The sequence below is a fragment of the Mytilus edulis genome, chromosome 3 (assembly GCF_963676685.1).
Source record: "Mytilus edulis chromosome 3, xbMytEdul2.2, whole genome shotgun sequence".
Lineage (NCBI taxonomy): Eukaryota > Metazoa > Mollusca > Bivalvia > Mytilida > Mytilidae > Mytilus > Mytilus edulis.
The window spans coordinates 13,750,691-13,822,779 of NC_092346.1; the positions used below are offsets into that span (position 1 = coordinate 13,750,691).

General features: G+C 32.3%; 4 protein-coding genes and 1 long non-coding RNA gene across 6 annotated transcripts; 3 read left to right on the forward strand and 2 right to left on the reverse strand.

The window, feature by feature from the left end:
• Nucleotides 1-11,717: 11,717 nt before the first annotated feature.
• On the forward strand, nucleotides 11,718-16,602 carry LOC139515876 (uncharacterized). The gene is made up of 5 exons (XR_011662862.1): nucleotides 11,718-12,256; nucleotides 13,007-13,075; nucleotides 13,841-14,473; nucleotides 15,224-15,292; nucleotides 16,058-16,602. It is a non-coding gene; the product is annotated as an uncharacterized lncRNA (long non-coding RNA).
• A 359-nt stretch (nucleotides 16,603-16,961) lies between these two features.
• Nucleotides 16,962-17,933, forward strand: LOC139515059 (uncharacterized). The gene has a single exon (XM_071304619.1). It carries the CDS (start codon nucleotides 16,962-16,964, stop codon nucleotides 17,931-17,933), a length of 972 nt encoding a protein of 323 aa, XP_071160720.1.
• A 1,064-nt stretch (nucleotides 17,934-18,997) lies between these two features.
• Nucleotides 18,998-37,417, reverse strand: LOC139515870 (chaperone protein DnaJ-like). Its single transcript, XM_071305608.1, has 7 exons — nucleotides 37,282-37,417; nucleotides 33,827-33,924; nucleotides 33,108-33,201; nucleotides 29,617-29,975; nucleotides 23,902-24,018; nucleotides 22,098-22,262; nucleotides 18,998-20,689 (listed from the first exon to the last, which is right to left on the reverse strand). Exons 2-6 carry the CDS (start codon nucleotides 33,916-33,918, stop codon nucleotides 22,127-22,129), a joined length of 798 nt encoding a protein of 265 aa, XP_071161709.1. The 5' UTR covers nucleotides 33,919-33,924; nucleotides 37,282-37,417; the 3' UTR covers nucleotides 18,998-20,689; nucleotides 22,098-22,126.
• An 8,427-nt stretch (nucleotides 37,418-45,844) lies between these two features.
• Nucleotides 45,845-57,444, reverse strand: LOC139515871 (protein tumorous imaginal discs, mitochondrial-like). 2 transcript variants are annotated; one of them, XM_071305610.1, is made up of 8 exons: nucleotides 57,333-57,444; nucleotides 54,347-54,472; nucleotides 53,124-53,220; nucleotides 52,468-52,685; nucleotides 50,470-50,619; nucleotides 48,628-48,735; nucleotides 47,591-47,646; nucleotides 45,845-45,965 (listed from the first exon to the last, which is right to left on the reverse strand). In XM_071305610.1, exons 2-8 carry the CDS (start codon nucleotides 54,412-54,414, stop codon nucleotides 45,946-45,948), a joined length of 717 nt encoding a protein of 238 aa, XP_071161711.1. In that variant the 5' UTR covers nucleotides 54,415-54,472; nucleotides 57,333-57,444; the 3' UTR covers nucleotides 45,845-45,945. The 2 variants fall into 2 exon arrangements, with proteins under 2 accessions (XP_071161711.1, XP_071161710.1); XM_071305609.1 differs by having other exon boundaries at nucleotides 57,172-57,408.
• Nucleotides 57,445-60,249: 2,805 nt separating this feature from the next.
• On the forward strand, nucleotides 60,250-63,109 carry LOC139515873 (uncharacterized). The gene is made up of 2 exons (XM_071305613.1): nucleotides 60,250-60,386; nucleotides 61,200-63,109. The coding sequence occupies exons 1-2, from the start codon at nucleotides 60,327-60,329 to the stop codon at nucleotides 61,677-61,679; spliced, it is 540 nt and encodes a 179-aa protein (XP_071161714.1). The 5' UTR covers nucleotides 60,250-60,326; the 3' UTR covers nucleotides 61,680-63,109.
• The last annotated feature ends 8,980 nt before the right edge of the window (nucleotides 63,110-72,089 follow it).

Genomic DNA, 72,089 nt, shown 5'->3' on the forward strand with positions numbered 1-72,089 from the left:
TTCCGCAAACTGGATGAAACTTTACAGGAATGGTAACTGGCATAGGCAGAGTTGGATTTTGAAGTTTGAATTTTCAAAATGGCCGCCCTAACCATGGAAACAGCAAAAATATCAAAAATTTTAAAATGTTCAAACTTAATGAAACTTTGCAAAAATGTTACTAGACATCTGTAGATGCTCTCTTTGACTTTGGAATTGTCAAAATGGCTGCCGCTCACCTGGCAATAGGGGGAAGGGTGTCATCCGTTATTGCTAGCAATTACAAATCTAGTTGTTAATACGCTTATATCTGGTAATAGTTCTAAATTTGTTGAGGTAAAATGATCTTTTTATGACCTATTTATATGTGTTTGTGCTCAACCGATCCTTTTACTTGATGTTCGATACGCATTTGTTCCTTATTTGTTTTTTATACGTTCTACCTTTTAACTGCTTTATGTCCGTATGTTTGAAGATAGATCTTGGTTCGACGGGATGAAATCACCGTGTTAGCGCTTGCAAAAAAAAAGAAGATGTGGTATGATTGCCAATGAGACAACACTCCACAATAGACCAACATGACACAGAAATTATCAACTATAGGTCACTGTACGGCCTTCAACCATGAGCATAGCCTAAACCGTGTATACGTAGTCACCTATAAAAGGCCCAGACATGACAACCTCACACAATTCAAACAACAAAACTGACGGCCGTATTTCATATACCAAAACATAAACGGAAATATGTAACACAAAAACAAACGATAACTACTTAATTTCAGGCTCTTGTCTAGGGACAGGCACATACTAACATAATGTGGTGGGGTTAAACATGTAAGCAGGGTCTACATCGTTTCGGAGCATGCTATTACCTTGTTGAATTCGTTCCATAACTCGCTTATAATTCGCTTGTAATACGTGTATCATACGTTGCACCTTTTAAAACATGATTTTTAATTGTTTTGTTGTCTCTGGTGGTAGATTTGGGTTCTTAAAGGTGATATAACTCTATAAGCGCATTTGTACCCGTTCCAGCGCTCGGATAATACCCTGTTACTTATTCGTTCCTGATTCGCTTTTAATGCGCGGGGTATACGTTGCACATTGAAATAAATCGTTTTTTAATAGTGTTTATGTCTCTGGTGGTAAGAATGTGTTCTTAAAGATGAAATGACCCTATTAGCACGCATGTACCCGTTCCAGCGCTCGGTTAATACCCTGTTACCTATTCGTGACCTATTCGTTACCTATTCACTTATAATACGTTTGTTGTATGTTGCACCTTTTAGAAAAGGATTTTTAATTAAGTTCATATCTCTGGTGGTAATAATGTGTTCTTTTAGATGAAATACCCCTATTAGCGCGTATGTACTCGTTCCAGCGCTCGGATAATACCCTCTTACTGATTCGTTCCCTATTCGCTTTTAATGCGCGGGTTATACGCTGCACCTTGAAATAAATCGTTTTTCAATTGTGCCCATGTCTCTGGTGGTAACAATGTGTTCTTAGAGATGAAATGACTCTATTAGCACGCATGTACCCGTTCCAGCGCTCGCTTTATACCCTGTTACCTATTCGTTACCTATTCACTTATAATACGTTTGTTGTACGTTGCACCTTTCAGAAAAGGATTTTCAATGGTGTCCGTGTCTCTGGTGGTAACAATGTGTTCTTAGAGATGAAATGATCCTATTAGCGCGTATGTACCCGTTCCAGCGCTCGATAAATACCCTGTTACCTATTCGTTACCTATTCACTTATAATACGTTTGTTGTACGTTGCACCTTTTAGAAAAGGATTTTTAATTCAGTTCATATCTCTGGTGGTAATAATGTGTTCTTTTAGATGAAATACCACTATTAGCGCGTATGTACTCGTTCCAGCGCTCAGTTAATACCCTGCTACTTATTCGTTCCTTATTTGCTTTTAATGCACGAGGTATACGTTGCACCTTGAAATAAATCGTTTTTTTAATTGTGTTCATGTCTCTGGTGGTAACAATGTGTTCTTAGAGATGAAATGACCATATTAGAGCGCATGAACCCGTTCCAGCGCTCGCTTAATACCCTGTTACCTATTCGTTACCTATTCACGTATAATACGTTTGTTGTATGTTGCACCTTTTAGAAAAGGATTTTTAATTGTCTCCATGTCTTTTGTGTTAACAATGTGTTCTTAGAGATGAAATTACCCTATTAGCGCGCATGTACCCGTTCCAGCGCTCGGTAAATACCCTGTTACCTATTCGTTACCTATTCGTTACCTATTCACTTATAATACGTTTGTTGTACGTTGCACCTTTCAGAAAAGGATTTTCAATGGTGTCCGTGTCTCTGGTGGTAACAATGTGTTCTTACAGATGAAATGACCCTATTAGCGCGTATGTACCCGTTCCAGCGCTCGATAAATACCCTGTTACCTATTCGTTACCTATTCACTTATAATACGTTTGTTGTACGTTGCACCTTTTAGAAAAGGATTTTTAATTCAGTTCATATCTCTGGTGGTAATAATGTGTTCTTTTAGATGAAATACCCCTATTAGCGCGTATGTACTCGTTCCAGCGCTCAGTTAATACCCTGCTACTTATTCGTTCCTTATTTGCTTTTAATGCACGAGGTATACGTTGCACCTTGAAATAAATCGTTTTTTTAATTGTGTTCATGTCTCTGGTGGTAACAATGTGTTCTTAGAGATGAAATGACCCTATTAGAGCGCATGAACCCGTTCCAGCGCTCGCTTAATACCCTGTTACCTATTCGTTACCTATTCACTTATAATACGTTTGTTGTATGTTGCACCTTTTAGAAAAGGATATTTAATTGTCTCCATGTCTTTTGTGGTAACAATGTGTTCTTAGAGATGAAATTACCCTATTAGCGCGCATGTACCCGTTCCAGCGCTCGGTAAATACCCTGTTACCTATTCGTTACCTATTCGTTACCTATTCACTTATAATACGTTTGTTGTACGTTGCACCTTTCAGAAAAGGATTTTCAATGGTGTCCGTGTCTCTGGTGGTAACAATGTGTTCTTACAGATGAAATGACCCTATTAGCGCGCATGTACCCGTTCCAGCGCTCGATAAATACCCTGTTACCTATTCGTTACCTATTCACTTATAATACGTTTGTTGTACGTTGCACCTTTTAGAAAAGGATTTTTAATTCAGTTCATATCTCTGGTGGTAATAATGTGTTCTTTTAGATGAAATACCCCTATTAGCGCGTATGTACTCGTTCCAGCGCTAAGTTAATACCCTGCTACTTATTCGTTCCTTATTTGCTTTTAATGCACGAGGTATACGTTGCACCTTGAAATAAATCGTTTTTTAATTGTGTTCATGTCTCTGGTGGTAACAATGTGTTCTTAGAGATGAAATGACCCTATTAGAGCGCATGAACCCGTTCCAGCGCTCGTTTAATACCCTCTTACCTATTCGTTACCTATTCGTTACCTATTCACTTATAATACGTTTGTTGTATGTTGCACCTTTTAGAAAAGGATTTTTAATTGTCTCCATGTCTCTTGTGGTAACAATGTGTTCTTAGAGATGAAATGACCCTATTAGCGTGCGTGTACCCGTTCCAGCGCTCGATAAATACCCTGTTACTTATTCGTTACCTATTCACTTATAATACGTTTGTTGTACGTTGCATCTTTTAGAAAAGGATTTTTAATTCAGTTCATATCTCTGGTGGTAATAATGTGTTCTTTTAGATGAAATACCCCTATTAGCGCGTATGTACTCGTTCCAGCGCTCAGTTAATACCCTGCTTCTTATTCGTTCCTTATTTGCTTTTAATGCACGAGGTATACGTTGCACCTTGAAATAAATCGTTTTTTAATTGTGTTCATGTCTCTGGTGGTAACAATGTGTTCTTAGAGATGAAATGACCCTATTAGAGCGCATGAACCCGTTCCAGCGCTCGTTTAATACCCTGTTACCTATTCGTTACCTATTCGTTACATATTCACTTATAATACGTTTGTTGTATGTTGCACCTTTTAGAAAAGGATTTTTAATTGTCTCCATGTCTCTTGTGGTAACAATGTGTTCTTAGAGATGAAATGACCCTATTAGCGTGCATGTACCCGTTCCAGCGCTCGATAAATACCCTGTTACCTATTCACTTATATGACGTTTGTTGTACGTTGCATCTTTTAGAAAAGGATTTTTAATTCAGTTCATATCTCTGGTGGTAATAATGTGTTCTATTAGATGAAATACCACTATTAGCGCGTATGTACTCGTTCCAGCGCTCAGTTAATACCCTGCTTCTTATTCGTTCCTTATTTGCTTTTAATGCACGAGGTATACGTTGCACCTTGAAATAAATCGTTTTTTAATTGTGTTCATGTCTCTGGTGGTAACAATGTGTTCTTAGAGATGAAATGACCCTATTAGAGCGCATGAACCCGTTCCAGCGCTCGTTTAATACCCTGTTACATATTCGTTACCTATTCGTTACCTATTCACTTATAATACGTTTGGTGTATGTTGCACCTTTTAGAAAAGGATTTTTAATTGTCTCCATGTCTCTTGTGGTAACAATGTGTTCTTAGAGATGAAATGACCCTATTAGCGCGCATGTATCCGTTCCAGCGCTCGGTAAATACCCTGTTACCTATTCGTTACCTATTCACTTATAATACGTTTGTTGTACGTTGCACCTTTCAGAAAAGGATTTTAAATTGTGTCCGTGTCTCTGGTGGTAACAATGTGTTCTTAGAGATGAAATGACCCTATTAGCGCGCATGTACCTGTTCCAGCGCTCGATAAATACCCTGTTACCTAATCGTTTCCTATTCTTTACCTATTCACTTATAAGACGTTTGTTAATGAGTAAAATTTCACTGTTGTCATGTTTTTTTTATGTGTTTGACTGATACCCTGTTTCCTTTTGGTTTTATTTACTGATTTGTCATTTGTCAGAGTCAAAATGATTGAACATAATGAAGTTTAAATAAAGAAAGATGATCTGGTTTTGTAAGCAATTAATAAAATTACTTTAGGTTTGTTTAAGCTTTTGATTTTGTCATTTGATTATATAGGGACATACCTTTTCAAATTTTCCTAGGAGTTCAGTTTTTATTGATTTTACCTCCTTGTATAAACTACTTATATTGCTTTAAAGTAGCTGTTCTTTTATGAGTTTTAGATACTGTAGAAACGAAGATAGAACAGGTTGCCTATCACTGTCTCTCGGCTTTAAAATAAGTGGCATATGTTATAACATATATGATGTATCAAACAGAAAACAGAGATGTGTAATGTTCCTGGTGCATTATCCATTTCAGAAATCAGTGTAGGAATATATCTAAACAACTAACAACTGTACATGCATTTATTTACATAACAGCATATGAATATAAGCAATCATATTAAATATATTTATAATGGTTTACTTAGGGCTACTGTCCTTATCTTGCTATTTATCAAATTCAATACAGCTTTAGTAAAATTTCTAAGAGTGTAGATTTAAAACTGAGCACAACATTTACATCAAAGAAAACACAGTATCCTTTCATAAATAATAAATAGCATCTGTTATATAAAATTAAAGTATTTACATGTTTCTGCTTTTGCACATATTTTCCTTGGAGAACCCTGACAAATATGGTTGAAAATCATGCGCTCTAATGGGGTCATTTCATCTCTAAGAACACATTGTTACCACCAGACATGAACACAATTAAAACACGATTTATTTCAAGTTGCAGCGTATACCCCGCGCATTAAAAGCGAATAGGTAACGAATAGGTAACAAGATTATTTACCGAGCACTGGAACGGTTACATGAGCGCTAATAGGGTAATTTCATCTCTAAGAACACATTGTTACCACCTGAGACATGGACATAATTGAAAATCCTTTTCTAACAGGTGAAACGTATAAAAAAATGTATTATAAGCGAATAGGTAACGAATAGGTAACGAATAGGTAACAGGGTATTAACCGAGCGCTGGAACGGGTACATGCGCGCTAATAGGGTTATTTCATCTCTAAGAACACATTCTTACCACCAGAGACCTGAACACAATTAAAAAACGATTTATTTCAAGGTGCACCGTATACCCCGCGCATTAAAAGCGAATAAGTAACGAATAGGTAACAGGTTATTTACCGAGCGCTGGAACAGGTACATGCGCTCTAATGGGGTCATTTCATCTCTAAGAACACATTGTTACCACCAGACATGAACACAATTAAAACACGATTTTTTTCAAGTTGCAGCGTATACCCCGTGCATTAAAAGCGAATAGGTAACGAATAGGTAACAAGATTATTTACCGAGCGCTGGAACGGGTACATGCGCTCTAATGGGGTCATTTCATCTCTAAGAACACATTGTTACCACCAGACATGAACACAATTAAAACACGATTTATTTCAAGTTGCAGCGTATACCCCGCGCATTAAAAGCGAATAGGTAACAAGATTATTTACCGAGCACTGGAACGGGTACATGAGCGCTAATAGGGTAATTTCATCTCTAAGAACACATTGTTACCACCTGAGACATGGACATAATTGAAAATCCTTTTCTAACAGGTGAAACGTATAAAAAAAATGTATTATAAGCGAATAGGTAACGAATAGGTAACGAATAGGTAACAGGGTATTTATTAACCGAGCGCTGGAACGGGTACATGCGCGCTAATAGGATAATTTCATCTCTAAGAACACATTCGTACCACCAGAGACCTGAACACAATTAAAAAACGATTTATTTCAAGGTGCACCGTATACCCCGCGCATTAAAAGCGAATAGGTAACGAATAGGTAACAGGTTATTTACCGAGCGCTGGAACGGGTACATGCGCTCTAATGGGGTCATTTTATCTCTAAGAACACATTGTTACCACCTGAGACCTGGACATAATTGAAAATCCTTTTCTAACAGGTGCAACGTATAAAAAAATGTATTATAAGCGAATAGGTAACGAATAGGTAACGAATAGGTAACAGGATATTAACCGAGCGCTGGAACGGGTACATGCGCGCTAATAGGGTAATTTCATCTCTAAGAACACATTCTTACCACCAGAGACCTGAACACAATTAAAAAACGATTTATTTCAAGGTGCACCGTATACCCCGCGCATTAAAAGCGAATAAGTAACGAATAGGTAACAGGTTATTTACCGAGCGCTGGAACGGGTACATGCGCTCTAATGGGGTCATTTCATCTCTAAGAACACATTGTTACCACCAGAGATATGAATTTAATTGAAAATCCTTTTCTAAAAGGTGCAACGTACAACAAACGTACTATAAGTGAATAGGTAACGAATAGGTAACGAATAGGTAACAGGGTATTAACCGATCGCTGGAACGAGTACATATGCGCTTATAGGGGTATTTCATCTATAAGAACACATTATTACCACCAGAGATATGAACACAATTGGAAATCCTTTTCTAAAAGGTGCAACGTACAACAAACTTTTTAAAAGCGAATTAGTAACGAATATTTAACAGGGTATTATCCGACCGCTGGAACGGATACAAATGCACTTATAGAGTTATATCACCTCTAAGAGCCCAAATCTTCCACCAGAGACAACAAAACAATTGAAAATCATGTTTTAAAAGGTGCAACGTAAGATACACGTATTATAAGCGAATTATAAGCGAGTGATGGAACGAATTAAACAAGGTAATAGCATGCTCCGAAACGATGTACACCCTGCTTACATGTTTAACTCTACCACATTATGTAAGCATGTGCCTGTCCCTAGACAAGAGCCTGAAATTAAGTAGTTATCGTTTGGTTTTGTGTTACATATTTCCGTTTGTTTTTTTTGTATATGAAATACGGCCGTCAGTTTTGTTGTTTGAATTGTATGAGGTTGTCATGTCTGGGCCTTTTATAGGTGACTACACGGTTTAGGCTATGCTCATTGTTGAAGGCCGTACAGTGAACTATAGTTGATAATTTCTGTGTCATTTTGGTCTAATGTGGAGTGTTGTCTCATTGGCAATCATACCACATCTTCGTTTTTACGCAAGCGCTAACACGGTGATTTCATCCCGTCGAACCAAGATCCATCTTCAAACATACGGACATAAAGCAGTTAAAAGGTAGAACGTATAAAAAACAAGTAAGGAACAAATGCGTATCGAACATGAAGTAAAAGGATCGGTTGAGCACAAACACATATTAATAGGTCATAAAAAGATCATTTTACCTCAACCAGTTCAGAACTATTATATATGTAAGACTATTAACAACTAGATTTGTAATTGCTAGCAATAACGGAAGGCACCCCTTCCCCCTATTACCAGGTGAGCGGCAGCCATTTTGACAATTCCAAAGTCAAAGAGAGCATCTACTGATGTCTAGTAACATTTTTGTAAAGTTTCATTAAGTTTGAACATTTTGAATTTTTGATATTTTTGCTGTTTCCATGGTCACGGCGGCCATTTTGAAAATTCTAACTTCAAAATCAAACTCTGCCTATGCCAGTTACCATTCCTGTAAAGTTTCATCCAGTTTGCGGAAAATTCTTATTTTTGAAATTTTTGACCTTTTTGCATTGTTTCCATGGTAACAAGACCTATTTTGGAAATTCCAACTCCAATGTTGCTCATCATTACTGTGAAGTTTCATGAATTTTGAGCATTTTTAGAATTTTGAAAATTTTGGTGTAGTTTCCATGGCAACATAGTAGTTCCAATGATCGCCAAAATCATCCAACACCTGTATATAGTGGGCACCTACATTGTTTTAAAATATGATGATTCTGAGTTGAAGCATATCCAAACAGTTTACCAAAAACCAAAAACTTATTTTTTTCACAATTGTGCCGTTTCCATGGTAACGGCAGCCATATTAAACTATTCCATGCCATAATTAAAAAGGGGGAAGGATATTAAAAATCAAATAAGTAACGAATAGGTAACGAATAGGGAATAGGGAATAGGTAACGAATAGGCAACGAATAGGGAATAGGGAATAGGTAACGAATAGGCAACGAATAGGGAATAGGGAATACGGGTAACGAATAGGCAACGAATAGGGAATAGGGAATAGGTAACGAATAGGTAACGAATAGGGAATAGGGAATAGGTAACGAATAGGTAACGAATAGGGAATAGGGAATAGGTAACGAATAGGCAACGAATAGGGAATAGGGAATAGGTAACGAATAGGGAATAGGGAATAGGTAACCAACTTGACGCCCATCATAATATTTCAAAGACAATCTGAATTATATTATATCTAATGCTAATCTAACTACATAAATTCTATACATATATTAATCAAGGCAAACTCCACAATTAAATTGAAATTCTTTTTTCCTTTATTCCATTTTTACAAATTGAGTTATTCCTCTCTGTACTAGTTTCGGCAAAATATCAAATTTCCGGTTCGATGAGTCTTTTCATACCGTCATTTGGATCTAAAATTTATTCTAGACTGAAATCAAAACAATTCCATTGGCATACTTTCCCCTTTTTTTTATCATCGAACATCATAACACACATGCAATAACTTAATGTACAATCCTTTTCCTATTTATCCCTAGCTGCATGTACCTCTAGACATGACCCAGTTTATAAAGCTCCAACATGTCTGGTTTTTGGTGTGTTACATGTATGCAGTGAGTACTCCCCCTTCTCCTTTTCTCTTTCAATCATTTTTTATTTTATTGAGAACTAATAAATGCTGGATTTTATCCATTCAAATACCAGCACAGAGTGGTTATGGTTGTAGACTTATGCTGTCAAACAGTATGTATAATATTAATGTGACAAACTTTATGGGCATTATCAAAATAATTTGTAGTATGCTTACTAACTCATTTATTAGTGATCATGGATAATACTTTATTACCACTTTATAATGTCCATATTGATGATAAACCTAGTATCAGAACTGTATATATCTCCAACTTATTTTTTAGTCTTATTATTGTATTAATCTTACTACAAAGTAATGACATTGAACAAAATCCTGGACCAAACTCATCAAGATATAGCTATCAAAATATTCAAATAGCTGGTATTAATGTTAATTCCTTACGTTATAAAACTGACTTAATTCATTCAGAACTAGGTGAATGTGATGTGATTTGTGTATCTGAAACAAAACTGAAAGCAAATGTTGGAAGCACTGATTTGGTAATGCCAAATTTTCATAATCCTGACTTATTTAGAAAAGACAGGTTAACTGGACGGTGGAGGAGGAATTTTGATCTATGTAAGAGACAGTCTCCATTGTAAACGCCGTAGTGACTTAGAAATAGCTGAATTAGAATCAGTTTGTGTTGAAATTACAACAAAAACTGGTAGATTCTTAGTTGTATGTTTTTATAGACCTCCAAATGCACCAGTCACATCACTTGACCATTTTGAAATTTTTTTAGATAATGTAATAGATACTGATAAAAATGTAATATTGCTTGGTGATTTAAACATAGATTAACTAAAAGCAAGTCCGACTAGTAGGATATCAAGAATCTGTGAAAGATATGGCATAGAAAATTTTGTTAAGGAACCTTCTCGAATAACCTCCTCAACTGCAACACTCTTAGACCCTATATATATGAATAATCTTAGTTTATCCTCTGCTAGACAAAAAGCTTATTCAAAAGTAGTTTATGACTATGAGAGTGGTGACTATGCATCAGCAAACATGTATTTACAAAGAAAAAACTGGTGTGAATGCTTTAAAAATGTTCATGACATTAATAAGATAAATGGTCTAATTAACCAAGAAGTTCATCATGTCATGGACACATATATTCCCAAAAAAAAAGTATTGGTGAGACCCAGGGACAAACCTTGGATCACAACCAGTATTAAAGTTAAAATGCGAAAGCGTAACCGTGCTTACAAAAAAGCTAAATCAAGAAATTTAATTTCAGACTGGAAAAAATTTAAAGAACTTAGAAATGAAGTGATTGATCTAGTAAGAGAAGCTAAACGTCAGTACCTGATTAACTTGCATAATTCCCTAGTCGATAAATCAATCCCACCAGGGAAGTGGTGGAGAATAGCTAAGAGTGTTTGCAAATTTAAAAATAAAGAGAGTCAAAATTCTCCCATTAAGGTAAATGGAGAGATTCTTATTCACCCCATTGAGAAAGCAACAGCCATAAATGATTATTTTTGCTCAATATCTAGATTTGACACAGAACCTCAATTGCCTAATGTCCCACCTTTGGCACCATATGAGCTGTCTGACATAGTGATTACAGAGCAGGATGTAATTGACCATTTCCAAATTTTAAATATTAACAAACCAGCTGGACCTGACAAGCTACCTCCAAAGTTTCTTAAGGCAATTTTCCCATCACTGGTTACACCTCTAACATTCATATTTAATAAAAGCTTACAATCAGGAACAGTTCCCAGTGATTGGAAATTGGCTAATGTATCAGCTATCTACAAGGGTAAAGGAGATCAGGTCAATGTTTCAAACTACAGACCTATCTCGGTTACTAATTGTTTTAGCAAAATATTGGAGAAAATTATTTTTAAGTATTTACATAATTATATACATGATCATGCAATATTAACTGATCAACAGTCCAGGTTCCGAAACAAGGACTCTACTATAAATCAGTTACTTTTATTATATGATGAGATTGTAAAAAATCTTGACAAAGGGAAAGATGTCAGATTTATTTTTTGTGATGTGTCAAAGGCATTTGATCGTGTATGGCACATGGGACTTCTATATAAGTTAAGAAAATATGGAATAAAGGGTAATTTGCTTAACTGGGACAACATCCCTAATGCGCCTTGAAATGAGGAACTCAAAAGTCACGTGTAAAGAAAAAATCTCTGTGTAGTGATATTGGACATGTTTCTATTTTTAACAAATGACTGAACTTAATTATTTGTGGTGATTAGGAAAGTAGAGGAACATAGAATAAATGTGTAAAAACTATGGAGCTATTGAATGTGTTCAAAGTATTAAATTTTCAAAGAACTTATTGTGTTAAAAAGGGGATATTTTACCACAAGGAGCCGCATCACAAAAGGATGTTCGGGGTTTGCTAATTTACGGAAAAAGTAATCTCACTTCGTACCCCGAAAATTTAACCACATATGTGAAAATGTCACAGCTTCGAAACAAGCTATCATACATATCCAAGTTTACGATATGGACTGAGCTACAGGAAAAAACGTTACCATTATCGCCTATGGAAAAACAATTAAAGATATTGAGCCAATTTACAAAAGATAAATCAGAAGTTATCAGAGTGATCTATGGATGATTTCACCTTGTACACCCGGGAAAATTGTAAAAATGATGGTAAGTATTTTTTTATTTATACCCAGATATCCCAGATGATTTCAGATAACCATTATAGATAAATACCAGCAGATACTCGATGAAATTTTCGCTTTTAAAAAGCATTACAGGCACGGGGCTGAACACTTTTTTTAGGCACAATTCTAACTTTGTTTACACCCCGAGAGATCCGAAAGGAATTTGTTTATGAATTGAAAAAGGCATGAACTAACATAATAGTTTTATCTGTAAGTAAACATGACACAATACAGTCTTTGTTATGTAATTATCACTCCGGTTTACAGGAATAACTGATAATCAAGGGAGATAACACACTCCATACGAGTAAAGTGAAATACATCATCATCATGTGCTTTTATCCAATAATTTGACCCATGGTCAGTCAGTAGATATCATAGGCAGTTAATAAACAGACAAACATGTACATGTATTAAAGAAATCATGAATTATTATTTGTAATGCACACTAGCAAATCACAAGATATTGTCTTTTCTCAGTGAAAAAGGGGGAGGGTCAACAAACCTTTCGAAAACAATATTGCTGCACCTTTTCAACTATTAAGCTAGTTAGCTACCACTCGTTGCTTCTAATATAAAAGATTTAAATGAAGGTTGATAAGCCACAAGGGAGAAGCATTTTTCTTTCTTTGCGATAAAACGTTCAAGAATTTGATTTTTGCTCTCTCAATAATACTTATGCATTCAAACCAAATAATAACACAGCCTGAGTAATTTTTTTGTCTTATTTCAGTTCCAGTCATATCATTACTTTTTAACCTGAGATGACAAACTAGAGGTTTTAAAAGGTCCTGAATAACTGGTAAGCATTTTGTTTTATTTGGCAAGCTCTAAATTGTTTATTTATGGTATTTATGCAATTCAAATTACAGTCGGTATGTTAAAAATATACTGATATGCAAACTGTTGCTATGGTCTTGGCATTAAATGAAAATGCTTGGTTACTGATCTTTTCGACTCCATATTTCAAGTTAAACCTTGCGGCAACTGTTCCTCATGTAACACTGCAAACTATAATTAGCATTATTTTGATATGTCGTTATTTAATGACGCCATATTACGTGTGATGTCACAATGTTTCCTTTAAAAACCTCATGCCGATATCTCACTGATAAAAGATTTTCACTGAAATACATGTAAAAAACATTTTTTCTCAAATACAATTATGTGAAAGAACCAAGTTTTGAAAATTTGCACTTCATCGCACTCTAATTATATGATTCAAATGACTTTTACAGTAGTTTATAGTGGTTTCTACAGTATAAAATACCAGGTTTCCACCGGCTAGAATAATTAAGTATTTTGGTGTTTTTTTTATGAAATCTTCATTTTTGCATAATTTCTCTGTCAAAATGCACTTTTAGGCACCAGAAAATTTTATTGAATGCTTTAACAGGGTCTGTGTGTTGTATTTTAAGGTTACATTCAGATGTTTTGTCCTTCTTTTGACTAGTGAAGGTATACTGTTAGAAATTAATTATGCATACACTTTGTATTCAAAATAAATAAATATAACGATAAAAGTGTCATTGCCTTATAGTGCTGAAACAACTTTATTTTTTTTCAGAAATGGACAAAAATACACAGATTTATTCAGAATGTCATACCGATGAAGATCACATAAAAATATTTGGAAAAATCAGAACTATGGATTGCAATATGGGACAACATCCCTAATGCGCCTTGAAATGAGGAACTCAAAAGTCACGTGTAAAGAAAAAATCTCTGTGTAGTGATATTGGACATGTTTCTATTTTTAACAAATGACTGAACTTAATTATTTGTGGTGATTAGGAAAGTAGAGGAACATAGAATAAATGTGTAAAAACTATGGAGCTATTGAATGTGTTCAAAGTATTAAATTTTCAAAGAACTTATTGTGTTAAAAAGGGGATATTTTACCACAAGGAGCCGCATCACAAAAGGATGTTCGGGGTTTGCTAATTTACGGAAAAAGTAATCTCACTTCGTACCCCGAAAATTTAACCACATATGTGAAAATGTCACAGCTTCGAAACAAGCTATCATACATATCCAAGTTTACGATATGGACTGAGCTACAGGAAAAAACGTTACCATTATCGCCTATGGAAAAACAATTAAAGATATTGAGCCAATTTACAAAAGATAAATCAGAAGTTATCAGAGTGATCTATGGATGATTTCACCTTGTACACCCGGGAAAATTGTAAAAATGATGGTAAGTATTTTTTTATTTATACCCAGATATCCCAGATGATTTCAGATAACCATTATAGATAAATACCAGCAGATACTCGATGAAATTTTCGCTTTTAAAAAGCATTACAGGCACGGGGCTGAACACTTTTTTTAGGCACAATTCTAACTTTGTTTACACCCCGAGAGATCCGAAAGGAATTTGTTTATGAATTGAAAAAGGCATGAACTAACATAATAGTTTTATCTGTAAGTAAACATGACACAATACAGTCTTTGTTATGTAATTATCACTCCGGTTTACAGGAATAACTGATAATCAAGGGAGATAACACACTCCATACGAGTAAAGTGAAATACATCATCATCATGTGCTTTTATCCAATAATTTGACCCATGGTCAGTCAGTAGATATCATAGGCAGTTAATAAACAGACAAACATGTACATGTATTAAAGAAATCATGAATTATTATTTGTAATGCACACTAGCAAATCACAAGATATTGTCTTTTCTCAGTGAAAAAGGGGGAGGGTCAACAAACCTTTCGAAAACAATATTGCTGCACCTTTTCAACTATTAAGCTAGTTAGCTACCACTCGTTGCTTCTAATATAAAAGATTTAAATGAAGGTTGATAAGCCACAAGGGAGAAGCATTTTTCTTTCTTTGCGATAAAACGTTCAAGAATTTGATTTTTGCTCTCTCAATAATACTTATGCATTCAAACCAAATAATAACACAGCCTGAGTAATTTTTTTGTCTTATTTCAGTTCCAGTCATATCATTACTTTTTAACCTGAGATGACAAACTAGAGGTTTTAAAAGGTCCTGAATAACTGGTAAGCATTTTGTTTTATTTGGCAAGCTCTAAATTGTTTATTTATGGTATTTATGCAATTCAAATTACAGTCGGTATGTTAAAAATATACTGATATGCAAACTGTTGCTATGGTCTTGGCATTAAATGAAAATGCTTGGTTACTGATCTTTTCGACTCCATATTTCAAGTTAAACCTTGCGGCAACTGTTCCTCATGTAACACTGCAAACTATAATTAGCATTATTTTGATATGTCGTTATTTAATGACGCCATATTACGTGTGATGTCACAATGTTTCCTTTAAAAACCTCATGCCGATATCTCACTGATAAAAGATTTTCACTGAAATACATGTAAAAAACATTTTTTCTCAAATACAATTATGTGAAAGAACCAAGTTTTGAAAATTTGCACTTCATCGCACTCTAATTATATGATTCAAATGACTTTTACAGTAGTTTATAGTGGTTTCTACAGTATAAAATACCAGGTTTCCACCGGCTAGAATAATTAAGTATTTTGGTGTTTTTTTTATGAAATCTTCATTTTTGCATAATTTCTCTGTCAAAATGCACTTTTAGGCACCAGAAAATTTTATTGAATGCTTTAACAGGGTCTGTGTGTTGTATTTTAAGGTTACATTCAGATGTTTTGTCCTTCTTTTGACTAGTGAAGGTATACTGTTAGAAATTAATTATGCATACACTTTGTATTCAAAATAAATAAATATAACGATAAAAGTGTCATTGCCTTATAGTGCTGAAACAACTTTATTTTTTTTCAGAAATGGACAAAAATACACAGATTTATTCAGAATGTCATACCGATGAAGATCACATAAAAATATTTGGAAAAATCAGAACTATGGATTGCAATATGGGACAACATCCCTAATGCGCCTTGAAATGAGGAACTCAAAAGTCACGTGTAAAGAAAAAATCTCTGTGTAGTGATATTGGACATGTTTCTATTTTTAACAAATGACTGAACTTAATTATTTGTGGTGATTAGGAAAGTAGAGGAACATAGAATAAATGTGTAAAAACTATGGAGCTATTGAATGTGTTCAAAGTATTAAATTTTCAAAGAACTTATTGTGTTAAAAAGGGGATATTTTACCACAAGGAGCCGCATCACAAAAGGATGTTCGGGGTTTGCTAATTTACGGAAAAAGTAATCTCACTTCGTACCCCGAAAATTTAACCACATATGTGAAAATGTCACAGCTTCGAAACAAGCTATCATACATATCCAAGTTTACGATATGGACTGAGCTACAGGAAAAAACGTTACCATTATCGCCTATGGAAAAACAATTAAAGATATTGAGCCAACTGGTTCAAAAGTTATCTTTCTGATAGACAACAAAGGGTTGGAGTAAATGGGTTTTTTTCTAACTGGAATACTGTCAATGCAGGAGTCCCTCAAGGATCCATCTTGGGCCCTTTTCTGTTTTTATTGTTTGTGAATGACATAGTAGATGCGGTTACAAACAAAATAAAACTGTTTGCAGATGATACTTGTCTATATTGTGTTGTACATGATGAGAGATCAGCAGCTGAATCCTTGGGTCAAGATCTAGAATCATTAGATCAATGGGCAGGGGAATGGGGTGTAACCTTCAATGCAGACAAAACCAAATCTATGTATTTTACAAGAAAAAGAAATATTGATGTCACATCACTTGCATGAATGATGCACCTCTAGAAAATGTCTCAGAACATAAACATCTTGGTATAACCTTATCTTCTAATGCCAAATGGTCTAGTCACATACAGGATATTTATTCAAAAGCTTGTAAACGTCTTAATATTATGAGATATTTAAAACATAAGATTGATAGACAGTCTCTTGAAAGACTTTATATTGCATTTATAAGGCCTATTTTAGAATATGGGAACATAATTTGGGACAACTGCACACAAGAAGAATCAGATCTAATTGAGTCTGTACAACAAGCTGCTGCCAGAATTGTAACTGGGCTTCGAAAGGGAACTCCTAGATGGAAATTATATAAGGAATTAGGTTGGGATTCCCTCCAGAATAGACGTCAGAAAAACAAATTATTGTTTCTTCATAAAACTATTTCTGGAGATATTCCTAATTATATTGCTGCTGATATCTTGTCATGTACAAACACTAATGACCAGTATGGTCTGAGAAAAAAAAGGGAATTTAAAACTCCTCAGTGTCGAACCACAGCCTATAAAAACAGTTTTATTCCACATACTCTTGAAAAGTGGAATTCACTTGATGGAGAAGTTAAAAATATTTTAAGCTTCACAGGATTTAAAAGAAAACTGAATGAGGACATAAGTCCTTGTCCTGTTTTCTTTTCCACTGGTTCACGTAAAGTTAATATAATCCACTGCCAATTAAGAAATGAGGCTAGTGATCTAAAAGATCATCTCTTCTGTGATCATTTGTCGGACAGCTCTATGTGTGCATGTGGAGATCCAGTAGAAGATAATTTTCATTTCTTTTATGTTTGTCCATTTTACATTTATCAGAGATATGAGCTCTTTCGAAAAATAAGTAACTTTAAAAATGTCAATCTTGATGTCCTACTACAGGGTTGCTCAGACTTAAATATTGATGAAAACACAGAGATATTTACATATGTACAACAATATATTCATGAAACTGGAAGATTTTTATAATATTTCATGTGATATTATCATGATTATACTGTTTAGAATCCAGCCTATAACCACAGTGTACCACTCTTTAGTCTTAATTAAAGACAAACCTAACTTTTAACACAAAAAACAACCAATTGTGTTTAGCATCTTTTTGCAAATAAATTTATATACAATGTATATTTTATTTTATTTTTTGTATTAGTAATTATATTTTCAAAAATCAAGAAATTAATAGTCATGTAATAAGATGGTACACTAAATTATTTATGTATTGCAAAAAAGGGCCAATCAATTCTTTTTATTCATATAAATAGAACAACTTTGTTGCAGTGAGCTTGTGAATTTGAGTAAAAATCACTTTATGATCTACTTGATTCCTAACCAACACTTATTATTTTGGTATAAAATTCGACATCACCTTCAGTAGGTCTTGCTTTAACTTTGTTAACATAGTTATTTATATATGTATACACAAAAAATACTTCAAGAAGTGGAGGAACTGCCTCCCTGACTCACTGCAACAACGTATGATCTATTAACTTATCAGAAAATTATATACTATCATGCATGTTATTCAATCCATCTTGTATGGGAAAGGATTTGTATAGGCACTGCCTTTTGTCCAATCCCTTTGTTTAAATGTACATTTGATATTTGAACAATAAAATAATTCAAACAATGACAATTGGACAGATCAAAAACTTTTAAACAATCATCTACTTCTTGTAAGAAGCAGGACAACAATCCATCAATTGCCACTGATTTCGAACCAATATGAGATATTGCAGCTGAAAGCCAGTTTCGTCTGTTATTAGACCTTTTTGACATCCAATTTGATTCAAATATTATTTTTATTTGAGGTCAACATTTAATTTCTTGTTATTCAAACTTTCTGCACAATATTTTTCCCTGAATTAAAAAATAATTATAAGCAGCTATAAATATATTGACAGCAGAGTATATTTGAATGCTTTTTGTTCAGATCTCATTATTCTTGTTATCCTGCAATAAGACAGAATTTCGAATTTTAGATTTTAATCATCCCGAAATTCTGGGAACAATCAAATCTGATAAACAATAAATTTTTCATCAACAGATTTTTATTACAAATAATTCATCAACAGTTTTTACAATTTAAGAATTTTAACAAAGGTAATGCCATTATCACAGTAAATAAAATATGTTTTACCTGGTATAAAGAAAAACAATGAATTCAATTCCTAAATAAAAATTGATATCAAAGATGTTATAGTTGAAAAAAATAACCGATTCGGATCACAATTTTTTTTTTAAACTGGTATAATAGGATATTTTTTTTAAATCCTCTAAACTAGTATAAAAACTAAAATTCAACTTAAAAGCGTTTGTATAGGAATGACCTGCATTTTCATTTTCATTATTTTTTTACAGTTATGGATTTCACAATATAATATGTAATTTCATCAAATGCTTGATTCATGATTAGTTTCTCAAAATACATAGATGAATAAAACGTTCCTGTAACAATCCCAAACATCAATACATGTACCATTTAAGAAATTTATAAAATGTTTTCTAAAAAGATTCTAATTAGAAATGTTTCAGTTGAGTCTAAGACCGCATTATTGTTTGGTTATTTTTTGTCCTAAGTTCTAAATTATAAAACAATAAATATTCTTTTATCATGATTTAAAATATATGGTCATAATACATAACATATATAGAATAGTTCACAAATTTACTTTCATTTCCAAATTTTGCCATGAAAATGGTGTTAACTGAACACCACAATTAATTTGGCTGCAACAAGTTTGAAAATGAAAAGTAAGTATTCAGTCTATTTTTCACAACACTGCAAATCATGCAACTTTCTTAGAACATTTTAGGATAAGCAAAAAACAATTATTAAACAAACAATTCAAGTACTTATATATATCCTAATATAGGCATATTAAGATATTTAAAATAGAGCTTTGGAAATCAGGATGCAGAAATTGATATCAGAACCTTATAAGATAGCTATTAGTTATAACCTATGATAACCTCTCCAAAAATAGAATTTTGTGTCTAAAAAATCCTCAATTCAATTTCAGAGAGTATATCCATTAGTTTTACCTTTAATAAAAGCAGATGCATGGTAGGGGATATAAAATAATGAAAAATAACTTCTCTAGGCTTGTTTGCTATTGTTCAGTTTCAAAAATTGATTGTATTTTTCTTTACCATTCAGTGGCAAATGTCTCATTCAAAATAAGGATAAATAAACTTTAAAAGAGGATCTATTAAAATTAGGGCTTGACTCAATAGAATACCACAATTCAAATTACTGACAGTGGTAGTCTTTCAAATGTCCTCACCACACTCATTTAAAATTACATAAATAATTTAAAACAATATTTTTACTACCTAAAACCATTATTCTATCATTCATTCTCTCATTCATTTACATGTTTTATTAATCTCCTTCTCTTATTATTCCCATACTTATATATTTTCCTCACTGAATTTTAAAATTCACTGTCTATATATAGATACATATATATATTGTTAACATGTATACCCCTCCACTTTCACCTATTCACTCATTTTACAGAATGTTAAAATTCACTGTCAATATATACATTTATACATTGTTCACAATTATACATCCCCTTTTTAATCATTTAAGCCATTTTTTCAGAATGTTCAATTTCAACACAAATCAATTGTTTCTCTAATTCAATAGAAATACTCTTAAAGTGGTGAAGTAACAGCATTCTGTGGCATCATACAAACTAATGGCCTATGGTTACAATCTGCAAAAGACAAATTTATACATATAAATTTTTATGAATAATATTTACATATTTAACATGTACTAATAATTATAAGTGCAAAATGACTTAAAAATTTTAAATTTATTACTTGGAACATGACAAAGAAGAATGTGTCCATTAGTTCACAGATGCCCCAATCACAGTATCAGTTTCTGTGTTCAGTGGACCATAATTTGGGGTCAGAGCTCTTATTTGGCATTAAAATGACATAGATCATATCCTAAGGAACATGTATACTTAGTTTCAAGTTGATTGGACTTCAACTTCATCAAATACTACCTTGACCAAAAATTCATACCTGAAGCAGGACAGACAGACAAATGGACGAACAAACGAACAGACGAACGGATGCACAGACCAGAAAACATAATGCTCATAAATGGGACATAATAAATGGTGCATAATAAATTAGGCATAATAAATGGTGCATAATAAATTAGGCATAATAAATGGTGCATAATAAAAATGAAATCCTTGATACTGTGGATTCATTTATTTTTGTGGGTACCAATTTTCATGATTGAGATAAACTTGTACTTTCGTGGATATTTAGTTTAGTGGTTTTGCTAAGTCTACATATATTCCTGGTAATTTGTTGAACATTTCAGTTTTTGGTATCCACAAAATCTAGGAAAATTGGTATCCAATGAAAAATGAAATTTTTGATAATAAATCCAAGAATACTGCATATATATATATATATTTTTTTTTTTTATATAATTTATCTTGGCAGGACGTTTATATCAGTCCTGATTTTACCTCTGGTCAATTTAAACATAAAAAATAAGCATAACAATTCTCATTATCTGAATAGGCCAAAAATAAAACCTAAATTGTTTGAAATGCAGCCTATGGAAAAAAATTATGACACAAATAGTTCTTATTTTTTGTTTTAATACTTTTATAAAGATTTTTACTTGCTTTAATGTGATTTTCATCTCTAAAACTTGTAACTTATGCTTCTCTTTTCACAAATGTGACCTACCGAATTAGAATTTTTACCAGATTTGAAAAAAAACATAAGCAACACGTCGGGTGCCACATGTGGAGCAGAATCTGCTTACCCTTCCGGGGCACCTGAGATCATCCCCAGTTTTTGCTGAGTCTTTAGTTTTCTATGTTATGTCTTCTGTTCTAATGTTTGTCTATTTGTCTTTTATTTTTAGCCATTGCATTGTCAGTTTATTTTCAATCTTTGAGTTTGACTGTCCCTCTGGTATCTTTTGTCCCTCTTTTATATTGTTGGCTGAAAACATAAAATCCCTACCTACCTACCCAACTATCCAAGGCATGGGAAGCAACATCTAACATAGAATTGTTTAATGATGGCCTAAAAAGTATTTGTAAGTCAATGCAATCAATAAATGTCAAAGAATATATGTCTTACTATCTCACTATAAAACGTTCCATAAGACTTCATCTATCCCCCGGTAATTTCTCTTTGTATGACTTATTAATATACAGAAAGTCTTCTTTCTTATGCCTCTGTGGTTTATCATATATATATTCTATATTCGCCTCTTTATAAGGTTCTTCCTTTCCATGCTGGTAACTAAAACGAAAAAAAAATACAATTTTGACATTTTTACCTATCATGTCTGTTTGTTTTTGGTGGCACATCATTGTCAATATAATGGAATTTTATATAACAATCATACAAGTGAGAGGCTAAACTAGCTATAAAACCAGGTTCAATTCACCATTTTCTACAGAAGAAAATGCCTGCAACAAGTTTTGGAATATAACAGTTGTAAACTGTTTGATTGATGTGTTTAAGCTTTTGATTTTGCCATTTTATTAGGGACTTTCCATTTAAAATTTCCTCACGAATTCGGGTTTTTTTTTTTGGTGATTTTCCTTTTTATAACTGTTACGTACATGACGTATGAAGTAAATCAACATCAAGTAACAAACTACCAGGTGAAAAGATACTTTTACATTATACTGTGGATTAATTTATTTTCGTGGGTACCAATTTTTGTGGATTGAGGAAAATTTACACTTGAATGGAAAGTCAATTTTTTGGATTTGCTAAAGTTTGCATACAAGTATTTAGAAAATTTGTAATTTGTGGAGCATTTAAATTCATTGTTAACCAGTACCCCCAAAAAATTGTCTCCAATGAAAAATAATGAATACACAGTATTTTTCTCTATAATTACACCTTATGTAAGAATCCTTGGTTTTGATTGGTTGATAGACAGTGTATTTTTCACCAATTTACTGTTATCAAATGAATATCGTTAATTTTTTAATGCCGCCAGGGTATTTGCATAAAGGATATGCCTTTTTTACCCTCACTACCGTGGTATTTGCCAAAAAACACTCTATCCGACTAGACGCTTGTAACGTCACGATCATTAATGCATTTTTGAACATCAACATTCGGTGTAATTAAACAGATATATCATGTTCTTGAGGGGTATTTGCGAAAAATATCAGTCTTGAGAATAAATTTCCCTCGCCTTACGGCTCGTGAAATTTAACATTCTCTTGACTGGTATTTTTCGCAAATACCACTCCTTAACATAAATCTGTTTCAAATATTATGATATGTTTTCCTTGACAGTAATGGAAAAAGGGAGTCTTATTAGTCTTCATGTTCTTGGCTCATGTCTTTCATATTTTTTTCTTAAATCATTTTGTTATAATTGTTAGGTTGTTAGTTTCCTCAATTGATTTGTTTCACATTTTTCAGGTGGGGTCTTTTACTTGTTTGGCTTTATAAATATTTCGATTTGAGTGTCACTGATGAGTCTTATGTAGACCAAACGCGCGTCTGGCATACTAAATTATAATCCTGGTACTTTTGATAACTATTATAGCCAACTATTAAGTATGCGTTTTTCTCATTGTTGAATGCAGTACTGTTGCCTATAATTGTTACATCTGTTTTATTTGAAATTTGATTGATAGTTGTCTCATGCATTTATACCACATCTTCTTAGTTTTATATGTGTAGTAGCTAAAAGCTCCACAAATTTACTGTTTCTCTTTATCTAATAGTTTTTGAGATAACTGCCAAAAATGCCCTGAATAAACGTAATGAGTCAATTGACATTTGATGACAAAAACTCCTATAAGTAATATATTGACAGTTTCTTTATAGTTTTAAGATGATTACCATAATGCAATAAATTGTAGATTGTTACCTTCAACTTTGTTGAGGAGAATTAACCCTAAAAACTTACATTTTTGGTGCCTTTTGGAATCCATGATTATGAAAATGCTGATTCAGGTACTGCATTTCAGCATGTAAACGTTTGTCTTTTTCATCTAGCTGGTTCTTCACATAGCGCTGAGAAAATCTGTCATAAAAAAAATAAATCAAATCATTATTCAGTTTCATTAAAGATTGTCTTAAACAAAATAAAACAAGAATGTGTCAATTGGTCTTATAAATTATGTGTAACTCCTGAGTCACTACCCACAAATGCAGTGGTAGTCCTTGATTGTTTCATAATCATGATAATTTAAGCAGAAATCGGAGATATCCACTTTTGATTTGTTTCATGTTTTGTCATACTTAGGTATTCATTCGCTATATAGCTTACTATACAGATTGATTGATTGATTGTTGGTGATTTAACACCACTTTTACGTCATTGATCTCCGATAGGAAAACTAACAATCCTAGTCAATTAAGATAAGAGTGAAAGCAACCACACGACTGGGGTTCAACCTCACAACCTCAGTGTTGACTGGCTAGTGAGTAGTAAATACTTAGACCACTCTGCCACCGAGGCCCCCAGTATGGTTTTGCATATTGTTAAGGGGTAACCAATACTTTGACTAAAATATACTTGGTTCATTTAATTTTCATAAAATTTTACAAACTATTCACTCTGACATGTTGACAACCAGATGCTTAGCAGAGGTCAAACCCTGAACAGTTGAGGCAAGTATAGACATGCCAGTCAATTTTGATACAGCTCTGAATTTGGATTGTGATTAAATAGTTGACACAAAATAGGTTTCTGACTCAGAATGAATGTGGTCTAAGAACTTAAAAAATTTAAATTGGACATTTACCTATTTTGGTCCAATTTCCAAAATCAAAATACATGGTTAGATTCAGCATATCAAAATCCCATATATTCATTTTTTGATGAATTCAAACAAAGTTTAATTTTTGACACTTTTGGTCCCTAATTCCTAAACTGTTGGGCCTTCCTTTTGTGGTCATAAACCTTGTGTTAAAATTTTATTGATTTATTTTCACTTATACTTAAGTTATCATCCGGAAATCATATGTCTTCAGACAAAGCTGGCACTGACGACAACAACGACAACGTGATACCAATATAAAACAATTTTTTTTAATTTTTGCGGTTGAAAAAAATAGAAAATTTCAAGAAGTTTGAACCGCAAAATTTAAAGGAATAATTCCTTGAATACATAGCAGTTTGACAAAAAAAAATATCATTGAAAAGCTTGATCTCTCGTTATTAATAACATGTGATTAAAAAACGTTCACTTGATTTTTAAAGAGTAAACTCCCTTAGGAGTGTACCCCCCCTATATTCCAAACACTGGTACAGTGACCAATAGTTGCTAACTGGCTAACATTCACATCATTAGGTCTACATTTGAAATATATAAATATGTATAATTATAATTATAAAAATTTTTGATGGTACAAATACCTGACCTGCAAATTTAATAAACTGGAAAATTTCTAAACAATTACATGAATGACTTAACTAGATAGTTAACTTCTAATGCATCTAACATGTAGGCTATTTTTCATAATTTAATAAGTATTTCCATAGACATGATAGACAAGAATGTGTCCCAAGTACACGGATGCCCCACTCGCACTATCATTTTCTATGTTCAGTGGACCGTGAAATTGGGGTCAAAACTTTAATTTGGAATTAAAATTAGAAAGATCATATCATAGGGAACATGTGTACTAAGTTTCAAGTTGATTAGACTTCAACTTCTTCAAAAACTACCTTGACCAAAAACTTTAACCTGAAGCGAACAGACGCACAGACGGACGAACGGACGCACAGACGGACGCACAGACGGACGCACAGACGGACGAACTGACACACAGACGGACGAACGGACGCACAGACCAACGGAGGCACAGACCAGAAAACATAATGCCCCTCTACTATCGTAGGTGGGGCATTAAAATAAGGCGTAAAGATACAGATTTTTTCGCTTCATTGATTACCCATTGATAGCCTATGTTTGTTATCTGCTCTTTGGTCAGGTTAATGTTTCCAATTTCAACTCCCAATTTTAGTATATATATACAAATATATCTTAAAGGGAAACTTCGCAAAAAAAACAAAAATTGATATTATGTTCATTCTGTATAAAAATGCTCAAATTCATAGATATTAAAGTTTTATTCCACTAGATAAGCGATCACAATCGATTTTAAATTTAGAGTATCAATTCTCTGCGATCCGCCATTTTGTCTTCTTTCCCGATTAATAAAAACGATAAGTCTATAAACAACAAAGAAACAAAACTACAGTAACCGATGTAGTCGTAATTGCGTGTCGATATCTTGTCAATCGTACGGTTGTTTTATCCGACTAACCATGGAAGTAATATCCAATATTACTTCCATGGACTAACTAACTTGATACGAAAAATATTCTTACTTTTTTTAAATTACCATGGTCTGTTGTTTTTAAACTGTTGATATTGGAATTAGGTGAAAAGTCAAAGTTGAAATCATAAATAAGTGTTCCGTGAAAATTGTTTTCAAAAATCTAATTTGTTCATAATTATTTAAAGTAATAAACAAATATATTTTGATCTTCCCTCATCTGATCACCAGCATGGCTAAAGGTATTACTTCCAAAGGTATTGTGAGGGGTGTGAGGTGACACGTCCAGGTATTCAAGCGATTTCCTGTCGGGCTTGCAAGTTCATGCATCGTTTCACTTCTGCAGGTATTGATCAGTGTACACGGCTGATAACTTATAACTTATAACTTTCCATTTTGAACTATCAGATGAATAATATACAACTCTGTCTTACTTGTCATTACTAAACTCATACGCTTGTTTATAAATAACATATCTGGTGTAAAGAATATAATTCATAAACATATAAATAATACCCAAAAAATAAGATTTGATGAAATTAAAATCTATTTAAATATTTTTTCCAAGGGTGAATTTGGGAAAATGTAATATATAGGCATTGTCAATAGTGAAGGACAGATTGGAACAGACCAGAAATATTGATTTAAAAAAAGTACGCACTTGCCGACGATTCGTTTATACGACTGGATAGAAAGTTACGGAACTATAGCGCAATTTAAAATATATACATGTATACATTGAACATAAGAAAAAAACATATATTTTGAATAAATAGGGGTAAAAGTGTTGTAAATAGACTAGTCCACGTATGCCAACAGTATGTAATCATCGAATGTCGATAGACTATTGTATACCAGAAGAAGAAGAGAACCAATTTGATTTAAATACAGGTCGATGTATAACTTTTGCTTTGGTTCATTGAAGCTGTGGACCTAGTAAAATCACAGATTTATATTTCAATCAGATTGTTCTCGAACAAAGGAAGTAATTCGTCATCACAATTGTTATATATGCCACTGGACGAACACTAATTATCCCCAGGGAATGTGAATATTTTGCTGGGAAACTTTTGAGTATCAAAGTTTCAAATTAATTTCGGGATTTATTTTCTTTCTTGGTATTCAATAACAGAAAAAAGAATAAATTACTTGTTCGCTAAATAGGGGTATTCTTGTCAGATAAAAGACTTTTAGTTATATTTAAAAAATAGGGAAATATGACATTAAATTGGTTCTGTCTTTTTTTTTAAACATCTTTAAAAAGATGTGTGTCTAAGGTGAACGCCACAAGAACCCTGTAATACTAGTACGAGAGTATAGCATGTAAACATTCCTTCTCAATAATATGGTTGTATTGGAAATCTTTTCATACAGATTGACAACTCATTGTCCGATATGCATGTAATATTTGCCACATGACGCCCATAGTTCTTTCTACCATCATCATCTTATTATGTGATATTGCTGTAAACATCGATGGTTCACACCCAAGCAAAATGGGAGTAATGGACCTTCAGAGCTTCTCCGTGTTATACACTTGTGAAATATATAGACGAAATTTCTGTATTGAAATGAATCTACATCTCACAAACAGGATTTTCAAATAACGATTGTGAGTAATCACCTTACAAACCAATATAAACGTATGGCAAGATATAACCATGAAGGAATTTAGTTTTTGTCAGACGCAAGAACTCATCACTATATATATCATAAACGTATACGTATATATATGCATACAGTTTCAAATATTAAGAACAAGCGGTCGATGTCGATAGTCTGTTTTCTAACTGTTCAGAGTTAGACATGTCACTTGTTCATTCTTGGAAGCCTTCATATTCCCCGTCTAACGATGGGAACTCTTTCTGATTGTGTTGACTATAAATGCTTGTATGGTAATTCTGTCGTTTATCTGTACAAGCGGTTGCATTTCCTCTTCTTTCCCAACAAACAAACGAACGAAACGCCACTAGTCTGATTTCTCTGGAGCTCATCCTCAATGGCTCTTATACGTCAGGAAACTTACATGTATACTAATAATGATTGTTTCAAGAACAACGATGTATGGACGAACTATTATAAATTCGTCAATATCAGTTATGCATGACTAAAATATAACTTTTATTACAACTACTGTATTACTTATTTGGATTAATGACGGCTATCATGTTCAACATTGCACAAATATTATCATAGAATTTTAAAAAAAATCCTCAAAAATCCTCAAAAGAAATAATGCCTTAGCTTAGATAATTGATATTCTTTTCACAAAAAGTTCGTGTAAATGATTGTCAAATGAATTTAATTATGTAAGAATAAAATGTTAAAAAGAAACTAAAAAAAAATCATGCATGTTGTATGTTGTATTTTTTTGTCAATTAAAAACTTTAAAATTGCAATAGTTTTATTAGCATTTAAACACAGCCAGATTTGAATACAAGTTAAGAAATTCCGGTAAAGTCAATGATATCAAACAGATGTACAATGGTATATCAAATTGGGTAATATTGCATTTAGTTTTTATAAAAGATTAAAACTACTATTTTTTGCTTCATACATGTATTTGAATCTTTACGCCAATTGCCGCTAAGAAAGTAATCAAAAATTGTTTCCTTTTATTTTTATACACTTTCGGAATTACGAATCTGAATTTTATTTTCAATTAATTTACACAATTTAATTATTGTATCTTTATTCTCATCGTGTATTAAATCTTAGTGTATTAACATCGTGACAGCATACTCTTTCTAATCCTTTCTGTTTATCCTTTCCAAATAACAACATTTATACCTGTGTACGCTTGAACTCACACCTGCGGCTAAATAGCTACAAGGTAAACGATTTGACCTCAAGCCGAGAAATATACAGTGACCTTTACAAAATAATATACACACTCTGCTCACACATTAGTTGCATTGAAATGATTATCAAAACAAGAACGGTAAATAGAACTGAAATATTTTCAGTTCAATATCAGTAAAAATGTTCAATAAATATTTTATGAAAAAAATCTCAACAATAATTAATGAAATTTATTCGATAAGCTATAAGAGTTAAACAGATTTTATTTTTTCCCAGAATTCAATAAATCGGGCTAATACGTCACGACCCACTCGAGAATTCAACCAAAAAAGTTACAAATACTTGATTTTCTCCGTTATTACAAAAATGTAGAAGGAATATAAATTTAAAACTTTGCAAATGTGTTTTTTATGTTAAGATGAACATAATTAATTGATAAGTAAAAAATCGCGGAATTTCCCTTTAAGCTTCAGATTGGGAAAAAGATTAATCCTAATTCTTTAAAAAAAAAGTGGTACTTAGTACTACTTACAATATTATACTACAATTCATCATAACTCCAAATGCTACTATTTTCAAGAAATTTTTAGATATATATCTCAATGCTCTCATCACTGGGTCATTGCTCATAGTTTGTCCTTTTGGTGTATTTCCATAGAAACTATTCCCATAACTTCTATTCCCATAATAGGAATCTTCAGCATGTTTAGTAGATCTGTAGCGTCTTAATAAATCTTCATCAGTTTCACCATGACCAAACGTCTGGCCATATTTTAGTTCCTGGTCGTACTCATATCTTGTCCCTTTGCCACTCAGGGTGGAATAAGCGTTTTGCACTTCTGTAAACTTGTCATGTGCTTTAGGATCAGTCTTGTTTACATCAGGATGCAGCTAAAAATAGAAACATTTGAAATCAGTGGTTTGATGATTGATGTGTGGATGTCCCTTAAAATCTTATTCCTTCCATAAATTCATTTATATCATTGCTGCATGCATATTAATTTTTTTCATAGGGGAATCAGTGATTTGATGATATGTTGATCATGATATACCCTACCATCTTATGTATATATATTTTTATGTGAATAGACAATAAAAGTAGCCATTGAATAACAATATACTGTAAATTCAGAAATTATTGTGTGCATTTATTATTGAGATTTTGTCATTTTAGACTTAAATGTGATTTTAATATTAACAATTTAGAGAAAAATCTGTTAATTCATAAAAAATATTTCAAAATCTTTTAAATGCAAGTTCAAATTATTGCATTTAAAAGTTTGTCTCTTTTTTATTAAAAATAAAAACCTCGCAATAATTTCTGAATTTACAGTAATGTACAGTTTGAACCCATTAAATCTCTCAATTATAGTTCTTTTACTACAATTGTGTTGTCTATAGGGCTTCCAAAATAATTTGACCCAGTAGAACATTTTTTTAAATAGATCATATTATTTTAATGTGTTTTATAGACTGTATACAAATGAATATCATTTGTCCAAAGTAACCATTAAAGAATCAGGAGAAATGCATTTTGTGACAACTTTGTACTTTTGATATAGTTTTATTTGAGCTAAACAATTGACAGAAGATCAATGTGCTGACTAATCTGGGTATCTTCATTATAATGCAACTGGAAAGAAACGATAATAAATCAAACATTTTAAATCAGTCACATGATGTCTGCTTTTGAGCTTACAATTTCAGACCATACTCAATACTCGTGTTAAATGAGGGTAGTAAAGGTTTATTTTTGTGCAAAGTTTTCTGACTTTTTATTTCACATGTTTTTCGTGTTTAACGTTTTATTTCATATTTTCTCAGGTTATTCAATGTGGGTGCTTTGTGATTCCACTTAACCATTTTCTCAGTTTCATGTTGGTACTCTTAACGTCTCATATTTGTCTTGCATTTGGTTTTAAAAGAGTAGACCTGGACTTATTCAAAGTAAGCTCGATATTGTTTCAAATTATGTTTTTACTGAACTGGTTCTAATATTAATGATACTCTACTTTTTTTTTAAATCAGAAGTAACTACGAACACTGAATGGTGACTACAGGATAAAAATGTCCATCAATAATGACTGCATGATCTAAAAGGACAGCTGAGTTATAACTTCTAGTACTTTTTTTATAACATTTATCAATTTTTTTCTTGTGCTTTGTTTTCCCTGATTTTAACTTTCCATGCAAGATTTTTGCGAAAAAAAAATCACATGTTTCAGTGTTCAGACTTCCCCTCTACCACCCTCTTTAAATTGATGCTCATAAATTTCTGGCCTAATTTAAACAAAATGAATTTTATAATGTTGCATTGGAATTCCAGTTGGTATTTGAAACTATGATTTGATTTGATTTTTGGTGTTTTAACGCCACTTTTAAGCACAATAAAATTGAGAATGGAAATGGAGAATGGCGCAAAAATGTGGCGGGGTTAAACATGTTTGTGAGATCTCAACCCTCCCCCTATACAGCATTAAGCGGTTAGTTTTTATTGTTGGAGGAAGCCTGAGTGCCCGGAAAAAACCACCAACCTTCAATAGGAAAACTGACAATCCTACTCAATTAAGGGGCTCGCGGGTCTAAATCATTTTTTTCATCTAATATAGGATTTCCCTATATTTTTCTATAAACATGATAAATGAACTTTATCTTATACTTAATAGAAAAAAGAAATAAAAAAATGGGGTCACTGTTCATTTACGCTCACAATCTGCCTTTGAAAGAAGCATACATTTTTGTTAATGTCCTTTTTTTCTGTTGAACTATTAGGAGAAATAGAGGTAATATCGAAATAAAAAAAGAGGGACGAAGATACCAAAGGGACAGTCAAACTCGAAAAATAAACTGACAACACCTGGCTTAAAATGAAAAAAGACAGACAAACAATAGAACAAGCACACACACAGACATGACACAACATAGAAAACTAAAGAATAAGCAACACGAACTCCACAAAAAATAGGGGTGATCTCAGGTGCTCCGGAAGGGTAGGCAGATCCTGCTCCACATGTGGCACCTGTCGTGTTGCTTATGTGATAACAAATCCGGTAAATTGTCTAATTCGATAGGTCACATTCATGAAAGGGAAGGGGATTGTAGTTACGATGTAAGGAACATATCTAATATCATTTGTGAAACGGTTATTCCATAACGGTCAACCAACTGGTGATGGCGTCCGTAAAATTTACGAAAGGATGATTTCAACTTCACCATTTGGAACTCTTGGTTTAATAGCTTCCTTGTGAGCAGCAACCCTCTATCAAGAAAATCATGATAGGAAATGCAAGCAAGGGAATATCATATGAATTGGGAGATATATACCCTGTATGCTGGAATGTTGCTACTTAGAAATGGAAAGTTCACAATAGGAAAGCTGAAATCATCTCTTTTGTTGTAAAGTTTTGTTTTCAACTGACGCTCATTGTCAATTTCTAGTTGTAAGTCAAGATATGAGGCCGACTTAACTGTATCTGTAGTATCCTTTATCTCTAATTCGATTGGATAGATATCAATGCGTTCCACATAGTCAGAAATTAAAGAAATCGCTTAAATTTTACAATTATTTAGTTTATGTACAGCTTATTTCAAAACAACAATAAAAAATATAGGTCACCTATGAGTTAAAAAAGATATTTCAATTTTAATGCCAAAAAATGGCATTTTGCACCAAAGGGAGATAATTTTGAGCCTTTTCAATGATATCTACATTTTAAAAGTCACCTGGGGCCAACAAGAATTGATTTTTTGGAATGTTTTTTGTACCATATGATAAAGTAACAACTACTAAAGGTAACTAATAAAATTTGTAATGAAAAATAAATGTTTTATTTTTTTTCTGAAAATATTTTACCCGCGAGCCTCCTTAAGATTGGAGCCGGGCTGGGTTGGAACTCACAACGTCAGTGTTGACTGGCTAGTGATTACAGTAGTAACTACCTAAACCACTTGCCCACCAAGGCCCCATTTGAAAATATGAAATTTTTAACAAAATGCACTTGAGATGATCTGTAGTTATTGTACCTTTTTACATAGTTGTTTGTAAGCTGATTTTATTTCTCCATCTGTAGCAGTTTGTTTTACACCAAGAATTTGGTAATGTGTCTGTGATATTGACCTACAATTTACATGAATAATATATATATGATAGCATGCTCAGACGAAAATATGTTTTGCTATGGAAAACTGCCAAAAAAGAATTTAATGAAAATAAAAGATAAGAAGCACACAAAAAACTGTATAGGACTCTGAACAAAAAAACTAACAGATATGGTAATTATTCTGCAACACTGCTTCACCACCTTTATCTTGTTCTCTGTAGGTTTTTTTTCTCAATCACATGAGATGCTTACCACTTCAATGCACCTGATCTGGCTGTGCTTAGAATTTCTACAATAACCTTAGGTTTTTTCTCTTGGATGGTACATGAAATTTTGAATGTTACAATGTAGTCGTAAATTAATATTTATTGTTTTTCTTTGCTTGTACGGCAGGTTTTATTTTTCAAGGAGTAGGGAGTTTGTAGTTGATGTGGTCTGATGTAAATCATACATGTTATATATGTGTTTGTTCGTTTTTATTGTTCTTTTTATGTATAAGAAAATCTGATAAACACTTATTCAGTAGCCAGATTATAAATTTGATATCAGTCACATTTATAGTAACAGTGCATCCAGTTACCTGTCATGACTGTGTAATGAATGAGTTGAAACTTTATGCAAATATATTTTAATTCATATTACCTTACAGGATGAAGTAAGAAAAGTTTGGAATTCTTACAGCTGAGTGACAGAAACTGGAATTCCAAATGTTTCTGAAAGAGACACCTATACATCCTGATCTAAAAAGAAAGGAAAAAAGACAACTTAAAATAATGTAATTAATGGCAATCATTGATATCTTTCAATTAATCATTAAAACTAGAAATCAGAACATCAAATTTAAATCTGACACATGCATACATTTACATACAGGTACATTTGTACATTTATAAAAGCATTAAATCATATAAGAGAGTAAACTCTAGCAGAGTTCATTTTTTGTCAGACAAAGGACTAACATGACTAAGAGGGTGCAAAATAAAAATTTTGCCAGTCCTAAAAATAATTTTGTGTTCCTTCATCTTTTAAATTTGTGTTTTTCTTCTTTGTGGCTTCATTTCAGTCAATCAGTTATGGTAGCATAACAGAAAATCCAAGCCATTCCCATTTAGCACCTCTGTCTTGTTTGTATACTACATGTACTTTAATTGAACAAAAGACAAATGTTAATTGATTCAAATATTTTTAACAAAATACATTGCTTGGTCAGAATTTCATGGAAATATCCGTGATGTTAAGCATTTGGGGAGAGTGTATGGAACAGAATCTTGATCTAGATAATTTAAAGATAAGCAGACACAGGGATATATGCTTCCATATCTATCTCCTCACCAGTTAGCTGTGGAACCGTATATCTAAGATCCTTGAGATATTTTTTTACTATTTGAAGCCCATATACAAATAGCAATACAAGATCATAAGGATCTATGAGCTACTGTTCCACAGGTATTATCCAGTGTACTGCAGTAATAAATTGAAAGTTGCACATAGTTGTCTGTTTGCATCTCTTATTGTAACAGGGTTCTATTTCCATTTATGTCCCTGAACCCATAAATAAAACACATATAATAATAAGTCAAGATAAGTAGACTTCTAGCATTTAAAGTGACTGATTCTTGATTGTCTTTCTTTTGTCCACTGAACACCACCGCACACCGCTGAACACCCAAATAGACCACTTACCCTTAAGAAAAACAGTAATTTTACACATTACAACAATAAAATCAATTAAATTACTTAATATTATATCCATTTCTCCTGTTTTTCATATTTTTATGTGCATTTATAGTGATTTTATTAATAAAGTTGAGAATCAAATTTAAAAATAAAAACATATGTATCTTATGGTCTTTACTTTTCAATTATTAGAAATAAATTGTTCAAATAAGTTCAAACTAAGTACAAACATTTTATTTTTAAAACCTGAAATTATCACAATAATTGTATTAAAGGTGGTACCAAACACCTTCTGACATTAAAATTAATTTGGCTCGTTTAATTTTCATAAAATTTTGACAAAGTATTTTACTTTGACCCTTTTTACACTGGTTATATAGCAATTTGACAAACCCAAATTTTGATCATTGACTGAAGCTTAACATTCCCTTTACAACACAACGTAATTAAAACGTTTAGCTGATTTTACAGAGTTATCTCCCTGTAGTGTTAGGTACCACATTAAAAAAATGTTAGACTTGAAAGTGTATTGTTCTTACAACAAGGTAAATGTTCAGTATTTATTAATTACAGTCAATGTAGACTCTAAGACAAGTTTGAGAGAATAATCATAGACAGCAATGGGGAAAACTCATCTTCTTTAGGGTGGGGGTTGCTGGATAAAAAGGACATTTTAAAAGAATTATTTATTTGTGTTACTTGGTGAAAAAAATAATAAAATGACAAAAAATATATTTTTTTGCTGAAAGAGGTGGCGAAAAAAAATAATTGACCCAGGGGAAAACCAGTTTTGGGGTTCTTACATGTATGTTATCATTTCGTATCAATTTGTGTATGCATATGTACAAACATATCCATCCTCGTCAGATAAAGATGAAAACAATATATTTAGGTGTGGCAGATGGTATTTTAATGTGTTTGGTGGTGTTCGGTGGTGTGCAGTGCATACCTGCCAACTTTCACGATTTAGGCGTGTACTACACGATTTTGACCCTCTGTCCCGATTACACGATCGTGATCGTGAAAATAGCCAAAAAACATGATTTTAGTAAAATTTACACGAAAAATATTTTTGTTCCCGATTTTGAACTTTTGAAAGTTTTCCCAAGGGAGACAAATCGTGTCTGACAAATTTCATCCAATCAAAATTTAGTGATCACGCATTCACCAGTTGATTAATGTCGGCATAGTAAACAATCAAAGAATCGAAATTTTTAGTTGTTTTTTTTTAGCTTTGGTGTTAAATTTATAAAAATTGGAATCATGATGGGCGAGTTATCACTTGCAAAATAGTTCTGTCACCGCCTAAGAAAAAAAAGCGTGTTGCTTCGTGCAAATACTTAGAGAAATGGGAGAATGATGTCAAGTACAGGGGTCGGTTGTCTAAATCAACGTTAGGATTGTCACATGCCTTTTGTAAAGTTTGCAACAGAGACTTTAAACATGTTAAAGTTGACCACGGTGGCCTTAATGATGTCTCCAAACATTCTAGTCATCTAGTACTGCTTGTGATATTGATCTATATAATATATGAGGGTTTGGATGGGGTTAAATGATTAAAGAATATAATGCCCTTAAAAAATGAAGATAAAGGAATAACGGGCAAAAAAAAATGAAAATTGGAGAAATGCGTGGTCAAATTTTTTGAAGATTAGAAAAAAAAAAGGTTAATTTTTTGAAGATTAGAGAAAAAAGGGGTGAAAATTAAATGTTTACAGAACAACTTTCTTGACAAACATAAAGTCATCTTACTGGTATTTATCTCAACAAAAAGAATACAACAATCAAACAATTTAAAAAAAGATAGGTTATAATAGCATCTTCAACTTTTTGTTGAGATAAACACCAGTAAGATGACTTTATGTTTGACAAACATAAAGTCATCTTACTGGTATTTATCTCAACAAAAAGAATACAACAATCAAACAATTTAAAAAAAGATAGGTTATAATAGCATCTTCAACTATCACCCCCCAAAAAAGAAGTATGTCAGACACTTTTAGGAGCCAAATCATCGCACGAAAAAATGCCGCGAAAAATTCTACCCTCAAAAATGGTCACAAAAAACCCCCATGGCCATTTTCAAAAGTTGGCAGGTATGGCAGTGGTGTTCGTTGGTGTTCAGTGGTGAAAAGACCTACCGGATTTCTTGATAAACAGTAGTACAAATAATTATGACATTTTGAAAGGATATTATATTTTTTTCTTTGACGCCTTACATCGACGCAGGAAGGCGTCAAAGCAAAAATTTAAAATAGCCTTCCAAAACGTCATTATTATTTGGACTAGAAACAGTCAAATTATTTCAAGAAAAAAATCGAGCGACATAAACAATTTTTTTTTAAAGCCAAGTGTGTACATTGCCATTGGATGTGGTAATCAACGTGCTGTGCATTATATATTTGAAATAATTCAGTTACCAAAAAATAAGAAACAGACTTCTGCTCTTCTCACATTCTGTAAATACTTAATAAGTAAATAGTAAACAAAAAATTATCGTTACGAAACAGTTGCGACCAGTTTTTGAGTGTCGTAAAATCTAACAATCTATCTAAATACAGATATCGAATCAAATCTGAGTCAACCAATAACGGACAAAATCTATCTAAATACCGATATTTAATCACATCTGTCGTAACCAATAGCGAACCTCCTTTCGAATTCTTTGTCAATAATAAGGTGTAATTAAATGTAGAAATGTAGAATAAATATCATATAACCACTTTTGATCTCTGAACCATGAAATGAAGTTGAGGTAAGGTGAACACCATCTGATAGACATAAAGACCTTGTTAGGATTGCATATACCAAATATATGTGACCATTTTACCCATAACAAGAGGCTCTCAAGAGTCTGCATTGCGCATCTTGTAAAAATATACCAATTCGTATCTACTAATAGGGTCTTGCACGGTCGGTTTTGATATCGATGACTAGGGGAAGGGGTTAACGACCCTATTTACACATGAGCGTCTTGCATGGTTTGTATAAATCCATCTTTTTTTCCTTAAATCATTTTTTTTCTATTAACACTAGTGTTTTATCTATCTGTTAAAGATTTTAAGAGTAAAAATGTTAAAAGAGGGAAATTAACACATTTCAATGGCAATCATTCCTCTCAAGAAGCAATTAAACCCGCTTGCATTTATTGAAGAGATTTTTGTTTCATATTGTTGCTTTCTATCGCTGTTTCAAAAAAAGTCTTAAAATAGGTACAAGAGGGTGGTAAAAGGTTTTTTTCGTGCAACGTTTTCGGCCTTTTTATTTCACCTGTCTTCGTGTTTTGAGTTTTTATTTCACATTTTCTTGTGTTTGGCTCTATGTGTATGCTACGTGCTTCCCCTTATTTATTTTTCTGTGTTTCGTATCAGTGCTCGTCCGGCATTTGATCAAAGGTAACGGGGGACTGATTCAAAGTCAGTGTTATAATACATTCTGAAAATTGTGTAATCTAATAGAACCTGATGTATATTGACTGTGTTACCATTCTACTTTTGCAATTATATAGGTCAAGGTACGGTCTTCAACACAGAGCCTTTGCTCACACCAATAGCAAGTTATAAAGGGCCCCAAAAAATAATTAGTGTAAAACCATTCAAATGGGAATAAATGAGATAAGATTATCAAATTAGTCTGAATAATATTTTTTTCTTTAAATCAGATGTTAACTTGCGAACCCTCAAAGGGTCTTTTAATGTTCATTAATATTATAATGACTGCATTATCTCAAAGAACGGCTGACTAATAACTTTCAATGATTTGTTCCTTAATATTTATGATTTAATTCTCATGGTTCGGGTTTTTTTTGTGATTTTTATTTCGTGTGTTTCCGTGTTCAGTGCCCCCTTTTCCACCCTGTACAAAACAGTTTCATTGAGGGGATATTTTGAATTGACAATCTTGGTCATGTTGACTTATTTGTGCATCTAAATCTGCTAAACATTTTCAGTGGCGTAGTACAGTGTAGCATTGTAAGCATGTGCTTACAAATAATATTTTAATTTTCAATAAGAATTTTATGATAATTGTTCAGCCTGCTTACAATTTATAATCCAATGGCACTGTCTTTGCTATTAAAGATTTATCTGTATCTTTAATGGTTTCTACCCAAAAAAACGGAGGAAAAACATTTCTCAAGGACAATAACTCATATACGTGGTCAATTGACCATTTCATACAAGCACACTTATTTGTAGATTTGAATTGAGTAAAATTATTTTTTTCAAGATTTGTCAGACCTGTTTGTAGATCATTTTTTCAAAGATGAACATTTTTACAACCTCAAGATTCTTCGTCAAGAATAACTTCGAATTCTGAAAAAAGGCAAAAATATGTAAACCATAATTTAAAGGCAACACCTTCTTAAAGAAGTCAATGACAATTCTCTAAAAGTTCTTATTGTTTTGGTCATTTCTACTGGATACAATTTCTCCCTGTTATTGTGATAGTTTTCCAAATTGTAACCAAAAACTGCAAAATTAGCGAAAACATTTGTATTTCATTTGCAATAATTCCAAGATGGGTGTCTGATTTTTCTACCCTATGCAAGATTTGCCTTTACTGCTTTAAATTTTATTATGCATCATATAATTTTAAACTTTCAAACTTTGTTTTTATAACAATCACTAATAATTTATGATAGATTGCTTATATGTTCATGGCAGGAGTCCTTTTGCGCCAATTACTGTTTCAGGGGTATCATTTGCGCTAAAAAAAAATATATCAAATGTATCAATTGCGCCAATATTCGGAACTTATTTGCGCCAATTTACCTGTACACATAATTATCATACATATTAATAATTAAATGTGTATTAATATTATTTTGGCTTACAAAGTATCATTCTTAAAATAAATGTTACTCTTGGTGGTGAAAAATGAGTATAAATAATTAGATTTACACCGTATACTTAACTTCTCATGAATGGTATGTATAGAAACCGACAGGTGAACACTAATTTATAAAAAGTGTTCAGTGAAGAATATTAAAATATCAGTTTGAGAGAACCTCTTTGCTTGGATAACATGGATATAACTATAAAGCAATTATAATCGAATTGAAGGAGTCTGGAAGCGGCCGGTTGTTGTTTTAGATGGCCATAAATTGCGAAGTACCCACGCAGCAGTATAGTGAGATGCAGACATCATATAAAAAGTATGAGAAATATCCAGAATGAGAACTCAGCCGCAGAGACTCTGTATGTGTAAATTAATGAGTTTCAAATTCCCGCCTTTTGTATAATATATATATATATTGTCCGACTGTACATAGTTTTATGTTTTATAGTTATCTTTTTCAATAACTAAAAATGGCTTAATCTCCGTCAGTGTAAATAGCCTGTCCCAAGCCTGGATAAAGGGAGAGAAAAGCATTTTTCTTTAAATTGACGCAATCCTATATTATATTTTTGGCGCGAATGACACTATGTAATTTTAAAACAGGTGGGGCAAACGTAGCATATGAGAACGTAAGTTGTGGCGCAAAAAGGACGCAATTTTGGCGCAAACGAATTTCTCTTATGATCATTTAGTCAAAAAACTGATACTGAAATTGTGCTCCAGAAATATCTGACCACGATATGATTGTAACAGACTGCGACACAAAACCACATTATTAGAGTAAGAAGCCACGCAAATGCTACATATACTCTAAAGCAAAATGGGAAGATCTACACAAAGACCTGACTATCCTTTCAACCAACATCATTGAAATGTACCATACAGGCGCCACAGTACAGGAATTATGGGACAAGTTCAAGACAGACCTTTATTCGAACCTTGACAACCATATACCATCAAAACTAATCCGATCTAAAAACCAGTCTACCCTGGATCAATCATAAAATCAGGAAAATGTTTAAAAGAAAACAAGGCTATATCAACAGGCAAAGAAAACTAACAACTGGACCAACTATAGACATTTTCAAAAAAAAATGTAAGAGGCAAATCAGGAAAGCTGAGTATAACTACATCAACACCACAATCCTAGAAGGGCTAGAAAACAACAACTCAAAACCCTTTTGGAAATATGTTAAATCAAGAAAACAGGACAACATAGGAATAGCATCCCTTAAAAGCAATGGACACCTAATTAATGGCAGCAAAGGGAAAGCAGAACTACTGATTAAACAATTCAGTTCAGTATTCACAAGAGATAAAGACAAAACTCTGCCAACAACATCAAAGCATATAAAAAGCACAATACCTCCTTTAGACATAAGACCAGATGGAGTCGAAAAGCTGCTGAAAAAATTGAAAACATCCAAGGCAACAGGACCAGACGGCATACCAAACCTTATATTGAAAGAATGCTCAAAACAACTAGCACCTGGACTTACAATGATATTCCAAAAATCAATCAACACTGGTACACTACCAAGAGACTGGCCAAACGCAAATATATCAAGTGTCTTCAAAAAGGGAGATAATCATGCACCAGAAAACTACAGACCAGTATCACTAACATCTGTACCATGCAAGCTACTGGAACATATTATCTGTAGACATATACTTAAACATCTAGAGAAGCACAGAGTACTTACATCACTAAACCACGGCTTCAGGTTAGGCTATTCCTGTGAAATCCAACTGCTAATCACACTACATGACTTCATGAAAGCCTTTGACGCAGGAATACAAATTGATGTAGCTAACCCGGACTTCTCCAAAGCATTTGACACTGTGCCACACAACAAACTGCTGCACAAAATGAATGAATACGGTATAAGAGGACCACTAAACAAATGGTTGGAGATGTTCCTAACCCAAAGGAAAATGAAAGCTGTCGTAGAGTGGGAGGAATCAGAAGAAGCTTCAGTTGACTCCGGTGTACCACAAGGTACAGTACAAGGACCCCTTCTCTTCTTCTGCCACAGTAACGGCTTTCCAGATGCAGTACAATCATCTGTCAGACTTTTTGCAGATGACTTTCCTCCTGTACAGGAACATAAATAGTCAACATGACCACTCATTCCTACAGCGAGACCTCCAAAACCTAGAAGTATGGGCCAAAAACTGGGGCATGCGCTTCAATGCAAAGAAGTGCTATATACTTAGCATCAAGAACAATAGCCAGAAGATGTACAGCCTAGACGGACATGTACTACAACACAACCCATACTTAGGCTTACAAATATCAGAAGACCTAAAATGGACCACGCATATCTCAAATGTAGCCAAGAAAGCCAATTCGACACTCGTCTTTCTAAGAAGAAATCTACGCTTCTGCCTAAAAGATTACAAAAAGACCGCATATATATATCATTAGTACGATCAACTATAGAATATGGTGCCATAATATGGGACCCATATACACAACATGATATAAATCAATTGGAAAGAATACAACACAGAGCAGCTAGATTCATAACAGGCGACTATAGGTCTAGAGAAGAGGGGTCGGTCACCAAAATGCTAGCCGAGTTAGAACTAGACAACCTACAAACAAGAAGAACAAGTCATAATCAACCGCTGGTATTTCTGTACAAAGTGGTTGAGGGGTTGGTCCCAGCTATTAATCCCGACGATTTTTTTTGTTAAAAGTAAACCTAAGAGAAAAATCAAGCCTAAAACATTTGACAATTTTGTAAGTGCCAATATAGTGACAAATTCAGTGAAGAACAATTCTAAGGCACTAGAAACTATTCCTAGCAACACCGATCCATATAAGAACTCTTTTTTTGTCAAGAGCATACTACACTGGAACCAACTGGAGGACCGTATTGTATGCGCAGATACAGTTGAGAGCTTCAAGGCTGCTCTCCAACACCGCCAATAGGTGTCTCTCTCTCCCGTTGAGTAAAAGCCAAAATTGGTGTCTTCAACGTATACATACAGATACAGATACAATAAATGGAAAAAGTGTCCATGGGGCACAGATGATGCTCCCGCTATTAAGGCACATATAAGAACGATAAAAGTGACCCACATTTGTAATTGATCAGTGTTTTGTGGTAATAAGTATTGTGTATATGTCTCATAAAATTTGGTTGAGAAAAACGAAAGTTAGAGAACAGAAACGAAAAAAAATCAACATTTTTTTATGTTTAGAAAGGGGCATAACTATAGAACGGTAGAAGTGATGCCACCAAATTTCGAACTCGATCTGTATTATGTGGTAATAAGCATTGTAAATAAGTGTCACAATATTTGGTTGAGGCGAAATAAAGTAAGAGAGTGGAAACGAAAAATTCAGCATTTTTTTATATTTTTAAAGGGACATAACTCGAAAACGGTAAAAGTTACGCCACTTTAATTTTAACTCCATCTGTATTTTGTGGTAACGCACATTGTGTAAACAAGTTTCATAATATTGAGTTGAGGCAAACTGAAGTAAGAAAACAGAAACTAAAATTTCAGCGATTTTTAGCTCACCAGGGCCCGAAGGTTCCCATGTGAGTTTATGCCATCACTTGGCGTCCGTCGTCGTCGACATCTGTCGTTGTAAACTATTTCGAAAATCTTCTCGCTCTGAATCTACTATGCCATTGGCAAATACCTTCAAACTTCAACTAAATGTTCTTTAGGGTATCTAGTTTATAAATTGTATCCGAAATTTTGATCCATCAACAAACATGGCCGCCATGGCTAAAAATAGAACATAGGCCATGATAATATGGCCAATATCAAAAAAAACTAAAGCTTTTAAAGCAAATCTAAATTGGGGTAAAATTATTTAATTGGTCAAGATCTATCAGCCCTGAAATTTTCAGACGAATCGAACAACCCATTGTTGGGTTGCTGCCACTTAATTGGTACTTTAAAAAAAAAATTGCAGTTTTTTATTATCTTGAATATTACAAGATAGATATTTATAAACTGTAAAAAGCAAAAATGTTCAGCAAAGTAAGATCTACAAAAAAGTTTTGGAATAAAGGACCAAAAAGGGGCCAAACACAACAATTTTTGTTGTTTCCCCAACAGTATATTCTGTGTAAGTGTATGGATCTCTCTGACATTGTACCACAAGGTTCTAATAATTATCACAAAGGGAAGGCTTGGATTGAATTTGGGGATCCCCAAACTAGTAGAAATTGGGGGCCGAAAAAGGGCAAAAAACAAGCATTTTTCTAGTTTGAAGAAATCTTCAATTGTGCAGTATTGCACAATAGATATGTATAAATCTTTGACCACATTTATTTTGTGTCAGAAACCTTTATTATGTCAAAAATTTGATCTCAATCAAAATTGAGACAGTATCAAGCTTGAAATATTGTATCCAAATTTACCCCAACTGTTCAGGGTTTGACCACTGCGGTCGTATCAGGCTGCACTTAGCAAAGCATTTTATTAGCCATGGTGGCCATGTTTGTTGATGGTTCACAATTTTGGATACAACTCATAAACTAGATTCCTAAAGGAACATTCATTTAAAATTAAGAAGTATTAGGCACAATTGTTTCAGAGGAGGAGATTTTTAAGGTTTTAGCAAACTTGTTGAACAAATTGTGAAAAATTGTTTTTAAAAGGCAAACACTCTGTAAGGGATCAATTGACAATTTTGGTCATATAAACTTTTTTGTAGATCTTACTTTGCTGAACATTATTGCCTTTTACAATGAGTTGTTACGTTTAAATATTTATCCTGTAACTAGAAAATGCTTGAATTTGGACCTTTTTGGGCCACTAATTTCCAAACGGTTGGGACAATCATCCCCAAGTTATTGTCCCAAAACCAATGTGTCTTCAGACAACGCAGACGACATCCTACCGTTATACGATCTCAAATTTTTTTTTGCGGCCGTATAAAATAGAACAAATGCAGTTTTTGGCTTATATCTCAGAAACTAAAGCATTAAGAGCAAATCTGATATGGGGTAAAAATGCTAATAAGGTCAAGATCTATCAGCCCTGAAATTTGCAGTTTTTGATTGTCATCTTGAATATTACAAAGAACATTTAAATAGAATTTTAAGCCGCTCATTGATATATATTGAAAAGCAAAAATAATCATTGATGAAAGATTTAAGCAAACAAATAACAGGTGAGCCATTCAGGCTCTTAAGAGCCTCTTGTTATGTTTATAAAGGGACATAGCTCATGAACCAGGTGATACCAATCAATTTCGAACTTGATCTGCATTATAAGGTAATTAGCATTATGTACAAGTTTAATAATATTTGGGTAAGGTAAATTAAAGTTTTGAGAATGGAAACCAGCTTTTGGACGTATGAACTGACGTACATATGTACAGATGGACGAGGGTAAAACTTACTGCCCCCTTCAATATGGCAGGGCATTAAAATGATTATTCTGCTCAGCAATGGGCATAATAAAATATTTTGTATCATGTTCACACATTAATGTTTGTTGTACTGATCATCTGCATTTTCAGCTGATTTCCAAGTGATGCTTTAATTCTTTTTTTCCCTATAGATATAGGAAGATGTGGTGTGAGTGCCAATGAAACAACTCTCCATCCAAATAAAAGTTTATAAAGTAAACCAATGTATGTATTTAACATCTTTTTTCATATTTGTTTTTTCTGTGACATTGGGTTGCTACCTGGCTTACACCTTGTTTTTCCTTTCATTTAATTTTCCACTTGTTTCCAAATATAATTAGTATTTTACAGTAATATAACAAAATGAAGAAAATAAGGTATGATTGCCAATCAGAAAACTCTTCAGCAGAGATCAAATGATGTTGAAGTCTACAGCTATAGGTCACTGTATTGCCTTCAACAATGAACAAAACCAATTACTTATAGTCTCCTATAAAAGGGCCTGAAATGATAAATGTAAAACAATTCAACTAAGAAAACTTACATCTTTGTTGTCTGCTCTTTGGTCTTGTTGTTGTCTCCATTTCCATTCTCAATTTTTTTTTTATTTATGTAGAAAACAATGAACAGGCACATACAGAATGTGGGGACGTTAAACTTGTTAGTGGGTTCCCTTCCCTCCTCCTGGGGCAGTGGTGTAACAGTACAACATTTTGTATACAGTATATAATTACTTAATCATAACATAAAACTTTTAAAAAAAAAGTAAAATTCTTTTATCATTCAAATAAAATAGTACATAACATATAAATACAATGTAAAGACTTGTAAAAAAGTGTTTCTAGGAGATATCTTCTCTGTTTTACCTCTTGCTGTTTTTACCTGTTGAAAATAAAAAAATAAGTATTACATGTTTATTTATAAAAGTCTAGTGTTAGGCTATATAAAGCAATCAATGGAATGGTGAAAATAAGGTCCACATAGGTCAATTATCTATATACTTACTTTTTTTGTGATAATGTTTTCTTCCTGTGAAAATATATGTCCCTATTGGCAATGACTGCAACAATGTGCAATTTATAACAATATTAACATTTTTTTATTCGAGCGTCACTGATGAGTCTTTTGTAGACGAAACGCACGTCTGGCGTAAATATAAAATTTCAATCCTGGTATCTATGATGAGTTTATTTGTTGTCTTCTTTACACATTGACTTTAAGCGATAGATTGATTGTAAGGGAGCTACAATTTGATTTTTATGGGGGGGCTAGGATGAAATTTGAAAAAATAGGCAGGACAGGAGTTTTGAGTAAAAAAAAAAGGCAGGATGAGACACTTGCAAAAAAAAAAGTCAGGATAAACTAAAAAAAAAAGGCTGGACCAAACAGAGTGAAAAATAAAAAGGCAAGACAGAGATTACAGCTAAAAAAAAAATGCAGGACAAAATTTTTCATCCTAGCCCCCCATAAAAATCAAATGGTAGCTCCCTAACACTTGTAACACTATTATAATATTTCATGGCCCTCATTTTTTATTGGTCGAGGAAGCTGGAGTGTCTGGAGAGAGCCACAGACCTTTGTTTGGAAAACTGACAGTCCTTGTCAACTAAGATTGGAGTCAAGTGTTTATGTGGTAGAGTGTTATGTTTTAAATTAATATTTATTTCTAGCAAAATAGTTCATGGCAGTCATAGATTTGTTGGAAATTTACAAATGGCCTGGGCTGTGATATTTGAATTTTATCCTGAGCGGTAGCAGTCAGGGGACTTTTCTAAATCACTGATTCAAGTAACATTATTTCAATAAAGGTTGAAAGTAAGAGTTGTCTTTCTTTAATAATCACCTATTTAAGTAGTACAAAATAATCACTAGAACATGTAGAAGAAGTTATTTAATTTTACTGTAGCTTTAAATATAGAATACTAATGATCCAGGGACTAATTATGTTTCTAAACTTATCAGAACCAACATCTGTGTTGTCTAGGATGACCAGGTCATTTCAGGTGATGACCTTGTACTGAATCTAGGATAATGACATAAAAATCACTTGTTTAAGTATCATACCTCAATTTCCTTCCAAAAATCACTTCTTTAAGTATCATTATTTTAATAACCCCCACTAATTTCAACACCCCCGAACAGTGAAATTTTTATTGCGAACAGTAGAATTTTATTACATAATCTGAAAGATGAAACTTTGAACTTTACAGGAAAAATACTCCCACTGCTGGGAAAAATCTGTTAAGAAAGTATCGGTTCATTATGTAAAGCCATTATTATAGCATTTTTTCAACTAAAATAGAATTCGCAGCTAAATGATAGCATCAAAGGCATAAACCTTGATACTTAAATGAAGCAAACAAATTTTTTTTTTCAATTTTACTAATGAAAAGATATTTTTTAAACCTATGTGTTTAAAATTTTGGTAAAACTACAAAATCACAATTTGTAACAAAACTTCGAATTTGCTACTCAGTAAGTCCCCTGACTGGTTAGCATGCACATACCTTCTCTGTAATGTTTGGCTATGTATTCTCTAGCTATCCATTTATCTGCTTCATCCCTGCAAGAAAAAATTGTGAAGTGAACTTGAATGGCAAGATAATCATCATTTACCAATTTATGATACTTTTCACCTAATGTATACTAGCATGATCAACACTACCAGTGTCACATGTGGAGCAGGATATGCTTACTTTTCCAGAGCATCTGAAATCAATTCAGATTTTGATGGGATTTATGTTATTCAGACTTATTTTTCCTATGAATCGATGTGTTTTGTCAACTATTTTTTTCATCATTGACAATTTGTTATTGACCTATAGATTAGTTCAAATATCGCTTTGATATCTCTACTAGCCTCTATCATACAAACTTATAAATCCAATAACTTGTCGGTTATATGTATTGAAAATTTTAAAAAGAAATGTGAATCTATCATTGATTACACTTAATCTAAAAATAAATATCATTTCAAGTTTATCCACCGATCAAAGATCTGCTTTTGTATCTATCCTCAATATCCCACCAAGACATGAAGTTGTGTAGCTTAATGTGTTGATTGGATTCTGAGGATACAAAAGCAGATCTGTGATCTGTGGAAGAACTGAAATGATATTTTGATATCCAGAACCAGAAGTAGCCAGCACATTTCAAATTTTAAATTAGGTTTCTGAAAGGCATATGAAATTAACTGTAACACAACAACTTAAAATGCAAATGACAATGCTACGCGTGTTATTCAGTGTGCACCAAATTTTTAATGTTATTTCTTCATAGACAGAAAAAATATTACAGTCATTTCTTATAATTTAATTCTAAATTCCATTTTAAACCGTAGAAAACCATGAAAAAACGTTGATGACGTCACGGTCACATGACTAAGTTATTTCCATGGGCTCATAACAAAATAATGTCAGCCAATCAGAAGACGCGTTACATCCAAAATTAAATTATCTTCAAATAAAACCGGAATTTTTTAACATTCTCAATATTCAATAGAAGCTATACTGATAAAATAACTTGACCTTATAATTCTACATACCAGTTTTTGCCGCCTTTTTCTAATATTTGATCAATATCATCAGTGTACAGTTTGGAATATTTGGCCATCTTTGCATGCTTTTCTTTCTGGGCTTTTCCAACTGTACTCCTATAAATAGAAAATATTACATATAAATGTAAATGAAATGAAATGAGGGTAAACATAGAAATTCAAGATTGATCATTTATTTTCATCTGTTGCTATGGTGAAAAAAGCTATATTGATGTCCAGTTTAACTGTCAGGCAAACATAAAATGCCAATCATTGTCAATCAGTTATATCTATTTTGGTGAAGGATTATTGGGTTTCTTTTTGTTAAGTAATTACTCCTTGTCACCTAGTGTCACTTTTATGATATTAGGGGAAGTGTGTCTGATAGGGAAATTGTCTGATCAAGAAAAAAAGAAGGTATAAACTTTGTATATTTTCTCTGAATTAAATCAAATATGACATATTTTTTTACTCATAATAAAGGAGATGTGGTATGATTGCCAATGACACAACTCTCCACAAGAGACAAAATGATACAAAAATCAACACCTATAGGTAACCATACGGTCTTCAACAATGAGCCAAGCCCATATCGCATAGTCAGCTAAAAAAGGCCCTGAAATGACAAATGTAAAACAATTCAAACGAGAAAACTAAAAGCCTTATTTATGTAAAAAAAAAACCATGACCATGACTGTACCTGAAGAAAACGAACAACCTTCTAAAGAAAAACTGACAATCCTAGTAAATTCAGATTAAGAGACGAATGCTCCTTTCCAAGAGATTGTTTCAAACCCACAACCTGTGTTGATAGGGTAGTGAACACATGAGTGGATAACATATTACTGTGAAATCAATTATTTTCCTGGATACCAATTGAATTTAGGTGGGTTGAGGAAAATAAGTATTTTGATGGATATTTTAAACAAACTCAGCATATATCAAAAATTTTGTGTTTAGTTAAATTACTGTGAAAGTACTTTTATTCATGGGGTACCAATTTTCGTGGTTTTCGTGGATGACTTTATCCACGAATTTAAGTGTCCAACAAAATATAATGAGTGTTGTCCAAAATAAGACATAGAAACATCCAAATGTAGGTTTGACTGCCAATAATATCTACAGTATACATTGAATATCGGCAAATCTACCAAATGCACTATGAACTCCAACTGCAGGCAGGATTATATCCATTTAATCTTTAAAAACCTAAACTGTAAATGTTGACTTTTTAATTTTCATACAAAATATTGTTGATCAATGAAAGTCATGATTTGCTATGATAAAGAGTTCATTTTATTTTCTCATAATTCTCGTACTGAAAATAATAATTTCGTTGTGGACTTGCTCTTGATTAGAAAATAAAATTTAAAATTCAAAGCCCATTTATAGCATTTATTCATGTAACTGTTCTATTCAATATTGACATCTTTATGGCCTAATTAACACCTTTGATGGTCTTTAATCTGCAGATCACTGGATCTTGAGTTAATTAGTGTCAACACTACGATTAACACAGGTACACCAATGTGAATGTTTACTTTGCAATTTTCTTCAATCGAGATAATTTGTGTGATCTTCATTTCAAATATGGCTTCAATTCTTCACTCCTAATTTTGTTTTGAGAAAACTAAAATCCACGAATTTAAGAACCCACGAACATATAACTTTTGCTCAAACCACGAAATTTATATCCACGAATTAAAGTACTTTCACAGTACATAGTATCTTAAATTCAAGTTTACTCTTTTTATCCTTGAAATCCTAACAAATAGTCACCCACATATACACCAGTATTATAATGAATCCACAGTATGTAGCTTAAAGAAAGTAACAGAATTTTATACTTACGATAGAATTCCAATAATTAGAAAATAAGCTGCTGTTAATGAAGCTAAAACTAATCCTATGTCAACCAAATCACTTAAACCATGTTTGCTTTTCTTAAACTGTTCAAAATTATGTTTCCTTCGTAACGCTTCACGTCTTTTATCCTCATTGCTAAAAAGGTATTGAAATATTCATAAGTAAGCATATCAACACATTTACAGATTGCAAGTTAAGAATTGTTATTTCTAAATAAGTATATTTGTCGCACATGACGTTTCATTAAAACAGCTTTTCACTGGATTTTTTTGTTGTAAAGAGAACATCTGTGCCATTTAAGGGACAGGTTCTTTTAACCATTCAGGAGCACCTTTTTATTCTTAATTAAAGTTTTTAGTGGTGTTCAAGTTTCTCAATCTTTAGTTGTTTTTTGTAGAGTAATGGTTCCCTAGATGGTTATAAAAAGTATAACAAAATTTATACAGTACTGAAAGGTAAATTGAAAAAATATGTATCATTTATATTAAGGCCATAAAAACTAACAAAATTAAAGTGACCAGGGTTGGCAAAGTATTACCCGCCCGGGAAAACCCAGGCGGGAATTCCCGGGTTTTCCCGGGCTGGGCAATACTCCCAGAAATGGGTAATACTGGGTAATACTGGGCAATAAGACTTTTTAAGCTTATTTTAACACAAAATAGTAAAGTCTTGTTGTAGTTTCATAGTATTATAGCTAAATATATACATTTTATACAGATAACCATTGAGAGTCATGTTTCTAGAAGATTGAAAATTCAATTTCATTCTTTTTTCCACTACTTCTATGTAGGCAGAATACAAAATTTGAATATTTTAGGATTATCAATACCTTGTTAATTTCCATGTATTGTTTCAACTATCCAAACTTTAAAAAAAAATGCATTTTATTATAAATTATAGCAGTGTTTATGTGAATTATAAATTTAAATGTCTATGCAATCATATTGCTAAATAAACACCCTACAGGGTCAAGTCATTAAACTTTATAGAAATGAAAAGGCTGAATATTGTTATATAAACATATCAATGTCCTAATCTGAATAATTACTTATTAATTAGTGATGTACATATAAATTATGCAAAAGTAATTGTTCTTACATTTTCTTGTTAATTCTTAATGTAAGATATATACATTTGAAAAATGAATTCTTTGAATTTATGTTAACAGTTTGACCAATCTAGACGAGAGGGTGATTTAATAGACTTTCAGAAGAAAATTATTGATAAATGCCTTTTCCAATTAGTATTTGTGTAATGTGTGCCTACATGTTTACTTGTCTCATAGTTGCAAGAATAGTACTTTTTCAAATGTATATATACTTGTATTATCACTCTCAAACAAGTAAACTAATTTATAAATCAAAATGTGTTTATAAATATCTTAAATGTATTGCAATTGAGTTTGATCACTGAATCCTCTTTAAAATTCAGGGCAGTATTTTATATTACCCAGTATTGCCCAGTATTACCCATTAAAACCCAGTAAAACCTGGGTTTTCCCAGTATTTCCCACTGGGCTGGGCAATACTCATAAAACCCGGTTTTTTGCCAACCCTGAATTAAACATAAGATTTTATCAACCAATGGAAAGAACAGAAAACAATTGTCTTATTCTTGACTTTATACAGTCATTTTCTGAAGAAAATGATAGTTTTAAAGCTAGCTAAACCTCCAACATGAATGACAGCTGTTTAAAAATGTATTTCTGCTATATTAACAAATTTGAGTGAGCCATATGCATTCATACAGACATAACAGGTAAATGTAACAATAATTGGGATCCAGAAACCTAAAATATCATAAAAACATTATTTCTAATAGTTTAGCCTTATAAAAGCATTTCAAGAAAGTTTCTTTCATTATATTTTATCTCAAATTATACATGTACCAACAGTATATCAGTGAAAACCCAGAAACTTTGCATTGGCATACCCTTAATCAGTGAACCAGCAACATAATCTTTACACAGATTTCTGTACTTACCTGCGGTAATCTGTATATGCATTCTGATAATTTGCATAGGTATTCTGTTGATATCCTGAATATGTACGAGAACTTTTTCCTGGTGGTTTTTTACTGTACCCTTTAGATTGATCGTATTCCTGTCTTTTCTTTAAATCAATCAATATTTGGTAAGACTCGCTTATTTTCAAAAATTGATCATGATTGGCATTATCATTGAGATTAGAATCTGGATGATGCTGTAAACAGAAAATAGAATATTGTTTTCATGCTCTTATAAACCCCACAGGGTACCCAATTTCTTGAAGGGAGATTTTCCAAAATGCAATGCATTTTTAAAGGAATGTTTGTAATTATGGTTATGACAATACATTTTTTAAAAGGAGTGTTTCAAAAAATTAAGAGTTTGAATATCCTTTGTCAGCTGTCGCCTCTATTTCCCAAAAGGTACTTTATTTTTTCAAGGAGTGTTTCCAAAAGCACTATTTTCTTTAAAAGAAATGTAAAGTTGTCATCAAGACAGGAATCAAAAGGTAAAGAATAGTTTAGCTGTTATTCTTTGAGGTGTTTTAATTTTGTTTTTTTATTTTATACGTTATAAAAAGAATCCTTAATGAATATTATATATCATGACAATAACCTACTAATTTTTACAGTCATTAAATGCATTAGTTTACCTCTTTTGTCAAATTAATATAAGCTTCTTTTATTTCTTTCACAGAAGCATTAGGCTTTATCTTAAGGTTGGCATAATGATTCTGTGTTGATATACACCTGAAAAGATAATGATATTGATCATCAATGCCTTTTTAACTTAAGTTGATTAAGTATATTTATCTTTATTCTACGAAATTTTCCTTTGATACTACTGACTGATAATTTCCTTTCTCAGCACAGTAGAGTGATATGAAAAATAATTGCTAGAAAAACTATGGTGCAAATGCTCTTGGAAATTAAATTAACAACATTGTCAAAGGTAAAATAGCGATAAAAGATTATCTTTGGTCATCTCAAATCGATTGCTTTTCTCACTTTCGCTGTACTGGCTCAAGCGAGAAAATCAATCTCATTGAGATGACCAACAATAATCTATAAATATGATGTAGAATTTGAAACAACTTAGCTTAAGTATCTAACATGTCTAGGTATAAAGTATGATAATATTCATTATTTGAACCCTGAAATTAAAAAAAAAAAATGATATTCCTCAATCCTACATGTAAACAGGTTGACCTGTATTGATTAATTAAAATTTTAATTAATTTCATGCATATTGGTGAAACCAAGGATTTGTATAGTTACTATACAAATCCTTAGTGAAACTGAGATCACTAATTAGGTATAAGGACATGATAGAGTTAATGAATATAATGTGTGAAACTTTGCTTTTATTAAAGTAATCCATGTCTAATAACTCAAAAAAGGCAATTTAAAATAATGCTTAATTTAAAATGAAGCTTTTACAACATGTACAATACACATGTATGTTGAAAATGGATTAAAATGGAGTTATTAGACAAAGATGTGCAAATTTTCCACCTCTCTCTTAAAATTAAATTTTATGCATGTCTTTTTGGCATAAATCTGCATTTTCTTCCATTAAAATCTTTTTAATGTATGTAAAATCTTCATGCAAAATCATTCAATGCAATAACATTAAAAATACCAATTCTACTGCACTAGATGCACATTTTGACAAAAAATGTCTCTTTAGTGATGCTATTTTTTTTTTATTAACTTGTCTGAAGTGTAAATTCTATTATCCATGCATTCTTTTGAAAACTTACATGACCATGATCACTTATAGGATCTAAAAGTCCAAAAAATAGGCAACAATAATTTATTGAGGTTCATATCTCGTGTATCAATAAATCTATTTGTAAATCTTGCCGATCTTTACCTAATAACTGTACAATGATGAATTCTTAGTCTTGGGTAAATGTAATTACACAAGACATTTTTACTCATAATTCTGTGTTATTAATGCATATCTTCATCCCATGTACCATGTACAGTAAATTTATATCTGCAAAAAAATAAGCATTTTCAATTAAGATACATATATTTTGTATAAAATAGATTGAACGATTATGATAATGATGATTATTAGTTGTTAAAAATAATATTTAGTAGCTTGTCTTGTATTATTTGCAACTGAATATGATATTCAGTTGCAAATATTTTAGAACAAGCTACAACATTGTACAAAGCTACATGTACACTTGTAGATCAACCAATAACCAAGAGAAATATTAACAAGAGTGCACACGCTGAAATGTCTCGCCTTCTATACTAATCATTGATATAATTTTGATAGTCCTAAGTAAAAAGCTAAGCTTTATAACAACTGTACCATAAACTTAACATTAACCAAGTTAACTAAACAAAGACCAATGAACCTTGAAAATTAGGTCAAGGTCAGATGAACCATGCCAGGCAGACATGTACAGCTAACAATGCTTATATACAACATATATATAGTCATGATAGTTGACCTATTACTTATAGTTTAAGAAAAATAGACCAAAACACAAAAACATAACACTGTGCAATGAACCGTGAAAATGAGGTCATGGTCAAATAAAACCTGCGCGACTGACATAGAGATCATTAAATATTTCCATACACCAAATATAGTTGACCTATGGCATATAGTATTAGATAAAAAGACCAAAACTCAAAAACTTAACTTTGACCACTGAACCATGAAAATGAGGTCAAGGTCACATGACATCTGCCCGCTAGACATGTACACCTTACAATCATTCCATACAACAAATATAGTAGACCTATTGCATATAGTATGAGAACAACAGACCAAAACACAAAAATTCAACTATAACCACTGAACCATGAAAATGAGGTCAAGGTCAGATGACACCTGCCAGTTGGACATGTACACCTTACAGTCCTTCCATACACCGAATATACTAGCCCTATTGCTTATAGTATCTGAGATATGGACTTGACCACCAAAACTTAACCTTGTTCACTGATCCATGAAATGAGGTCGAGGTCAAGTGAAAACTGTCTGACAGACATGAGGACCTTGCAAGGTACGAACATATCAAATATATTTATCCTATTACTTATAATAAGAGAGAATTTAACATTACAAAAAATTTGAACTTTTTTTTCAAGTGGTCACTGAACCATGAAAATGAGGTCAAGGACATTGGACATGTGACTGACGGAAACTTCGTAACATGAGGCATCTATATACAAAGTATGAAGCATCCAGGTCTTCCACCTTCTAAAATATAAAGCTTTTAAGAAGTTAGCTAACGCCGCCGCCGTAGCCACCGCCGGATCACTATCCCTATGTCAAAACAAAAGTTGCAGGCTCGACAAAAATTAACCTCAACTCCTTAATAATAATAATAATAAATATTTTATTTAAAGAGAGTAAAATCAGTTAGTACGATACTAATCTCCCCTGATGCCCTCTGAATAATTCAAAATATACAATAATATAATATATACATTTACATACATACTTTTTATGAAAAACAAAAGGCGAAAAACATACAGATTATGAGATAGGTAAATTTCATCTGATAATTACATTTTTAGTTTAGAAACAAGAAATTATAAAAACTTTGTTTGAACTGTTCTATCGTTTCTATCTTTTTTATTTGTACAGGAATACTGTTCCAAAGAACTGTACCGGAATATTGAAATGTTTTTTTTCTTCATAAAATTTGTTTTCGAAAGAACCTAAAAGCTACCGATCCTCAGCTAGGACCACTCAGACCACAACAAGACAGACTGAATCATGTTGCATTTGACAATGTTTGACATTCATGTTACCATGGTTATGATAAACCTTTATTCTTTTGTCATATTCATTTTCGTTTATTATTGTGAGTATAAACCAGGACGTCAGTTTCTTCACTTGAATTGTTTTAACATTTTGGGGCCTTTCATAGATCTGGGTTTTGTTCATTGATGAAAGCCATTCATCGATCTATTAAGGTTCATGTGGACCCTATGGCTAAAATGGACGTATATTCACCTCAAAATTTACTCTGAGGACAGGCAAACCTGTGTATCTGGAAAAGTTTTAAGGCATAGCATGCCCTAGATAAATAGAATTCAAATGCATTGTATGATTTAGAAAATTCATAGCTTAACTGGATTTTGCTGTACACTTTTTTCGTCCCTGCAGAAGATGCTAAAATTAACAAACAGTTGAGTTAAACTTGATATGGTCCACTCAGGTACACAGCTTAAATAACCAATTATCATGATTATTGGCAGGTATCTATTGCTCATCTCATGTCCATGTCAAGCAATACAGCTCACTTCAATTATTACCTGTTGGGAAGTTCTCAAACCTGTTTCCCAACTTAGTTTATTTTGGCACCTTCTGGAGGAATGAAAAAAAGTGCACGGCAAAATCCTGGTAAGTGTTTATTTTTCTAAAACATAAAATATATTTGAATTTTATTTATCTAGGGCATGCTATGCCTGAATTTATTTACAGATGCGCAGGTTTGTCTGTACTCAGATTAAATTTTGAGGTGAAAATACGGCCATTTTAGCCATAGCCATAGCCATAGGGTCCCAGGGTCCACAATGACATGAACCTTATTTCATTATTAGTTGTTAATTTCTATGTCATTTGACAGTATTGTTGAGAGTTGTGTCATTGGTAGTCATACCACATCTTCTCATGTTTATACTTAATTCTTATAATACTAAATAATAATAGTTTAAGCTTACGTAACATGTATTTGTATGTCACTATGTGGGATATTATTAATATCTTCGGGGAAATCGTGGTACCGACATTGATCAAAGATTTTCCACAATAGTTTTATATACTTTTTTCAAGCACTGTTTTATGGGATGACAGTTTAAGTTGTAGTTTTTGTTAAACTCACAGTTAATAATAAAGAAAACAAAATAAACAGATTAACCCATGCCAAGTTCAAAAGGGCGATTTCTAGTAGAGGGAGCGTCACGTAATATTCAATTCTGTTCTGTTCTGTTCTGGAATATACCTCCGTTTTATCGGAGCACTCCACTTGTCGAATGAGTATTAACATTTTAAATACTTAACCGAAAAAACGGATATTTTTATAATTACGATATGAAAAATATTATTTAAAAATAAAATTAGTTAGTTAAAGTGAATTAAATAAGGGTTTAAAATGTCTTTGATAATATATTAAAAGATATTAATCAAAAATATTATGCACACGTGACAAATTGCGGCACTTTGATTTACTACTATGAATAAATAAAATTTTACAACCTAGTAATTTCTAGTCAATAGGTGCCCTGCCAAGGCAAATGTTAAATTATATCATATTATTTTGTATATTGATATTCATAGACTGAACTTGTTAGGTTGGCATCCCATGCAGACTGTTTAGACTATATTTAATATTAACTGCTATATTTTCATGTCACTTGATATCACATAAAAGTTGTGTACGCTTCATGTGTAAATGGTAGCATAGCTCTTGTGTTTCCCTTTCTAGATCTAGCAATTTGTCTTTTGGCTGATTACTCATTATGTATAGCAGTCTAATATAATTTTGAGTAATAGTTGATAAAAGAGTGCTTGTAATTTATTGTCCTCCGACGTTGAGCACAGTTACAGGTAAACCGGTCGTTAATATATTTAAACATTGTAGTATTATATAGATAGACTATTCTTTTTGACACAATCATCTAAAGCAAAACAATTACTTTGTAAATTAGATAATAACAGTAGTTTATCGTTCTGTTTTTGTTTTATTTTTAAGCAAGGACTGGAACGGAAATTGGTCTCTTCCTATGAATGTTACTCTCTTTTGTTTTACATTGTTCATCTTTCGATTAAAATAATTGGGCATCACATCATTTATACCCAGTTGTATACTTCAATGTAAAGATGAAGTGTACAAGAAATATGAAAGTATTTTTTTTAAATTACAACCGTGAATGTATGTCATCTTTAACTTGAACCCTAGTGGTTCAACTTTATTTTATTTGAGACATGTTGTATAACCGCATAATGGAAAGCTGATTTAAATGTATGGTTATGAAATTTACTGTTTTTCTGGATGAGGGTTTCTGTTACTGCTTACATGTATTATTCTTCAAATTTGACATTTGGCCATCTATGACAAACGAGACGATTTTTGTTTTGAAATCATCAATTTCCCCCACCTTAGTCATGTTAGTAGCAATACACCAACTTCACCTGCATGTGGGATATACAATTCCCAACTTATTCGGTATTGAAGAGCTTGCAGCTCCTACTCAGACTTTGTCAAACATCACCGCGGTGTATGAACAGAAATTTGATGAACCAGCTAGGGGTATCGACGTCAATATATATGCCTTCTTGTGCTTCTTTTTTTTTAATATTTGGTAGGTTGTTTTTTTTTTGTTGTTTTTTTGTTGTTTTGTAGTTTGTTTGTGTTTTTTTTTTTTTTTTTTTTTTTTTTTTAAATAGTTTTAGGATATTAGTGGTCCTATCAGTATTGTTTATGATATTCTCGTATTCTTCTTGTCTTACATTTTTGCTAATGTGCTTTGCCTTTGTCTTTTGGTATTTCTTAGAAAACTTGTTTGTTGCTCGTCTTTCATTTTTGCTATGAGCTTTGTCTATATGCCTTTTTATGTTTCTTTGTTACATATATGAGTGACGTGGCTCTGTACGTACATTTGTATACATCCCGTCATTGTGTTATTTAAAAGTACTATGGTGTGTATTATTGTCTTTAATTTTGCTAATAAGTTTGGTCTTTATGCCATTTTGTGCTTCCGTGTTATATATTTAGATGTTTCTACATAAGAAAATGTCTGTACCAAGTCAGGAATATAACAGTTGTAATCCATTCGTTTGATGTGTTTGAGCTTTTGATTTTGCCATTTGATTAGGACTTATATATATAGAACTTGACTGTGACCTATAATTGTTAATTTTTGTATCATTTGGTCTCTTGTGGAGAATTGTGTCATTGGCAATCATACCACATCTTCTTTTTGATATGAGGGTCGGTTGAAAACAAAAACGACAAAGGAGATGATTTCAGCTTCTAATTTGTGACTTTTTCTTTTTTCCAAATGGTGAAGTTGAAATCATTACTTCGTAAATTTTACAAACGCCATTACAAGTTGGTTGACCGTTTTTGAATATCTGTTTCACATGTTCACATACCGTATTAGACTATTTACCGGCTTTGTAATAACATGATCAACACGCCAGTTGTCACATTTGGAGCAGGATCTGCTTATCCTTCCAGAGCACCTGAGATCACCCCAAGATGTTGGTAGGGTTCGTGTTGTTGTTGTACCCCTATTTGTGACATTTTTAACAATTGTGTCTGTTTTGTTCACACATCGTTCTCAATGAAGTATACTTTGTAAATTAGATAATAACAGTAGTCTACTGTAAGCAATGAACGACATCGGGTAAGTTTGAGGTCTAAAGTTTTAAAGCTTAACGATTTAAACCCTGATTTAACATCAAAGTTGAAAATATATCCAAAGAATTAGCAATGCTCAGCTATGTAAATGGTCTTTTCACGCAGACCAAGGTCCAAAGTATGATTTGTAAAAGTATAACCTAATAATCAGATAAAAAGTTTTATATGCCTCTTTCATCAATCGCATTTTTTAAATACAGTGGAGTCCATGGATGATCTGAAATTAATCTTTAAAATTCGTATTTGATAACGAAATTATATTCATAACATTTAGAGAGATTTAATGGTATTTAAATAGCATTATGCATTGAAGATAATTTCAAAGTAAGATCAAAATAATCGATTTTACCCTGCAATATTAAACATTTATTAAAATTATAGATCTTTAAAATTGATTTTCGATTTGGTAATTTTACCAAAATATAGAAAGACTACTCAGATAAAGAAGAAGCAATGGCGATAACAGTTTTGAAATATTTAATATTATTTTGCAGCGTAGCCTTCACAGTTCAGGTTAGTTTTATCAATATTTTGTAAATCATCTATAATTTCTTATATTGTCTGTAAGGTGTATTTACATCCAAGTAGTTGTTGTCTCTTTGACACATTCCCCATTTCCATTCTCAATTTTAAAGTTTGTTCTCCACGTAGATAAATGATTATAGATAAAGGCAACAGTAGTATACCGCTGTTCAAAAGTCGTAAATCTATTGAGAGAAAACAATACGGGTTACAAACTAAAACTGAGGGAACACACAATTCAATTCAATATTTTATTTACGTCTCACCCTATGTATGAAATTACACAACTGTAAATTTGAAATCTGGCCCTCGCATATTGAACTACCATTATCATGTTTCAAATAGTGTCTTTGGTGACGCATAATGAAACATTTATGTCCTAGCTGCTCCCAAAATTGTGATTAATGACTATGATGCTTCACCCACGAAATGTCGTGCTTGTTTATATTTGTTTGTGTCCAGTTGTCATTCAAACCCTACCATCAAGCCCTATAAAAACAACACCCACACAATAAAAACTATGAATAAGGGTATAGATGTATAGTTAACAGAATTATTGCAAATGGGAGATTTGGGGATGTGAAAAAAAACTTTATGTTTTTTGGTCACAATTTAACACATTAATAAATATACACTCGTCCGAGTTTTTTTAATGTTATTTTAATATTAAAGCATAAGACGAGTTTTATACTCCATATGTATCTTTGTAAGTTGGACGTTTCTTAAATCCAATCATATGATATATTTTTTTGGAAGTCTTCAATTGACTCTTGTATTCTCTTTATTATTCAAATCCATTTACAGACGTCATGTTCTAATGGAAACCAATGTAACTGCGATTTTAGTGATGAATCTACGTTTAAGAGTAAATCGGAATACCTAGCGGCAGCTGTTGGTGCACTTGGTCCTATGTTAGCTGTCGGAGGAGGATTTGGAATCTGGAAACTGGTCACAAGCAAGCTTACTAGTTCACCTGGAGAATTTTCAAGGGAGACCAGTGACTTGTCAGAGAGCTCGTCGAGAAGAAGTAACAACAGATCACCAGCCACAAACTCCACACGAGCATCATCACGTGTTAGTGCATGGAGCCGATCTACAGCACTAACTATAAACGACATGGATGCTGAAATCGACGACGATCTGGACTTCAGATCTGATTCTCCAACTCCCAAGGAGGGCTTGTCGTCACCTGCATGGTCAAACAACAGGAAAATTCCACCATCTGTTACTAATAGAGCACCTGCACCTGCGCAAAAGAATGACGTAAACAGCTGGATGTTTTAATGTGTGTGTTATATTACAATTGAATAGTAGACATATATATATATATATATCAGCTTTAATTTTAATTTGAAAACGATCTTTTTCTTTGAGTTCGTTTGGGCGGAATGGGTCAAGGAATATACCATAATATTTTATGACCTCATAAATCATTAGTTTCTCCAGTTAAGTGACATTTTATTATTGTGATTTTATTCATATTAACTACGCAATAACTAAATCTGATTAAAATATAGATCTTCTGTTCAATTTTTGCTTAAAAATCTTGGATGAAGGATCTATATTCTAATCAGATGAGTTATAACTGTAATGATAGTAATGATACTCCATTGGTATGTATGTTCCTGCGGGAAAAAACCTGGAAGAACGAGAGATTTAAAATTACTATTTTGATTTTTGGCTGATTAGTACAAAAAACAAACAACTTAAGAATGCTCGCTGCCTTGTTTCAAAAACACAAGCTTTTTAAAAGACTATTATAAATCGATACAAAATGAATAAGAGAACTTAAAAAATAAATTTAAAAAAATGATAGATCCGTGTCTGTTTCCTGCCATTATTGAAAAATAAAGTATCTCGGAAAGGAGCTCTATAACCTTTCAATATTTTTAGTTTATGTTGTTCCTTAGTTAATGCTCTTCTGACTTAAAGTATCAATTTTGAGTTCTAGATCTTTTAATTTCAACAGTACTTAATTATAAGTATCATATATCAATAGAGCCCAATTCATATATTCACACACACATTTTACTTCTAACTCAGTTAAGAAAGATAGAAGACAACACCCAAGGACATTTGATATACCAGTAGTTTAATCGAAAATAGAACTTTGAGGTTAATTCTACTATCATATTTTTTTTTTAAATTGGAGTAATCAATCTTTCTTTATGAATCTTAAGTAGCTATATCATAAGAAGGCACGGAAAGGGGTATATATCTTAAATGTCGGAGATCCGCGCCCATATTATACCATGTGCACTGCAATATACACTATAATTAGGTTAAAGTTCTTATTAAGTTAATAAACAAATAAACAAAATTATTAACCAATCTCTTTTAATTTATAATTCTTATCTATTTATTTGTGAATACTAAGTTTGAACACTTTAATTACAAACAGTCAAATAATTATCAATCTACTATTAAAATTGTTTGTAGCCCCTCTTTTAATAGTCAACGCCAATAATAACGATGACATTCTTGTTTAATGATAATAACAAATTCTATGCAATTCGATATATTTAAAACATAATTATTTTGGATTTTTCCTTTATGTATGTTGGTTGTTTTTAAATATGATAAAACATTGTCTCCTTTTCGAAAGCAAAAACATATATCTTATCCTAGAAAGTGATTTTTTGATTTCTGATTTGAAGTTTTATCTGCCTGATGTGTGCCAAAATAAAAAGAAAATAAAACTGCATAGAAATATATACAGATGTTCCACTTATATGAATGAGCTGTTGATAGCAACATTTCAAAAATACTTTTACGGAATTTAATGAAAATAACGCTTTATAAATTGTGTGCTCCCCAAACCAAATATTAGTCCAATTGATATCAATCATTGTGGACTGGGATATAGAAATACTGTCACCATCAGAGGAATCAAACCGGTACTATTTAATAAACATATCACTTCACATTTTTCGTGCGTCCGATGTGCATTTTTACATTTAACATTTGATTTTGTTTCATACATATATCATGTCTTTAACTCAAAACCTAACACATAAATAAGAAGATGTGACAAGAGTGCCAATTAGACAACTATCCATCCAAGTTACAATATGTAAAAAAAGTACACAATTATAGATCAAAGTAGGGCATTCAACATGGAGACACCGAACAGCAAGCTATAAAGGGCCCCAAAATGACTATGATGGTATATCTATAAAAACAGGAAAACTAACTTTCTAATATCTATATATTAAAAAGAAACGAGAAGCACCTTGAACCACTCAACAAAAAGCTCCTGACTAATTAGGACAGGTGCATACAAATACAGACAGCGACTTTAAACGTTTAAACAGGTATTAACCTCTACCAAAACCTAAAACAGAATTGTAACATTACAATACAAAAAGACACACTATAGCACTATATGATATCAAATGATGGCTTAACTCGATCAAAAAAACATATTTATTAGCAAAAATAAAGTAAACATACACCGAACGAATACGTTTGATCTATGACACAATATCAATTCAATATTAATAATAAAAAACAGATGTAAAACAATGTCAAAAAGACAGTTTTAACCTTTACTTGATAAAATGGCTTTGTACTTGTTTGGATATATAGCTATTTTTATCTGAGCGTCACTGATGAGTCTTATGTAGGCGAAACGCGTATTGAATTATAATCCTGGTTCCTTTGATAACTATTTTACACCACTGAGTCGATGCCACTGCTGGTGGACGTTTCGTCCTCGAGGGTATAGCCAGCACTTCGGTGTTGACATGAATATCAACTAGTATATGGTCATTTTTATAAATTTCCTGCTTACAAAACTTCGATTTTTTTTCGAAAAACTAAGGATTTTCTTATCCCCGGAATAGATTACCTTAGCTGTATTTGGAACAAGTTTTTGAAAATTTGGGTCCTAAATACTCTTTAATTTTGTACTTGTTTGGATATATAACTATTTTGATCTGAGCGTCACTGATGAGTCTCATGTAGACGAAACGCGTCTGGCGTATTATACTATATAATTCTGGTACATTTGATAACTATTTAAATAAAAAAATGCACACAGGTAAATTTTAATACATTGATTGTGTTGTTAGGTGTCAGACCACCAATTGAAAATCCCTATCTGTTCAACCAAATTTTGCAATTTTCACAGCTTTCTAAATATTTTACCTTAAGTTTAACTTCATAGAAACCAGGTATATCCTTAATTGTACATGTATCAGCTTTCTACATGCCAATTTTCACCATACCTTTAAAGCCTTTTAATAAAGTAACTGACCTTCAAACAGAGGTACTCCAAAACAAAAACTGGTTTTCTGGAAATCTAAAATTAGTATACTATGGAGCGCATTAATCCGCAATTTTTAATGCAAACTCATAGACAAATAAATTTTGGCTCAAAATGATCTAGATATATTTCTCTTTCATCAAAAGTTTCATTTCTGCAAATTTGTTGGTTAGTTTAAGTAAACAAGGACATCAAAAGCACTATTTTGTGTCAGAGTAGGGCTACTTTTACATACGTTCTAAATTGGAGGGAGTAATTGGTGGTCTGACACCTGGAGTACGGAAACATTATTTTACAAAATACGTAAATTTGTTGTTCAGAGTACGAGAGCAGAACCGAAAATTTATCGTAATACTAAATACTTATCAAAGGTGGCATACATTTAGACTAGTGAGACGAGATATAACACAAAATTAGTAAACACTATTTTATTTTGCAAATTATAAAACCAGATTTAATCATCCATTTTCTACATAAGCAAATGCCTGTTGCAAGTCAAGAACATGACAGATGCGTTTGAGCTTTTGAATTTGCCCTATCATGAAGGACTTTCCGTCACGAGTTTCCCTTGGGGTTCAGTATTTTTCTTATTAAACTCTTTTCAAACAAATGGTAAGTTTGTTCAATATCTGTACTGTTATATATACCACTGTCCAAGTTTGTGAAGAGCTAAGTGCTCACGAACATTTTGAACACGGTTAAGTGTGTATGTATCGTTCGTAAGCCACGAGCTTGTTATCATTTGTTGCTGGCTGCTATGGTTGCTTTTCGTATATAGTTTTTAGTACAAATAAAGGCAACAGTTGTATACCCTGTTTAAAAGTCATAATTCGATTTTGGAAAACAAATCTTGGTTACAAACTGAAACAAGGGAAAACATCCAACTATAAGAGGAAAACAAAGGAACAGAAACACTGAAGTGCAACAAAAACAAACGCCAACATATATACACAGAAACATACTATTTGATAACAACTTCAATATTCCTGAAATGATACAGGACATTTTGAGAAAAAATGGTGGTTTGAACCTGGTTTTATGGCTATCCAAACCTACCGCTTATATATTCAGGCTGTTGCTTTTCTCTTATGAATTAATTGTTTCAAATATAACGCGCCCTTTTTAACTCACAGTGAGGTATTGGGATGTTCATTTTTGTATCGTGACCTGGAGCTGCTTTATCCTTGTGCATTTATTTTTGATGGATAGTAACTTCTTGTGTTAGTAAAATGTTGTGACAGTCATAAAGTGAGAAACAAATGAATGGGTTATAATTTTGCCGTGAAATACTTTTCAAAAATCATTGTCAATAAACTTTAATATATGAGAGTTGTTGTTTATGAAATTATAGCAATACGTCTATACTAAATATTCCATGTTGTGACTACCCGTGTTTTTAAATTCAGTGTTCAAAGAAGATTTGCTTTTTTAATTTGCATATATGACTCAGGTAGTTCGCGGATGTTTGTTGTCAAAGAATACAGACCCAAAGCTCTGCCGTACAAATATAATGCTATCGTTTCTCCTAAGCATTTGAGATATACGGTAAATCATTTCCAATCATGCTAGTCTCTGTAACAATGTGGTGTAGTATAAAAATATTTATACTAGGGTTCTTTTCTTCTGGTTGTTGGTTTCTTTTATGCTTTCAGTTACTCTTATTTTTAAATTTGACATTTGGTAGAAGACAGTTTTTAATATGTATATAGACTTTATCTATAGTTTGAATGGTTTAATTTCATTCAACAAAGAGTCATCATGAAACAGTTCAAATCTAACTGCATGACGTTGTACTTCATTTTCAAAATGATCACATTACGCGTAATCTATAAAAGGTACAAATGTGTATGAACTGGTAAATGAGTATTATTATATACAAAAATATGCCTTTATACGATTAAATGGCGTACATTTTTTTCACTCGCATATTTTGTTAACAATTTAGTAAAATAGAATCAGTAATAATACGAACCACCAGGTCAGCTCGAGGTCATATGTTTCAAAGCCAAAACACATCAAAATCTAATTAAACCTCAAAATTAGAAACCCATAGGAAAACAACCAACTCGACCATAATCAGCTTTGTCAGTGAACTTTTCATGAAATTTTAGTTTCAAGTATTGTTTTAGAGTATCATCTAATGACCAACTTAGCAATTCTTATTTTTGTCTTTTAAGGTGGTACCTAACACTACAGGGAGATAACTCTGTAAAATCAGCTTAACGTTTTAATTACGCTGTGTTGTTAAGGGAATACAACCGTCTCAATGATCAAAATTAGTGTTTGTCATAAAATGGTTGGTTCAAATTTTTTGAAATTTTTATATTTTTGTCAAAGGATCAAAGTAAATACTTTGTCAAAATTTTATGAAAATTAAACGAGCCAAATTAATTTTAGTGAAAGTGTTGGGTACCACCTTAATCAATTGCCTTTATATAAGAAACCAAGAAATCTAAAGTTATAATTTTCATTGGAGTTTTGCTAACGTTTTTTGTGCTTAGTATCTGTTTGACTGGTAAGGCAATTTCCTTTCAAATAAATGGTTTAGTTTGTCCAATAGCTGTACTATTAAACAGCTGTCCACGTTTGTGAAGTTTTTTTTTTTTTTTTTTTTTGGTAAAACGGCAACAGGTGTATGTATCTTTCTTAAGCCATGAACCTGTAATCGAATGGTTCTCATTGGTTGGTGTCTTCTATGATTGCTTTCTGTTTAAGTTTTTAGTGTTAATGAGGCCGATGGATTTCTATTTTGAATTATTTTAAATCTAAGAGGTCCTTTTATAACTTGATAATATAAGATATTGGTTTTGCTAGTTGTTGATGGTAGTATTATGACCTGAGCTGTTTTACCCTTATCCATTGATCTTTGATTGATAGGTGTCTCATTGTAAAAAATCCCATATCTTCTTATTGTAAATGAGTTTTTTGTGACAGTCTTAGAAATTAAAAATTATAATTAGACTAGAAACAAACTATGACCTTATACGAAATGATCACAAAACTTCAGTTATTATAAATGACGAATTTCATCATATACAGTATTTCATCTTATGTCATGTAAGTGAGTTTCTGTTAAATTTCGTCTGCAAATTATAAGACAAATTAAGACATATTATGATTGCTAAGTGAGACAATAGCATCTATGATATTTAGAATAATTAATTGGTCAATAAAGTAATTTGTATGTCGAACCGATATTGATTTGCTATTTATCATTTTCTTCACTTTATCTCACCATTTGCACTTTATATGATTTATTGCGATATGCAAATAGGAGAAATCAATTCATGTAATTGAATCATCATACAATCAATTATTGATTATTGGATTTCACTTTGAAAGTTAAATAATTTGAATATGATAATTTGAAAATGTGTTTTGACATAAGTAAATTCCAAAGAAATACGGGCTACAATTTCAGATTCAAGACAATCATTAGAAATGTCTACTGTACAATTAGACATGGGGTCGATTATTATCAATCTTGGTTTAAACCCAATTCGTTTATATGCATTAACTAAGTATATTTTATCTGTGTTTGGACATAGAATTTTTGGTATATGCATGTAGCTTGGATTTCGACCTCCGTTAAAATATCGAGGTTTACTAAATATCACGACCACCCATAGATATATTACATTGCCAAAACATAACTAATTGTAAATTTCTCAGTTAACACATTTACAATTTTAACATCTTAATTTGATTTAAACGATAAAACTGTATTTCTAATCGGAAGATAATAATAACTGACCCATTGATACTAATATTGCATTGATGAAGATATACTATTTGACGTATCAAAAAGAGAACTCTTTTAAGTGACAAGTCTATGTATAACTGCATATAGAAAGAGATCCCCGTGCCTCAGTAGAATGCCCTCAAGTTATTATCATATATCTCTCGTACAGCGTCTACTGGATTGGTACCGCTGTTTATATTTTTTTTAATATAGCTCTTCAACGGTTTCGGTACTTGTACATCTTCGGATTTCAAATGTTTGGCTTTGAGCGTTCCTAATGAAGGTAAATCCAGAAAAGCGCTTCGGACGCATGAAATTATTAAACGTGTTGTTTTCAAATTTTTAATAGACAACAAGTTAAATGACGGTTCGGTATACTGAATTGCCAGATATCATGTATATCCTACTAATGATAGAAATAATGCATAAATAGAATGAGGAACACGACATGGTGATAACTTCGTTGTATATATCCAAGCTCATGGAAAAATGTATATATATATAAAAAACAATATTTGAATAAAGATCAAACAAAACTACAAAAAAAAAAAAGAAAAACGAGAAATATGCAAAAAATAAAAGACCTTTATGCATAAAAAAACTTTCAAAGTTGAGCAACACAAACACTACTATTAACAGGTGGTGGATTAATGCTCAAAGTCCAGCGGCAAATTAATATGCCTTTTCATGATAATAACATCTTAATGTAATACTATGACTATCAACTCTGCTTTGTAATCGACAAACACGTCGAACCGGGTGTTTAAGTGAAGTCCGCAGAACACATATTACCTTACCGGAACAAAGACTGACTCAAAGACGTCTAGTATAAAAAAAAAAAGAAGTCTTTGGGTTGACCACAGCGGCGTTCGAACCCACAAAGTCCTACACTCGAAGCGAACATGCTATCATGAGACCCCTAAGTCAGTCTACTATATTTACTGTTTATACATTTAGTTGCTCTGGAATGGTATGTCATTTTGTTCTCTTGTAGATGCACTTCGGACGTAAAAAAAAATGGGAGCATAACACAGGCAATATGGAAATGATAATGTACCATAGTAGTACAAATTAAATAATAAGAATGTCTTGTATGTGCCAAAACTCACAAAACGCGCGTTTTATCTACACATAAGACGACTGATCAGTGCATAAAACACGAATCAAAACTGTTTAGAGATTATTGGCAAGAACAAAAGACTACGGCAATGATAGGATGTTCGTACTGTTATTGATGGCGAATTTGATCATCTAACAAAAACAAGAAAAGAAGTCAAACAAGGATATACATCTTCTAAATTGGCATGACTTTTGATACTTTGCAATCATTGTAAGACAAAAAGTAAATCTAGAAGAATTTGAATAATGACATTAATCTTGTATATCTTTGGTATCTCAAACAACTAGCGACACTGTTTTTGTATTGAGTTCATGGATCTTGTGATACTAGTTTAGTAGTCTGATGTGTACTTTTGCCTCTAGTGTACAAGTCCTGATTGTGACATTTTGAAAGACTGCGAATTTGCATGACGACTGATATATGCTCAGCAGGTGAAGCTTACCCTGTCGACACACCGTTATAATAATCACACCTTTGGATTTTCATTAAATATTAACAGTTCATATTTGTGACCTTGCTTTTTCTCGTCCTTATCGATATACAAGATTAAAACATCGATAAACTACTGCTGTCTTAAAATTCGCTAACGTGCAATGACATAATATTTTTTGTAAAATTGTCTCTTGTAAGACATTATATATCAATTTAAGTGCACATAACACTGGAAGATGCAAAGGTCATAGTTCCATTGCGCGATCGAAAGTTGATTTTTTTTCAATGACTTAAGGGACGTGTTTTAACTTCCGATATGTATATATGTTACAGTAAATAGGTGAAATTAGGAATTACACGTAATTACTAAACATTTCAGTAAATACCTGTAATTACTAGCCAATTTAGTAATTACATGTATTTACTAATTGTTTCAGTGATTACTGGTATTCACTGATTTTTTTTGAAATTTTTACAGCTATTTACTAACTTGATATTTTTGTTTTAAAATTAAAGTTATAATTCAAGATACAAAATAAGAACGTAAAGGGTAGGTATTTTAGAGCTTACTTAATTAAGGATTACGGAATATAAGGCACATTAAAAGTGTATACTCTGTAGTGTTTGTGAATTGAAACTGGAAAATGGTTATTATTAAAGTGTATATATTGAAATGGTATAAAAAGAAAAGAAGCAAAAATACAAAAACAAAAGAAAACTATGTCAATATGAAAACGGGCAACCGATAAAGGATAAGATTTAATAGAAAGGCTGATTATGAATCTAACTACATGTAATAGCATAACCTTCACATTCACAATATCCCAGATGTAAGAAAACACATGTCTGAATATTGTTTTTCGTATTTAAGTTAAAAATTTCATATAAAGTGTAATTGAATATAAGTAAATAATCATTACTGTAAGTTTATAACCAATCCGATTTTCATCGACTTATTTTTCCTGTTTACATGCTTTAATTACCTTAAGTTTCCAAAATATTCTATCGTAATACCAAATAAAAACAATAATGGTGTTTTGAAATACCCAGATTTTCATGATTTTTTGTATTCTTGTCTTTCGCTTATGCTAATGAGCTTTGTTTATATGCATTGTTATTTGTTTTTGTTGGCATATTTGTTTGTTTTTATAGTGATTAAGATTACAACATAATGCTGACTACACTACCAATATTTTTGAGATTTTTACCTATATGTCTGTTTGTTATGTTCACACATCGTTTTCAATATAATGGAATGTTATGCTACTTTTATACAAGTGAGAGGTTTGAATAGCTATGAAACCAGGTTTAATGCACAATTTTCTACATAACATAATGGTTGTTCCAAGTCAGGAATATGACAGTCTTATCCATTCATTTGATGTGTTTCAGTTTTTATTTGAAGTTTTATTTTTGTGGTCAATTTTATAAATTTCCAGTTTACAAAACTTTGAATTTTTTTGAAAAACCAAAGATTATCACATAGATTACATTTGTCATATATAGCCCAACCTTTTGGAATTTTTGATCCTCAATGCTCTTCAACTTTGTGCTTGTTTGGCTTTATAGATATTTTACATGAGCGTCACTGATGAGTCTTATGTAGACGAAACGCGCGTCTGGCGTACTGAATTATAATCCTGGTACCTTTGTTAACCAATTAAAAGCAAATAATCGATAATAACATTAACAGTACCAATTATATTGCACCAGATGCGCACATTGACAATGAATAATACCTCAGTGATGCTTAAGGCCAAAATATTTGAAAATCTCAAATTAATGGAAATAAGTAGGGCAAATAAACTATAAAGGACAAAAAGGACAAAATGTTTAGCCTTAGCCTAGTAAATAATCAGAGCTTTGCTACGGTACAATCAGTATTTCATATTTAAAGATATTAGATCTCCCTAATGAAACTTGATGACACATCATAACTTCACACATACTGTATTGAATATAAGATGTTTCAATTCAAACTGATGTTTTTTAAAGTCTTAAAAATATTGAAAATTCGTTCAAAAGGAAGAGTACAAAAACCTATTGAAACAATAGTATTCCTTCATTTTTTAAATAACAAACTGTATATAAATTTGAATCAACAACGTTCTTATAATTATGATTATAAATATT

Coding starts and splice junctions, on each gene's coding strand:
- LOC139515871 (XM_071305610.1), bottom strand. CDS start 54,414: ATGAGTAAAAATGTCTTGTGTAATTACATTTACCCAAGACTAAGAATT. Junction 48,736..50,469: donor CTAATTATTGGAATTCTATC/GTAAGTATAAAA, acceptor TTCTATTTATAG/GAGTACAGTTGGAAAAGCCC. Junction 47,647..48,627: donor GAAAAAGGCGGCAAAAACTG/GTATGTAGAATT, acceptor TTTTTCTTGCAG/GGATGAAGCAGATAAATGGA.
- LOC139515059 (XM_071304619.1), top strand. CDS start 16,962: ATGAATGATGCACCTCTAGAAAATGTCTCAGAACATAAACATCTTGGT.
- LOC139515873 (XM_071305613.1), top strand. CDS start 60,327: ATGGCGATAACAGTTTTGAAATATTTAATATTATTTTGCAGCGTAGCC. Junction 60,387..61,199: donor GCGTAGCCTTCACAGTTCAG/GTTAGTTTTATC, acceptor ATCCATTTACAG/ACGTCATGTTCTAATGGAAA.
- LOC139515870 (XM_071305608.1), bottom strand. CDS start 33,918: ATGTATAGGTGTCTCTTTCAGAAACATTTGGAATTCCAGTTTCTGTCA. Junction 33,202..33,826: donor TTCTTACTTCATCCTGTAAG/GTAATATGAATT, acceptor TGTAAATTGTAG/GTCAATATCACAGACACATT. Junction 22,263..23,901: donor TTCCAAAAGGCACCAAAAAT/GTAAGTTTTTAG, acceptor TTTTCGTTTTAG/TTACCAGCATGGAAAGGAAG.